Source organism: Nerophis ophidion, linkage group LG17 (genome assembly GCF_033978795.1).
Source record: "Nerophis ophidion isolate RoL-2023_Sa linkage group LG17, RoL_Noph_v1.0, whole genome shotgun sequence".
Classification (NCBI taxonomy): domain Eukaryota; kingdom Metazoa; phylum Chordata; class Actinopteri; order Syngnathiformes; family Syngnathidae; genus Nerophis; species Nerophis ophidion.
This window is the reverse complement of record NC_084627.1, coordinates 4,111,704-4,178,369: the sequence shown is the minus strand read 5'-3', so window position 1 is coordinate 4,178,369 and position 66,666 is coordinate 4,111,704. Positions and strand designations below refer to the sequence as shown.

The following is a 66,666-nucleotide window of genomic DNA, read 5'->3' as shown; positions in this document are numbered from 1 at the left end:
TGTTTTTAAGGACCTAATGCAAAAATCATCATCAAAGATCCTCTATTTGACATGAGTGCAGTGCTGTTTTAAATCAAAGATCCTCTAAATGACATGAATGCACTGCCATTTTTCAGGACTTAATGCAAAATTACTCATCAAAGATCCTCTATTTGAAATGAGTGCACTGCTGTTTTAAGGACCTAATGCAAAAATCTGCATCAAAGATCCTCTTTATGAATTGAGTGCACTGCTGTTTTTAAAGGACCTATTGCAAAAATACTCATCAAAGATCCCATATGACATGAGTGCACTGCTGTTTTAAAGGATCCAATGCAAAAATACTTATCAAAGATCCTCTATATAACATAAGTGCACTGCTGTTTTTAAAGAACCTAATGTAAAAAAATACTTATCAAAGATCCTCTATATGACATGAGGGGACTGCTGTTTTTTAAGGACCTAATGCAAAAGTCCCCATCAAAGATCCTCTATATGACATGAATGCACTGCTGTTTTTAAGGACTTAATGCAAAAATACGCATCAAAGATCCTCTATATGACATGAGTGCACTGGTGTTTTTAAAGAAACTAATGTAAAAAATACTTATCAAAGATCCTCTATATGACATGAGCGGACTGCTGTTTTTTAAGGACTTAATGCAAAAATCCTCATCAAAGATCCTCTATATGACATGAGTGCACTGTTTTTAAACAAAGATCATCTATTCGACATGAGTGCACTGCTGTTTTTAAGGACCTAATGCAAAAATCTGCATCAAAGATCCCATATATGACATGAATGCGCTGCTGTTTTTAAGGACTTAATGCAAAAATACTCATCAAAGATCCTCTATATGAAAGGAGTGCACTGCTGTTTTTAAGGACCTGATGCAAAAATACTCATCAAAGATCCTCTATTTGACATGAGTGCACTGCTATTTTAAATGACCTAATACAAACACTCTCATCAAAGATCCCCTATGACATGAGTGCACTGCTGTTTTAAAGGTTCCAATGCAAAAATACTTATCAAAGATCCTCTATATAACATAAGTGCACTGCTGTTTTTAAAGAAACTAATGTAAAAAATACTTATCAAAGATCCTCTATATGACATGAGGGGACTGCTGTTTTTAAGGACCTAATGCAAAAGTCCCCATCAAAGATCCTCTATATGACATGAATGCACTGCTGTTTTTAAGGACTTAATGCAAAAATACGCATCAAAGATCCTCTATATGACATGAATGCACTGTTGTTTTAGAGGACCTAATGCAAAAATACTCTTCAAAGATCCTCTATATGACATGAGTGCACTGGTGTTTTTAAAGAAACTAATGTAAAAAATACTTATCAAAGATCCTCTATATGACATGAGCGGACTGCTGTTTTTTAAGGACTTAATGCAAAAATCCTCATCAAAGATCCTCTATATGACATGAGTGCACTGTTTTTAAACAAAGATCATCTATTCGACATGAGTGCACTGCTGTTTTTAAGGACCTAATGCAAAAATCTGCATCAAAGATCCCATATATGACATGAATGCGCTGCTGTTTTTAAGGACTTAATGCAAAAATACTCATCAAAGATCCTCTAAATGAAAGGAGTGCACTGCTGTTTTTAAGGACCTGATGCAAAAATAGTCATCAAAGATCCTCTATATAACATGAGTGCACTGCCGTTATTTCAGGACCTAATGCAAAAATACCCAGCGAAGATCCTCTATTCGACATGAGTGCACTGCTGTTTTTAAGGACTTAATGCAAAAATACTCATCAAAGATCCTTTATATGAAATGAGTGCACTGTTTTTAAACAAAGATCCTCTATTCGACATGAGTGCACTGCTATTTTTAAGGACCTAATGCAAAAATCTGCATCAAAGATCCCATATATGACATGAATGCGCTGCTGTTTTTAAGGACCTAATGGAAAAATCTGCATCAAAGATCATCCATGTGACATGAATGTACTGCTGTTTTTAAGGGCCTAATGCAAAAATACTCATCAAAGATCCTCTATATGACATGAGTGCACTGCTGTTTTTTAAGGACTTAATGCAAAAATCCTCATCAAAGGTCCTCTATATGACATGAGTGCACTGTTTTTAAACAAAGATCATCTATTCGACATGAGTGCACTGCTGTTTTTAAGGACCTAATGCAAAAATCTGCATCAAAGATCCCATATATGACATGAATGCGCTGCTGTTTTTAAGGACTTAATGCAAAAATACTCATCAAAGATCCTCTAAATGAAAGGAGTGCACTGCTGTTTTTAAGGACCTGATGCAAAAATAGTCATCAAAGATCCTCTATATAACATGAGTGCACTGCCGTTATTTCAGGACCTAATGCAAAAATACCCAGCGAAGATCCTCTATTCGACATGAGTGCACTGCTGTTTTTAAGGACCTAATGCAAAAATCTGCATCAAAGATCCCATATATGACATGAATGCGCTGCTGTTTTTAAGGACCTAATGGAAAAATCTGCATCAAAGATCATCCATGTGACATGAATGCGCTGCTGTTTTTAAGGGCCTAATGCAAAAATACTCATCAAAGATCCTCTAAATGAAAGGAGTGCACTGCTGTTTTTAAGGACCTGATGCAAAAATAGTCATCAAAGATCCTCTATATAACATGAGTGCACTGCCGTTATTTCAGGACCTAATGCAAAAATACCCAGCGAAGATCCTCTATTCGACATGAGTGCACTGCTGTTTTTAAGGACCTAATGCAAAAATCTGCATCAAAGATCCCATATATGACATGAATGCGCTGCTGTTTTTAAGGACCTAATGGAAAAATCTGCATCAAAGATCATCCATGTGACATGAATGTACTGCTGTTTTTAAGGGCCTAATGCAAAAATACTCATCAAAGATCCTCTATATGACATGAGTGCACTGCTGTTTTTAAAGAACCTAATGTCAAAATACTTATCAAAGATCCTCTATTTGACATGAGCGGACTGCTGTTTTTTAAGGACTTAATGCAAAAATCCTCATCAAAGATCCTCTACATGACATGAGTGCACTGTTTTTAAACAAAGATCATCTATTTGACATGAGTGCACTGCTGTTTTTAAGGACCTAATGCAAAAATCCGCATCAAAGATCCTCTATTTGACATGAATGCACTGCTGTTTCTAAGGACTTAATGCAAAAATCTGCATCAAAGATCCTCTATATGACATGAATGCACTGCTGTTTTAAAGGACCTAATGCAAAAATACTCATCAAAGATCCTCCATATGACATGAGTGCACTGCTGTTTTTAAAGAACCTAATGTCAAAATACTTATCAAAGATCCTCTATTTGACATGAGGGGACTGCTGTTTTTTAAGGACCTAATGCAAAAATCCTCATCAAAGATCCTCCATATGACATGAGTGCACTGCTGTTTTTAAAGAACCTAATGTCAAAATACTTATCAAAGATCCTCTATATGACATGAGGGGACTGCTGTTTTTTAAGGACCTAATACAAAAATCCTCATCAAAGATCCTCTACAGTATATGATATGAGTGCACTGTTGTTTTTAAACAAAGATCATCTATTCGACATGAGTGCACTGCTGTTTTTAAGGACCTAATGCAACAATCTGCATCAAAGATCCTCTATACGACATGAATGCACTGCTGTATTCAAGGACGTAATGCAAAAATACTCATCAAAGATCCTCTAAATTAAATGAGTGCACTGCTGTTTTTTTCAGGACCTAATGCAAAAATACCCATCGAAGATCCTCTATTCGACATGAATGCACTGCTGTTTTTAAGGACCTGGTCCAAAAATCCTCATCAAAGATCCTCTATATGACATGAATACACTGCTGTTTTTAAGGACTTAATGTAATAATACTCATCAAAGATCCTCTACATGACATGAGTGCACTGCTGTTTTTAAGGACCTGATGCAAAAATACTCATCAAAGATCCTCTATACAACATGATTGCAATGCTGTTTTAAAGGACCTAATGCAAACGATATAAAAATCTTCTATACATGACAAGGGTGCTCTGCTGTTTTTAAGGGCCGACCGTACTGCAGAGAAACACTAGTCAAAGATTCTCTAAATGAGAGGCGCACTCAGTTGGTTTGAAGGAGCTAATACAAAAACTCTAGTCAAAGATCCTTTATATGACGGGAGAGCTCTTCTGTTTCTGAAGCATTACTACAAAAATGTTGATGAAAGATTTACTATATGACAGGAGAGCTCAGCTGTTCCTAAGAATTTACTGGAAAAAAGAATCCTCATCAAAGATTGTCTATATATGACAGAAGTGCCCTGCGGTTTATAAGCTGTTCCTAAGTACTTACTGAAAAAAAATCCTCATCAAAGATCTTCTATATTCTGTTTATAAGGTCCCATAGTACAACAAAAACACTAAATGTTGGGAGAGTCTTGCTGTTTTTAAGAAACTACTACAAACCATCCAGTCAAAGATTCTTTATATGACAGAAGTGGTCTGCTGTTTTTAGTGACCCAAAGCAAAAACCCTCGTCAAAGATCTTGTGTGTTGCTGTTCACCAGGACCAACACCACTATAAAAACACTGGCAGAAGAGCGCTGCTGTTTTTAGGGAACTACTACAAAAACTCTTGTCAAATATTCTTTGTATGAAAAGGTGTTCTGCTTTTTAGAAGGACTTCCTGAAAAGAAAGATAATCAAATATATTCTACAAAACAGGTGTATGCTCTTGTTTTTAGGGATCTCCTGCAAAAAAAATCATCATTGAAGATCTATATGTGACAGGAGCGAGCTACTGTTTTTGTAAGGACGTACAGTATAACAGAAAGACTAAAAAACCAAGAGAGCGTTGCTGTTTTTAAAGAACTACTACCAAAACGCTTGTCAAAGATCCTTTGTATGACAGAAGTGGTCTGCTGTTTACCAAAAATCCTCATCAAAGACCCTCTGTGTGACACGCGAGCTCCGCTGCTTGTAACGACCTACAGGACTACAAATAAAAAGATCCTCTATGTGACGGGAAAGCCCTGCTGATTTTAACTTAGTGCCAAAAAGTTATGTCAAAGATCCTACATATAACAGGAGTGCTTTGCTACGTTTAAGGACATACTGCTTAAAAGTCAAGTCAAAGATCATCTCTATCATAGGAATGCTTTGCTGTTCTTAATAAACCTACCACTAAAAAGCTAGTCAAAGATCCTCTATATTGCATGAGTGTTTTGCTGTTTTAAGGACAAAAAATACAAGTCAAAGATCCTCTTTATGGCAGGAGTTCTATTTTTAAATACTTACAGTATACAAAAACACTAGTCGAAGATTCTTTAAATAGCAGGAGTGATTTGCTATTTTTAAGGACATACTGCCTAAAACAAGTCAAAGATCCTCTCTATCATAGGAATGCTTTGCTTTTTTTTAATAAACCTACCACCAAAAAGCTAGTCAAAGATCCTCTATATTGCATGAGTGTTTTGCTGTTTTAAGGACAAAAAAATACAAGTCAAAGATCCTCTTTATGACAGGAGTTCTATTTTTAAATACTTACAGTATACAAAAACACTAGTCAAAGATTCTTTATATAGCAGGAGTGCTCTGCTATTTTTAAGGACATACTGCCTAAAAGTCAAGTCAAAGATCATCTCTATCATAGGAATTCTTTGCTTTTTTTAATAAACCTATCACAAAAAAGCTAGACAAAGATTCTCTATATTGCATGAGTGTTTTGCTGTTTTAAGGACAAAAAAGACTAGTCAAAGATCCTCTTTATGACAGGAGTTCTATTTTTAAATACTTACAGTATACAAAGACACTAGTCAAAGATTCTAACAGGAATGCTTTGCTATTTTTAAGGACATACTGCCTTCAAGTCAAGTCAAAGATCCTCTCTATCATAGTAGGAATGCTTTGCTGTTTTTAAAAAAACTACCACCAAAAGGCTAGTCAAAGATCCTCTATATTGCATGAGTGCTTTGCGGTTTTAAAGACAAAAAGACACTAGTCAAAGATCCTCTTAATGACATGAGTTCTATTTTTAAATACTTACAGTATACAAAGACACTAGTCAAAGATTCTTTATATAACAGGAATGCTTTGCTATTTTTAAGGACATACTGCCTAAAAGTCAAGTCAAAGATCCTCTCTATCATAGTAGGAATGCTTTGCTGTTTTTAAAAAAACTACCACCAAAAGGCTAGTCAAAGATCCTCTATATTGCATGAGTGCTTTGCTGTTTTAAAGACAAAAAGACACTAGTCAAAGATCCTCTTAATGACATGAGTTCTATTTTTAAATACTTACAGTATACAAAACACTAGTCAAAGATCCTCTTTATGACAGGAGTTCTATTTTTAAATACTTACAGTATACAAAGACACTAGTCAAAGATTCTTTATATAACAGGAATGCTTTGCTATTTTTAAGGACATACTGCCTAAAAGTCAAGTCAAAGATCCTCTCTATCATAGTAGGAATGGTTTGCTGTTTTTAAAAAAAAAAACTACCACCAAAAGGCTAGTCAAAGATCCTCTATATTGCATGAGTGTTTTGCTGTTTTTTAAGGACAAACATTAGTCAAAGATTCTCTTTATGACAGGAGTTCTATTTTTTAAATACTTACAGTATACAAAAACACTAGTCAAAGATTCTTTATATAACAGTAGTGCCTAAAAGTCAAGTCAAAGAACCCCTTTATGACAGCAGTTCTACTCACAGTATACAAAAACAATAGTCAAAGATTATTTATATAACATGAGTGCTCAGTTTTTTTTAAGGACCTACTACCAAAAATAAAGATTCTTTATACAACAAGACTGCTTTGCTGTTTTTTTTTAAAGACCTACCACCAAAAAAATAGTGAAAGATCCTCTATATTACAGGAGTGCTTTGCTCTTTTTTTAAGGACTTACAATATACAAAAAAAAAAACACTAGTCAAAGATCCTCTATATAACAGGAGTTCTATTTTTAAAGACTTACAGTATACAAAAACACTAGTGAAATAAAGATCCCATATACAACAAGACTGGTTTGCTGTTTTTTAAAGACCTCCCACCAAAAAAGTTATTGAAAGATTCTCTATATTGCAGGAGTGCTTTGCTGTTTTTAAGAACAAAAAAACACCAGTCAAAGATACTCCATATGACAGGAGTTCTATTTTTAAAGACTTACAGTATACAAAAACACTAGTCAAATATTCTTAATATAACATGGGTGCTTTGCAGTTTTTAAGGACCTACTGTCAAAACAAAAATGCAATTCAAAGATCCTCTTTTAGGCAGGAGCTGCTTATAGGTAGGTACTTACTGCTACAAATCAGGTCAAAGATCATCTATATAACAGGACTGCTTTGCTGTTTTTAAAGACCTCCCACCAAAAAAGTTATTGAAAGATTCTCTATATTGCATTAGTGCTCTGCTGTTTTTAAGGACCAAAAAACACAAGTCAAATATCCTCTACATAACAGGACTGCTTTGCTGTTTTTTAAAGACCTACCACCAAAAAAGTTATTGAAATATTATCTATATTGCAGGAGTGCTTTGCTGTTTTTAAGAACAAAAAAAAACACTAGTCAAAGATCCTCTATATGACAGGAGTTCTATTTTTAAAGACTTACAGTATGCAAAAACACTAGTCAAATATTCTTTATACAACATCGGTGCGTTGCAGTTTTTAAGAACCTACTGCCAAAATAAAAATGCAATTCAAAGATCCTCTATTAGGCAGGAGCTGCTTATAGGTAGGTACTTACTGCTAAAAATCAAGTCAAAGATCCTCTATATAACATGACTGCTTTGCTGTTTTTAAAGACCTCCCACCAAAAAAGCTATTGAAAGATCCTCTATATTGCAGGAGTGCTTTGCTGTTTTTAAGGACAAAAAAAGCACAAGTCAAAGATCCTCTATACAACAGGACTGCTTTGCTGTTTTTAAAGACCTACCACCAAAAAAGCTAGTGAAAGATCCTCTATATAACAGGAAGGCTTTGCTGTTTTTAAGGACTTACAATATACCAAAAAAAAACACGAGTCAAAGATCCTCTATATAACAGGAGTTCTATTTTAAAAGACTTACAGTATACAAAACCACCAGTCAAAGATTGTCTAATCTAATGGTGCTTTGCCGTTTTTAAAGACCTACTGCCAACAAAAAAAAATGCAATTCAAAGATCCTCTTTTAGGGAAGCTGCTTATAGGTAGGTACTTACTGCTAAAACTCGAGTCAAAGATCCTCTATATCACAAGACTGCTTTGCTGTTTTTAAAGACCTACCACCAGAAAAAGGCTTGTGAAAGATCCTCTATAAGAGTGCTCTGCTCTTTTTTTAAGGACTTACAATATGCAACAACAACAAAAAACATGAGTCAAAGATCCTCTATATGACAGGGGTTCTATTTTTAAAGACTTACAGTATACAGAAAACCTTACTCAAAGACGATTTATACAACAGGACGATGTATACAACAGGAGTTCTTTGCTGTTTTAAAGGACCAATTTCCAAAAGGGCGTGTCAAAGATCATCTATATGACAGGAGTGCTGGAGCTCTTCCACACTGCATGAGTACAGGTGGTGTGATGAAGTGAGAGTCCATCTGCACTATGAAGCTCCGCCTCCATCCAAGAGGTCTGCGTTTGATGTCCGTCTACACAAATCGATCACTTTCCGGCAGGAAGCTGCTGAGTGTGAGATTATCGCTTATGTTCTCATCGCTGTCCCCCAAGCTGTGGTCCACGCGGACCCCGTTAGTCACCGGCGGACTGCGCTGCCGCACGCCCGCATAGTACCTTTCCGGCATCAGCGCCGACATGAAGGTCATCTCCGTGTCCGCCTCTTTGGGTCTCCTCACTTGGTACTTCCTGGCGGACAGCTTGGTGCAGAGGGCGATGGTGGACACCATGAACACGGTGGCCAACCCCGCCAGGAAGGCAATGGCGATGAGGCAGGGCTTGACCACGCCACGGGTGGAGCAGGACTGCTCCTCCACGCTGAGTCGGTCCTTCGAGGGGACGCAGGGTGGAGTTCTTGTGGTTACCGGGAAGTTGGTGGGAGATGAGGAACTGATGGACCTTGATAGTTCTGCAGACGACTCAGTGATAGGACTTGATGGTTCAGGATCTGGTGTGGAGATCAGGCTTCTTCTCTTTGTCTCGAAAACTGAAGGACTGCTGAGGTTTTGGGTTGAGTCCGAGGTGAGGGAGTTGGACAGTGGCGGTTGGGTAGACTCTGGTGTGGAGATCCAGCCTTCTGTGGCTGTAGTCTCAGAAACTGAAGGACTGCTGATGTTTTGGGATGACTCTGAGGTGAGGGAGTTGGACAGTGACGGTTGGGTAGACTCTGGTGTGGAGATCCAGACTTTTGTGGGTGTAGTCTCAGAAACTGAAGGACTGCTGATGTTTTGGGATGACTCTGAGGTGAGGGAGTTGGACAGTGACGGTTGGGTTGACTCTGATGAGGAGATCCAGACTTTTGTGGGTGTAGTCTCAGAAACTGAATGACTGCTGATGTTTTGGGATGACTCTGAGGTGAGGGAGTTGGACAGTGACAGTTGGGTAGACTCTGGTGTGGAGATCCAGCCTTCTGTGGCTGTAGTCTCAGAAACTGAAGGACTACTGATGTTTTGGGTTGAGTCTGAGGTGAGGGAGTTGGACAGTGACGGTTGGGTAGACTCTGGCGTGGAGATCCAGACTTTTGTGGGTGTAGTCTCAGAAACTGAATGACTGCTGATGTTTTGGGATGACTCTGAGGTGCGGGAGTTGGACAGTGACGGTTGGGTTGACTCTGGTGTGGAGATCCAGCCTTTTGTGGTTATAGTCTCAGAAACTGAACGACTGCTGAGGTTTTGGGATAAGCCTGAGGTGGTCAACGGTTCGGGATTCTGTGGTGTGGACATCGGATCAGTCGATGTTCCTCCAGTTGTCCCAAAGCCTGATGAGCTTCTGAGGTTTTGAGATGGGTCCGACGAGACGGAGTTGGACAACATTGGTTCAGGAGACTCGGGTGCGGAGATCAGACTTCTTGTAGCTGTTTGAGGAACTGGAGGACTGCTGAGGTTTTGGGATGAGTCTGATGTGGTCAACGGTTCAGGAGGCTGCGGCGTGGACATCCGATCAGGACTGGGGTTTCGGATCAAGACTGGTGTAGAATTCATTCCCAACTCCATGATGGGTGACGTTGTCGGAGAAGGTCTGGACGACTGATGACCGTCTTTAGGTTGTGTCCCAGAGATAGTCCCCTCGCCAGCTGCTTCTGGAGAGTCTTTAAAAGTCGCCGTTTTGAGTGTCGTCCCATCAGGTTCGTGATCTGCAGAGACGCCTCCAGGTGGAGTGGAAGCTTCCTGGCGAAGAACGTGTTCATCCGTCCCCGTCCCCGTGGTCGTGAGAGATGCTACTGAGACTATCATTGTCCACAACAAGAACCGGTAGGTCTTCAACCTGAGGACCATCATTGCTCGCTGGAAGACCTGAAAGAAGAAGATAAACAAAAGGGAGCCACATGAGGAACATCTGCGTGCGTGTGGTGTGGTGATGAAACTCTTTCGCCACACCCTTTGCGACATTCTCAGCAAAGTCAGGTCTGTCCTCTAAGCGTCTCTTTGAAGGTATTCTTGTCTACAAGCCATTCTCCCGACGCGTCTCCTTACCTTGTCTGCCGCCGGAGCTGGAAGAAAAACGCCGCGTTGAGGTCGTGCCGGTCCGGAGTACGAAGACGAGGACGCCGCAGCACACGCTGACACATGCCAACAACGAGACAGGAAACTTTGCAAGAAGGAAGTCAAATATGTCGTGTTAGGAAGTCACGTGTGCCAAGGTTGAAGATGCAAGTCAGGTTTGAACCCGGCGCCCAAAACCACTCCTTGGGATTCTAATACTTTTCAATATGAAATAATAGGGATGTATCTTCATTTGTATGATGTCATGCATGTACCATTGCATGATGTCATCATAATAAGCAGCCATAATGCCAGTAGAGACAAAATGCTAAAATTGTATGCTTAGTAAAATTCTAAATAATTACATATGTGTTTTTAATTGCATATATTTATATGACAACACAAACTTTAGGTATCAACAAATTATCATTTTATCGTCCATTGGAAAGCATGTACTATTTGAATTCAAACATATGTTTTTAATTTGTTGTAATTGCAAAAACTAATACAAAAAAATATGTTAAATGTGTTTTTTTCACGGTGGCAGAGGGGTTAGTGCGTCTGCCTCACAATACGAAGGTCCTGCAGTCCTGGGTTCAAATCCAGGCTCGGGATCTTTCTGTGTGGAGTTTGCATGTTCTCCCCGTGAATGCGTGGGTTCCCTCCGGGTACTCCGGCTTCCTCCCACTTCCAAAGACATGCACCTGGGGATAGGTTGATTGGCAACCCTAAATTGGCCCTAGTGTGTGAATGTGAGTGTGAATGTTGTCTGTCTATCTGTGTTGGCCCTGCGATGAGGTGGCGACTTGTCCAGGGTGTACCCCGCCTTCCGCCCGATTGTAGCTGAGATAGGCGCCAGCGCCCCCCGCGACCCCAAAAGGGAATAAGCGGTAGAAAATGGATGGATGTTTTTTTGTTTTGTTTGGCATGTAGGAACAGGGATGAATAGATAAAAACTTTATTTCAGAACAGGGGTAGGGAACCTATGCCTCGGGAGCCAGATGTGGCTCTTTTGCTGACTGCATCTGGCTCTCGGATAAATGTGAGCTGACTTTGCTTAACATGATAAGTAATGAATAATTCCACTTGTAATAAGTGTTAAAAATAATGTTCAAAACATACTCATGCATTTTTAGTCCATCCATCCATTTACTACCGCACCTGTTCAAGAAGTTGCGTTAAGAAGTTATTTATTTATTATTGGTTAGTGTGGGCCTTGTCCTCCTGGGGGTTCTTCAGACCACCAAGCACCGACATGAGAGCCCGTTTCAGGGTTACAATATTGTTTTATTTTTCAATAAGTCTGTTAGTTTCTTTCCAGCAATTGTATTTTTCTCTTTCGTTCTCGCTCGCGCTCTGGCTCCAGCCCCAACCCCGTCTCTCCTCCTGGCTGCTGCTTGTAACAGAGCGACAGCTGATTAGATAACAAGGCTCAGGTGGGCCATCTACACACCTGTCGCTGATTTCGAGGCCGGTCCTGGCACACCACAGTTTGCTGCAGGCCGGCGGGCCACCCCCCCTGCCACAGTTAGCTTCAGAATAACAATGTTGTTACAAAGATAAGAGACCTATTATACTCTAGAAATGTTGTTCTTACTTAAAAATGCACGCGTTTAGTTGTGTTCAGTGTTAAAAAAAATATCATATGGCTCTAAGGGAAATACATTTTAAAATATTTAGCTTTTTGGCTCTCTCAGCCAAAAAGGTTCCCGACCCCTGTTTCAGAATGATGGAAAAAATTGCTAAATGTAAAAATGAGTAATAATACTTATACTTACTGTATCAGCCACCTCATTCAGCACTCCATGGTATAAATATATTGTATTTAATGGATAGTAATAAAATAATACAAATTAAGATCATAACTTTTAACATGATATCATATATATGTATGCATGCAAGCATTCATGTATGCATGTATACATACATGTATGTATGTATGTATGTATATTTGTATAAGTATGTATGTAAATATATCTATGTATATATATATATATATGTACTGTATGTATATATGTATGTATGTGTATGTATATATGTATATATGTATAAATGTATGTATATGTATATAAATATGTATGTATATATGTAGGTGTTGGAAAAATCACAAGACTACTTCATCTCTACAGAACTGTTTCATGAGGGGTTCTGTAGAGATGAAGTAGTCTTGTGATTTTTCCCACACCTACATATTGCGCTCTACCACGGTATCGAGCACTATTCTCTGGATAATCCAATCAAGACATATGTATGTCTATATGTATGTATATATATTAATGTATATATGTATTTATGTATGTATATATGTGTATGTATATAAATATTTGTATATGTGTGTGTATATATGTATATATATATATATATATATATATATATACATATATATATATGTATGTATATATATATATATATATATATATATATATATATATATATATATATATATATATATATATATATATATATATATATATATATATACACACACACAACACCTGAATGCCCCTCCCCCCTACCTATGCCCATGTGACCTACAATTCCTGAACTTAAAGGAACACACATACTGCTCCAATCCCGGGAGGAGCTGGACGAAGTGGCAGGGGAGAGGGTAGTCCGGGCTTCTCTGCTTAGGCTGCTGCCCCTGCGACTCCACCTCGGGTAAGCAGAAGAGAAATGGATAGATTTATCAAGGTCTCACTTTCCACCTCGGTCCTTACCTGACCCCACTTGCTGGACGTAAAGGTGCAAAGACAAAGACAAGTGTGAAGGACTGGAACATGGTCTGAGGAGAGAATTTGGAAAACCCTGGCAGGACTTTAGACTGGGTCCATGTGACTGGCACTTGAAGATGGAGACACCTCCGCTGCTGGTGCTCCAGCCACTCGCTGATGAGGTGGTGGGCGATGGCGTGCGGTCCACACTCAGCTGTGCCAAAGCAGTGTTCACGAATGCTGCTGGCATCATCAAGTCTCACCTCGGTGTGGGCGGGGCTAAGAGGCGTGGCAGCCCATCATGAAAGACCTGTGTGGGTGGGGCCAGTGCTGCCAGGCTGTTCCCCACATGTAGGCCCGCCTCCTATAGGCTCTCACCTGCACGCGAACAGGACACATACACCTTGAACCATGCCAGGGCGCCGTACACGGTGCTGTGTTGGACACTCGGACAAGAGAGAGCTACCGTGGGGTATGAGACCACGCCGCTGCTCCCTCTGACTTCCTGCCTGGTTGCGGCAGGTCACCTGACCGGTCGTGCCGCAGAACTTTCGGGTCTGATGTCAATGCATTAAAGCCTTGCCCTGAGAGAGCCCATTTACTAAGTACACAGGAAGTAACCCCGAGGTTGTATTGGCATACTTGCCAACCGTGAGACCTCCGATTTCAGGAGGTGGGGGGTGGGGGGCGGGGGGCGTGGTTAAGAGGGGAGGAGTATAATTCGCCAACTCGAGGATTTCATATATATTTCATATACATATATATATATATATATATATATATATATATATATATATATATATATATGTGTATGAAATACTTGACTTTCAGTGAATTCTAGCTATATACAGTATAAGTTTTTTATTATAAATATAAATAAAATAAATAGTTGAATTTCCGACGGCACTTATCAAATACACAGTAATAAAAACACAGTTGTTCTACTAACTGTACTGTGCTTGCTGGTTACTAAAAAAAAACAACAACACTTATCTTTCACTATTTAAGTAACCTTTGTTCTGCCATTTGCGTATTGGCGAGCGATCTCCGAATCCGGGAACATGTATCACGGATTTGTTGTAGACATCCGCAAATGAGAACGGGATGTTGCTTCCAGCTATCAGCATAGCCATCTTAGTCTCAACATAAGTTACACCATCGGGTCTCCATTTTGCGAGGTGGCCCATAATTCTGGGTTGTGAACGATGCTGCGCTGCGGACGCTTTGTGCTTCGTTGACCGTTCATAGCTGAGTATATCCGTTCACCGCATTCAATGGAGAAGTCTGTTCTACAAAATTTACAGGCAACATACCCCTTCCCCTTCGAACTCTCCTGAATAAACTGAAATTCTTGTTTCCAATCGTTCTGGAACTTGCAAGCGTATTTCTTCATTTTGCTTGTCGATAGTGTAATATATTGGGTTGGAGTCAATAACCAGGCGACATGATGAAGTTACGTCTGGGTTGGAGTCAATAACCAGGCGACATGATGAAGTTACGTCTCTTTACTGTGGGCTTCAGAACAGACTCCCTAATGCATGTTCCTTGACTGAACTTAAATGTAGAATATATGTGGAATATATTTACATTCTATTCTATTCTATGTACAGTAGAAGGCAGTATTGTCCTGTTTAAGAGGTTCACAACATTGCTGAGTCAGGTTCTCATGGAGCTGGAGAGGGCGTGGCCTCCAGCTCCGCGAGACCTGATCCAGCTGCCCTGGCCACAAGTCAAAACATAAGTGACACGTTTTGTTCTTACCCACGTCCAGGCAGAACCGGCTCCTGCAGCAACAACCCATCGCTACCCAGTTTCTGTAGAACCGCTTGTGTAACGGGTCTGGACTTGTGATGAACTTGCAGTAGGCGCACACATTGAACTTTTTACAGGAGGTGTTATTCTGAATGTAGCTGCTGACAGAAGCACATTGTGTGTATAAGCTATATAATTTCATAGTTGTTTGAATAAATGAATACAATGTATAAATATAAGTTCATATTTTTACATACTATGTGATTAAAAGTGTATTTCCTTTGGGTAATTCATGCAAGTATATGTTAACTTTATTTTTTGTTACAAAACCCATGTAAATCGGAGGGGAACATATTTTTTTGTTCCGGTTTGGTCACGTTGTTGGTGGGACATTTAATATGTGACGGAATCAGCGTTTATTATTATTTTTTAAATTTTTATTTTATAAACCTTTATTTATAAATTGCAACATTCACAAACAATTGAGCAATAATAATCAAAATAAGTACAAAACAGCACCGGTGGGTTATAAACTCAACAATGTAACCTAAATCGAATGTATTATAAAACTAAATTAGTATTATAAAACTTCAAAGACAATAATGATGAATATTCAATAACATTGCAAATTCTTGCATCCAGCACACCTTACAACAGTGGTAATAAAAGATGCAACCTATGCTTGGAAGAAAAACTGTTTATTATATATCATCCAGACCTGTCATCCCTCAACAAGCGCAGTGAAATCATTTCAACATGCCACCACAGAAGGAAACACCTCCGAGGTAACACATGCCCCTACGCCTGCTTGTACCCACCCACTCTGTGCCCTATATAAACCATTGTATGTGAATGCTTCCATTAAAATCTCCTGATGATTGAGGGAACCCCTCATGAAACAGTTCTGTAGAGATGAAGTAGTCTTGTGATTTTTCCCACACACACATATATATATATATATATATATGTGTGAATGTGAGTGTGAATGTTGTCTGTCTATCTGTGTTGGCCCTGCGATGAGGTGGCGACTTGTCCAGGGTGTACACCGCCTTCCGCCCGATTGTAGCTGAGATAGGCGCCAGCACCCCACGTGACCCCGAAAGGGAATAAGCGGTAGAAAATGGATGAATGGATATATATATGTATAAAGAACAGTCAACATATATGTATATATATATATATAAATATGTATATATATATATGTGTATGTATATATATATATATGTATATATATATATATACATACACACATATATATATATATATATATATACATATATATATATATATATACATACACATACATATATATTTATATATTAATATATACATACATTCGTATATATTTGTGTATGTAAATATATATACATATATGTATGTATATGTGCGTATACATATATACGTATGTATGTATATATATATATACATATGTATTTATTTATATATATGTATGTATATATGTACATATGTATGTGTATTAATATATATATATATATATGTATATATATATATAAATATATATATATATATATATATATATATATATATATATATATATATATATATATAAACAAAGTGCAAAGCCATAGGCTCACACAAGTTCAGTAAATATTTTAAATTTGGAACACAGCACCATCGTTTTGTTAGGGAAGCAACATGAGACAGCCAGCATTTGATGGAAGACGTTTATGGAGTCTCGGCTTGAAAATAAACTTTATTCCCCAGATGAGGTGGTTCGGGCATCTGGTCAGGATGCCACTCGAACGCCTCCCTAGGGAGGTGTTTAAGTCACGAGGAAGAATGTCTCCCTGCTGGCGGTCCACGAAGTGTTGTTCTGCCCCCTCGCGGATGTAGTCACCAATTGGCCGCTACTGGCTAAAAGAACCACAACTCCCAGAATGCCTTTCGCTTGTTGCTACCCGCGTGCTAGCATCCGGCAGCACACACTGCTACATCATGTCTGTCTTTATGGATTTAAACTTGACTTTCTCGCCAGATAAAAACAACATGCAGCGACTGATTGACACTGCAGCTCATCGTGAGTCCACCGAATATAACTTGTAATTAAATACCTTTATTTCATGTCACCGAGTGTAACTTTAGATGAAAGTTAGCTTGGCTAGCGAAGTAGTTTTAGCTAACCAGACAATTCATTTAAAAATCTATATTTTTAATAGTAAAAAACGCGTCAATATCTCACAATTATGTGTTTGTATATACGTCGATAACTCACAATTATGATACAAATATATGTTTGTATACATGACCCGGAACGGGACAAGCGGTAGGAAATGGATGGATGGATGAGCATTTCAATAATTAACAAATATGATATTAATGCATCTGTTTGTTTGCGTGTCAATATTTAACAATTATGATATTAATACATGTGAATGTATACTATTCAATCATTAAAGGCCTTCTGAAATGAGATTTTCTTATTTAAACGGGAATAGCAGGTCCATTCTATGTGTCATACTTGATCTTTTTTGCGATATTGCCATATTTTTGCTGAAAGGATTTAGTAGAGAACATCGACGATAAAGTTGGCAACTTTTGGTCGCTAATAAAAAAAGCCTTGCCTGTACCGGAAGTAGCAGACGATGTGCGCGTGACATCACGGGTTGTGGAGCTCCTTACATCCTCACATTGTTTACAATCATGGCCACCAGCAGCGAGAGCGATTCGTACCGAGAAAGCGACTATTTCCCCATTAATTTGGTTGAGGATGAAAAATTTGGGGATGAGGATAGTGAGAGTCAAGGACTACAAAAAAAAAAATGACAGGGCAGTGGGAGCGATTCACATGTTATTAGACACATTTACTAGGATAATTCTGGAAAATCCCTTATCTGCTTATTGTGTTACTAGTGTTGTAGTGAGATTATACTGTCGTACCTGAAAGTCGGAGGGGTGTGGCGACCGCCAGTGTCTCCAAGGGAAGTCACGGAGGAGGCAAGAGAGTTGCAGCTGCCTCTTTTTACACGTGGAACGACGCAAGCTCCGCTCATGTCTACGGTAAGAGCCGACTTATTACCACAATTTTCTCACCGAAACCTGCGGGTTGACATGTGGTTGGGAACCATGTTCGTTTGACCGCTCTGTTCTATAGTAAAGCTTCACCTTCGGGAATGTAAACAAGGAAACACCGGCTGTGTTTGTGTTGCTAAAGGCAGCTGCAATACACCGCTTCCCACCTACACCTTTCTTCTTTGACGTCTCCATTATTACTTGAACAAATTGCAAAAGATTCAGCAACAAAGATGTCCAGAATATTGTGTAATTATGTGATTAAAGCAGACTACTTATAGCTGGGATCAGGCTGGAAAAAAAGGTCCGCTACAATCCGAGATGTCAAGCGCACGCGTCATACCGACGTTTTCAACAGGATACTTCGCGCGAAATGTAATATTGCAATTTAGTAAACTAACCCGGCCGTATTGGCATGTGTTGCAATGTTAATATTTCATCATTGATGTATAAACTATCAGACTGCGTGGTCGGTAGTAGTGGCTTTCAGTAGGCCTTTAACAATTATGATATTAATACACATGTATAAACACATTGAAATCTAAACAGTACATTGAAACATAATAGTAATAATAACAATCTTTTGCATTATTTTCCTGTAGTTGGTTTTTCCACAGTGGCAGTGAATTATACTTTTGAACCCACAGCCAAAAGGAAACAGGTGAGGCACGCCCACGGACCACGCCCACGCCCACGGGCACTTCCTCACACAACCTGACCAATGTTTTTTACTTCTGCAGGAGATTCCTTCCCCCAAACCGATCAATGAGCTTATTGATCAGCTACCGATTGTCCAGGTAACTATTTTACAGATAACTAATGTCCAGGTAACGATTATGTATGCATGTGACATAAAGTCACGTAGACTGTTCCTCAAATATCGATTATTTACTTATGTTACATAAAGTCAAATATAGATTATTTACATATGTTACATAAAGTCACGTAGACTATTCTTCAAATATCGATTATTTACGTATGTTACATAAAGTCAGGTAGACTGTTCTTCAAATATCGATTTTTTATTTATGTTACATGAAGTCAAATATCGATTATTTACGTATGTTACATAAAGTCACGTAGATTGTTCTTCAAATATTGATTATTTACATATGTTACATAAAGTCAAATATAGATTATATATGTATGTTACATAAAGTCAAATACCAATTATTTACATAAATGACAAATTAATGTAGACTATTCATCAACTGTCGATTATTTACGTATGTTACGTAAAGTCACGTAGACTTTTCTTAAAATATCGATTACGTTACATAAAGTCATGTAGACTGTTCTTCAAATATCGATTTTTGAAGTATGTTACGTGAAGTCAAATATCGATTATTGCAGCATGTTACGTAAAGTCATGTAAACTGTTCTTCAAATATCGATTTATGTATGTTTCCTAAAGTCATGTAGACTGTTCTTCAAATATCGATTTTTGCAGTATGTTACATGAAGTCAAATATCGATTATTGCAATATGTTACATAAAGTCACGTAGACTGTTCTTCGAATATCGATTTACGTATGTTTCCTAAAGTCATGTAGACTGTTCTTCAAATATCAATTTTTGAAGTATGTTACATGAAGTCAAATATCGATTATTGCAGTATGTTACATAAAGTCATGTAGACTGTTCTTCAAATATCGCTTTACGTATGTTTCCTAAAGTCATGTAGACTGTTCTTCAAATATCAATTTTTGCAGTATGTTACATGAAGTCAAATATCGATTATTGCAGTATGTTATATAAAGTCACGTAGACTGTTCTTTGTATATCGTTTGTTTAAGCATGTTACATAAAGTCACGTAGACTTCTCTAAATATCAATTAGTTGCATAGGTTACATAGTCATGTCGACTGTTCTTCAAATGTCGATTATTTACTTATGTTACATAAAGTCATGTCAACTGTTCTTTAAATATCGATTATTTATGTTCGTTACATAAAGTCATGTCGACTGTTCTTCAAATATCGATTATTTACGTATGTTACATAAAGTCATGTCAACTGTTCTTTAAATATAGATTATTTATGTATGTTACATAAAGTCATGTAGACTGTTCTTTAAATATCGATTATTTATGTACGTTACATAAAGTCATGTCAACTGTTCTTCAAATATCGATTCTTTACGTATGTTACATAAAGTCATGTCAACTGTTCTTTAAATATAGAATATTTCTGTATGTTACATAAAGTCATGTCAACTGTTCTTTAAATATAGAATATTTATGTATGTTACATAAAGTCATGTAGACTGTTCTTCAAATATCGATTATTTACGTATGTTACATAAAGTCATGTCAACTGTTCTTTAAATATAGATTATTTATGTATATTACATAAAGTCATGTCAACTGTTTTTTAAATATCGATTATTTATGTACGTTACATAAAGTCATGTCAACTGTTCTTTAAATATAGATTATTTATGTATATTACATAAAGTCATGTCAATTGTTCTTTAAATATCGATTATTTATGTACGTTACATAAAGTCATGTCGACTGTTCTTCAAATATCGATTCTTTACGTATGTTACATAAAGTCATGTCAACTGTTCTTTAAATATAGAATATTTCTGTATGTTACATAAAGTCATGTAGACTGTTCTCCAAAAATGTTTATTTTTTTACATATGTTACCTACAGTCATGTCGACTGTTCTAAAAATATCGATTATCTACGTATGTTACATAAAGTCATGTCAACTGTTCTTCAAATATCGATTCTTTACGTATGTTACATAAAGTCATGTCGACTGTTCTTTAAATATCGACTACTTACGTGCATAGATGTGTAAAACATCATCTAAGCAGCATTCTAGAAGCAGCATTGTATGTTGGGAAGTGTTTACACCTAGACAATGTCATCATAAGAAATGTTTCAAGAGCACACCTGAATGAGACTTAAACTGTAATGGACAGATTTGAATTCCAGCACATAAACTTTTATTCTGTTTCTAAAGATGACCTGAAATGATTGGAAGAAATAGAAATTCTGTGAAAAATAACAAGTCAATGACAGCATTTGTTGATTTTTATGATGGTCTACTGCACTGATTAGAAGATGCTAACTGTAAATACATATTAGCATCTTTACACTTATTATTATCAATATTATTGTTATTATTTTATTTATTTTTTATCCTCTAAACAGCAAAACATTGTGTGTGTGTGTTACATATTGTCTATACATTTTTGACATTGTGTGTGTGTTGCAGGGCCGCTCTAGACCAATCAGAGTGCTCAACAGACTGACGCTGGTCATGTGGGACCTGTGTCACCTTGTAAGTATCACAACTATCATCTCTATTTTCATGACAATTGATACAAGAAGACACACAACAGGAAGTCATGTTGTTTCACTTTGTGTTGTTTAGAGGCCAAAAAGACACACATAACAACAGGAAGTCATGTTGTCTTGTTTAGAGGCCAAATAGACATATAACAGGAAGTTGTGTTGTTTAGAGGCCAAATACAGACATAACAACAGAAAGTCATGTTGTGTTGTTTAGAAGCCAAATAGACACACATCACAACAGGAAGCCATGTTGTCATTTTGTATTGTTTAGAGGCCAAATAGACACACATCACAACAGAAAGTCATGTTGTGTTGTTTGGAGGCCAAATAGACACACATCACAACTGGAAATCATGTTGTCATTTTGTGTTGTTTAGAGGCCAATTAGACACACATCACAACAGGAAGTCATGTTGTGTTGTTTGGAGGCCAAATAGACACACATCACAACTGGAAATCATGTTGTCATGTTGTGTTGTTTAGAGGCCAAAAAGACACACATAACAACAGGAAGTCATGTTGTCATGTTGTGTTGTTTAGAGGCCAAATAGACATATAACAGGAAGTTGTGTTGTTTAGAGGCCAAATACAGACATAACAACAGGAAGTCATGTTGTGTTGTTTAGAAGCCAAATAGACACATATCACAACAGAAAGTCATGTTGTCATTTTGTGTTGTTTGGAGGCCAATTAGACACACATCACAACAGGAAGTCATGTTGTCATTTTGTGTTGTTTAGAGGCCAAATAGACATATAAAAGGAAGTTGTGTTGTTTAGAGGCTAATTACAGACATAACAACAGGAAGTCATGTTGTGTTGTTTAGAGGCCAAATAGAGACACATCACAACAGGAAGTCATGTTGTCATTTTGTGTTGATTAGAGGCCAATTAGACACTTATCACAACAGAAAGACATGTTGTCATTTTATGTTGTTTAGAGGCCAATTAGACACACATCACAACAGGAAGTCATGTTGTCATTTTGTGTTGTGTAGAGGCCAAGTAGCCACACATCATAACAGGAAGTCATGTTGTGTTGTTTAGAGGCCAAATAGACACACATCACAACAGTAAGTCATGTTGTCATTTTGTGTTGTTTAGAGGCCAAATAGACAGACATCACAACAGGAAGTCATGTTGTGTTGTTTAGAGGCCAAATAGACACACATCACAACTGGAAATCATGTTGTCATTTTGTGTTGTTTAGAGGCCAAATAGACACACATCACAACTGGAAATCATGTTGTCATTTTGTGTTGTTTAGAGGCCAAATAGACATATAACAGGAAGTTGTGTTGTTTAGAGGCCAAATACAGACATAACAACAGGAAGCCATGTTGTGTTGTTTAGAGGCCAAATAGACACACATCACAACAGGAAGCCATGTTGTCATTTTGTATTGTTTAGAGGCCAATTAGACACACATCACAACAGGAAGTCATGTTGTGTTGTTTAGAGGCCAAATAGACACATGTCACAACTGGAAATCATGTTGTCATGTTGTGTTGTTTAGAGGCCAAAAAGACACACATAACAACAGGAAGTCATGTTGTCATGTTGTGTTGTTTAGAGGCCAAATAGACACACATCACAACTGGAAACCATGTTGTCATTTTGTGTTGTTTAGAGGCCAAAAAGACACACATAACAACAGGAAGTCATGTTGTGTTGTTTAGAGGCCAAATAGACATATAACAGAAAGTTGTGTTGTTTAGAGGCCAAATACAGACATAACAACAGGAAGTCATGTTGTGTTGTTTAGAGGCCAATTAGACACACATCACAACTGGAAATCATGTTGTCATTTTGTGTTGTTTAGAGGCCAAAAAGACACACATCACAACAGGAAGTCATGTTGTGTTGTTTAGAGGCCAAATAGACATATAACAGGAAGTTGTGTTGTTTAGAGGCCAAATACAGACATAACAACAGGAAGCCATGTTGTGTTGTTTAGAGGCCAAATAGACACACATCACAACAGGAAGTCATGTTGCCATTTTGTGTTGTTTAGAGGCCAAATAGACACACATCACAACAGAAAGTCATGTTGTCATTTTGTGTTGTTTAGAGGCCAATTAGACACACATCACAACAGGAAGTCATGTTGTCATTTTGTGTTGTTTAGAGGCCAAGTAGCCATACATCATAACAGGAAGTCATGTTGTGTTGTTTAGAGGCCAAATAGACACACATCACAACAGGAAGTCATGTTGTCATTTTGTGTTGTTTAGAGGCCAAATAGACACACATCACAACAGGAAGTCATGTTGACATTTTGTGTTGTTTAGAGGCCAAATAGACACACATCACAACAGAAAGTCATGTTGTCATTTTGTGTTGTTTAGAGGCCAATTAGACACACATCACAACAGGAAGTCATGTTGTCATTTTGTGTTGTTTAGAGGCCAAGTAGCCATACATCATAACAGGAAGTCATGTTGTGTTGTTTAGAGGCCAAATAGACACACATCACAACTGGAAATCATGTTATCATTTTGTGTTGTTTAGAGGCCAATTAGACACACCTCACAACAGAAAGTCATGTTGTCATTTTGTGTTGTGTAGAGGCCAAATAAACACACATCACAACAGGAAGTCATGTTGTGTTGTTTAGAGGCCAACGAGACACACATCACAACAGGAAGTCATGTTATGTCATTGTGTGTCATGTTGTGTTGTGTAGAGGCCAATTAGACACACGTTACAACAGGAAGTCATGTTATGTCATGTTGTGTTGTGTAGAGGCCAATTAGACACACATTACAACAGGAAGTCATTTTGTGTTGTTTAGAGGCCAAATAGACACACATCACAACAGGAAGTCATGTTATGTCATTGTGTGTCATGTTGTGTTGTGTAGAGGCCAATTAGACACACGTTACAACAGGAAGTCATGTTATGTCATTGTGTGTCATGTTGTGTTGTGTAGAGGCCAATTAGACACACATCACAACAGGAAGTCATGTTGTGTTGTTTAGAGGCCAACAAGACACACATCACAACAGGAAGTCATGTTATGTCATTGTGTATCATGTTGTGTTTTGTAGAGGCCAATTAGACACACGTTACAACAGGAAGTCATGTTATGTCATTGTTTGTCATTTTGTGTTGTGTAGAGGCCAATTAGACACACATTACAACAGGAAGTCATTTTGTGTTGTTTAGAGGCCAAATAAACACACATCACAACAGGAAGTCATGTTGTGTTGTTTAGAGGCCAACGAGACACACATCACAACAGAAAGTCATGTTATGTCATTGTGTGTCATGTTGTGTTGTGTAGAGGCCAATTAGACACACGTTACAACAGGAACTCATTTTGTGTTGTTTAGAGGCCAATTGAGACATACACAACAGGAAATCATGGTGTGTGTTGTTTAGAGGCCAAATAGACACACGTCACAACAGGAAGTCATGTTGTGTTGTTTAGAGGCCAAATAGACAAATATAACAACAAGAAGTCATGTTGTGTCATTTTGTGTTGTTTAGAGGCCAAATGCTGCAGAGTATCGTACTTTTGACTTGATTGCAGTCCAGCCAATGACGGAGAAAGTTTTTCATGTAAGAGACACACACACAGACACACACACTGACAGACACAGACACACACACAGTGACCTAGTTGTGTACGTCTGCAGGCGGCGTGCATGCAGCTGGACGTGGACATGATTAGTTTGTGTGTGACGGAGCAACTTCCTTTCTTCTTGAAGAGAGCTCCAGTCACGGGGGTAAGTCACACACGTGCTAATGCTAGCTGTCAGTGCTAACAATGCTGAGTGTGCACGTGTGTGTGTGTGTTTGCGTGTGTGTGTGTGCGCAGGCTGTGGAGAGAGGCGTGGTGTTTGAAGTGTCATACTCCGCAGCCATCAAGGACGCCACCATGAGACGCTACACCATTTCTAACGCCATTAGCTTGACGGAGACGTGCAAAGGAAAGGTACTTCCTGTCTGTGTCATCCAGCCATGATGATGATGATGATGATGATGATGGAGCTCCGCCCCCGTGTCTTTCAGAACGTGATAGTGTCCAGTGCAGCTGACAAGGTGTGTGTCGTCCTCACTTTCATGACTTGGGTTTACACAACACGTCACACACGCCTTTACACATGTGTTTACACAACACGTCAGACACGCCTTTACACATGTGTTTACACAACACGTTACACACGCCTTTACTCATGTGTTTACACAACACGTCACACACGCCTTTACACAACATGTTTACACAACACGTCACACATGCCTTTCCACAGCATGTGTTTACACAACATGTTTACATACGCCTTTACACATGTGTTTACACATGTCACACACGCCTATACACAACATGTTTACACAACATGTTTACACACACCTTTACACATGTGTTTACACAACATGTTTACACACGCCTTTACACATGTGTTTACACAACACGTCACACGCCTTTACATATGTGTTTACACAACACGTCACACACGCCTTTCCACAGCATGTGTTTACACATGTTTACACACGCCTTCACACATGTGTTTACACAACACGTCACACACGCCTTTCCACAGCATGTTTACACAACATGTTTACATACGCCTTTACACGTGTGTTTACACAACACGTCACACACGCCTATACACAACATGTTTACACACGCCTTTACACATGTGTTTACACAACACGTCACACACGCCTTTACACAACATGTTTACACACGCCTTTACACATGTGTTTACACAACACGTCACACACGCCTTTCCACAGCATGTGTTTACACATGTTTACACACGCCTTCACACATGTGTTTACACAACACGTCACACACGCCTTTCCACAGCATGTTTACACATGTTTACATACGCCTTTACACATGTGTTTACACAACACGTCACACACGCCTATACACAACGTGTTTACACACGCCTTTACACATGTTTATACAACACGTCACACACGCCTTTACACAACATGTGATTACACAACATGTCACACACAAGCCTTCACACTTGTCACTCACGCGCCTCACACGTGTGTTTGCACAGTATGTCACACACGCCTTTACACATGTTTACCCAACATGTCACACACGCCTTAACACATGTTTACACAACATGAGACACAGGTCTTTACACAACATGATACACGCCTTTACACATGTGTTTACACAGTATGTCACACACGCCTTTACACATGTGTTTACACAACATGAGACACAGGTCTTTACACATGTGTTTACCCAACATGTCACACACGCATTAATACATGTTTATACAACATGAGACACAGGTCTTTACACATGTGTTTACCAAACATGTCGCACACGCCTTGACACGTGTTTACAAAGTATGTCACACACGCCTTTACACATGTGTTTACACAACATGAGACAAAGGTCTTTACACAATGTGTTTACACAACATGAAACACGCCTTTACACGTGTGTTTACACAACATAATACAAACGCCTTTACACAACATGTCACACACAAGCCTTCACACTTGTCACTCACGCGCCTTACACGTGTGTTTACACAGTATGTCACGCACGCCTTTACACATGTTTACCCAACATGTCACACACGCCTTAACACATGTGTTTACACAACATGAGACACAGGTCTTTACACAACATGATACACGCCTTTACACATGTGTTTACACAACATGAGACACAGGTCTTTACACATGTGTTTACACAACATGTCACACACACATTAATACAGGTTTACACAACATGAGACACAGGTCTTTACACATGTGTTTACCCAACATGTCACACACGCATTAATACATGTTTACACAACATGAGACACAGGTCTTTACACATGTGTTTACCCAACATGTCGCACACGCCTTGACACGTGTTTACAAAGTATGTCACACACGCCTTTACACGTGTTTACACAACATGTGACACAGGTCCTTACACAATGTGTTTACACAACATGAAACACGCCTTTACACGTGTGTTTACACAACATAATACAAACGCCTTTACACAACATGTCACACACAAGCCTTCACACTTGTCACTCACGCGCCTTACACGTGTGTTTACACAGTATGTCACGCACGCCTTTACACGTTTACCCAACATGTCACACACGCCTTAACACGTGTTTACACAACATGAGACACAGGTCTTTACACAACATGATACACGCCTTTACACATGTGTTTACAGTATGTCACACACGCCTTTACACATGTGTTTACACAACATGAGACACAGGTCTTTACACATGTGTTTACACAACATGTCACACACGCATTAATACATGTTTACACAACGTGAGACACAGGTCTTTACACATGTGTTTACCAGACATGTCGCACATGCCTTGACACGTGTTTACAAAGTATGTCACACACGCCTTTACACATTTGTTTACACAACATGAGACAAAGGTCTTTACACAATGTGTTTACACAACATGAAACACGCCTTTACATGTGTGTTTACACAACATAATACAAACGCCTTTACACAACATGTCACACACAAGCCTTCACACTTGTCACTCACGCGCCTTACACGTGTGTTTACACAGTATGTCACGCACGCCTTTACACATGTTTACCCAACATGTCACACACGCCTTAACACATGTGTTTACACAACATGAGACACAGGTCTTTACACAACATGATACACGCCTTTACACATGTGTTTACAGTATGTCACACACGCCTTTACACATGTGTTTACACAACATGAGACACAGGTCTTTACACATGTGTTTACACAACATGTCACACACGCATTAATACATGTTTACACAACATGAGACACAGGTCTTTACACATGTGTTTACCCAACATGTCGCACACGCCTTGACACGTGTTTACAAAGTATGTCACACACGCCTTTACACATGTGTTTACACAACATGAGACAAAGGTCTTTACACAATGTGTTTACACAACATGAAACACGCCTTTACACGTGTGTTTACACAACATAATACAAACGCCTTTACACAACATGTCACACACAAGCCTTCACACTTGTCACTCACGCGCCTTACACGTGTGTTTACACAGTATGTCACGCACGCCTTTACACATGTTTACCCAACATGTCACACACGCCTTAACACATGTGTTTACACAACATGAGACACAGGTCTTTACACAACATGATACACGCCTTTACACATGTGTTTACACAGTATGTCACACACGCCTTTACACATGTGTTTACACAACATGAGACACAGGTCTTTACACATGTGTTTACACAACATGTCACACACGCATTAATACATGTTTACACAACATGAGACACAGGTCTTAACACATGTGTTTACCCAACATGTCACTCAGGCATTAATACATGTTTACACAACATGAGACACAGGTCTCTACACATGTGTTTACCCAACATGTCGCACACGCCTTGACACGTGTTTACAAAGTATTTCACACACGCCTTTACACGTGTTTACACAACATGAGACACAGGTCCTTACACAATGTGTTTACACAACATGAAACACGCCTTTACACGTGTGTTTACACAACATAACACAAACGCCTTTACACAACATGTCAGACACGCCTTTACACAAGATGTCACACACGCCTTTACACAAGATGTGTACACATGTTACACACGCCTTTAAACATGTTTACATATGTCACACACGCTTTTACACGTTTAAATATGTCACTCACGTCTTTACACATGGGTTTACATATGTCACGCGCGCTTTTACACGTCACACAGGCCACATGTGTGAAGCACAAACACACGTTACATGTGTTTACACAACATGTCACACAGGCCTTTATACATGTGTTTATATGTCACACACGCCTTTACACAACATGTTTACACATGTCACACGCTTTTATACATCTGTATACACAACATTTCACACAGACCTTTACACAAGTGTTTACATATGTCCCACACGCTTTTAAACATGTGTTTACATATGTGACACACACCTTTCCACGTGTTTACACAACATGTCACACAGGCCTTTACACGTGTTTACACATGTCACACACGCCTTTGCACGTTTACACATGTCACACATGCCTTCACACGTGTTTACACAACATGTCACACACGTCTCTACACAAGATGTGTACACATGTCACACACGCCTTTACACGTTTACATATGTCACACACGCTTTTACACGTTTAAATGTCACTCAAGCCTTTACACGTTTACAAAAGTTACACACGCTTTTACACGTCACACAGGCTTTTACATATGTGTTTTCACAACATGTCACACAGGCCTTTACACGTGTTTACATGTCACACACGCCTTTACACAACATGTTTACACATGTCACACGCTTTTATACATCTGTTTACACATTTCACACAGGCCTTTACACAAGATGTGTTTACATATGTCACACACGCTTTTAAACATGTGTTTACAAATGTCACACATGCCTTTACACGTCACACACGCCTTTACACGTTTACACGTCACACACACGCCTTCACACGTGTTTACACATGTCACACACGTTTACACATATCACACACGCCTTTACACGTGTTTACACATGTCACACACGCCTTACACGTCACACGCCTTTACACGTGTTTACACGTCACACACACTTTTACACAACACGTTTACACAACATGTCACACACACTTTTACACAACACATGTTCACACATGCGTGTTCACATATGTGCTTACACATGTCACACACGTTTACACAACATGTCACACACGCGTGTACACATAATATGTGCTTACACACGTCACACACACATGTTTACACAACATGTGTTTTGTTTACGTCCTCAGTCTCTGGACCTGCGAGGACCCTATGACATCATCAACTTGTATCCTTCCCTTTGGCTCCGCCTACTGTCCTGATCTCAAGCGTGTGTTGTTTTCCTGAGGCGACGCTCAGAAGCATGTTGTTCGGTCTGTCGGACGCAGACGCCAAGAGCGCGGTGAGCTCCACCTGTCGCTCCGTCTTATTTCACGCAGGTAAAGTCCCACCTCAGATACACCAAGTGGGAGGAGCAAGTGGTGTGGGCGTGTCAGACAAGGTGCTTTTTTTCTTCCCCCTCAGAAACCAGGAAGACGGCAAGTGGCATCATTTGGACCAAAAAGATGTGCAGCGAAGCCTCCTGCCACCAGGGGGCTCTACCCTCCACTTGTAGGTGACTCGGCAGAATTCACACGCTTTTCTACGGTTCTTTGTCAACGCTCTCGTCTTCTTACCTGAGCAGGTGACGTTCCTGCAGCCAAACGAAGCAAAACTCAGCAGACTGACTGACGGCGGCGAGCAGGATGCTAAGCCAGCTGAAGAAAGTGCATGAAAACATGAACGTCAAGGCATTATTGGACGCCATCATAGGAAGGGCGACGCGAGCCCCTTCAAATTAAAAGTTTAGAAGCTTCCTGGGCTTACGATAGTTTCTATTTATTTTTTTTTCTTCCTATGAGTCACTGACTTGATACAATTTGTGACATTTCATCGCTTGCGTAATAAAGGATGATTTTGCAAGAAATAGTTTTATTCTGAAAAAAGGAAGTGATGGCAACAAAAAGGCTTTTGGTTTGAAAATTACAAAAATAAAAGAATTCAAAAACATTTGGATCTAATGTGGCTGTGTGGGCTTGTACCACGAGGCAGGAGTTCTTATCCAGGGTAGGATTATCAATGCTGGCTATGTTGCCATGGTGACCTGTGGATGGAGCTGAGTGATGTTATCCAGGATCTCCACAGCCAGACTTTGACTTACTACCTTCCAGCTTCCGTCAGTGGCCAGCGTTCACGGAGCCCCGCCTCCTCCAGGCATCATGTGGTTGATGTGGCCCTGAAAGACAGGGACGACGTCACAGCTGGCGACGGTTGTCATGGTAACGTGCTAAAGTCCCATCTCTTACTGGTTCTCCTGCCAGACATCTCGGACAAGGGAGCGGGAGACTTATCCCTCGGAACACGCACACCTGCGCCAAACATGATTGACTATCTATATCTGAGGGTTAGGGCGGAAACACACTTGGGTCATCACCATGGCAACCATCACTGACCTGTCCGTCCCTCTCCTGGCGGTTCATTCGAATCAAGGTAGGGAGCAACTCCATTGGACAATCCGAAGCCGGAAGTCCCGCCTCCAAACAGACCCGCTTCTACACAATCGATGAGTACTTTGATTACTAATCGATACTTATTTGTTTGAGCTCACACGCACACGCCTCACCGCTTTACAGCTCCATACTTCCACTTCCGGTTCCAAACACCGCTTTACACGGCGATCACACTGCATGCTAGTGACGCTAACTGAACAGGAAAAGGAGCCGAGCTAACATCCGGTTAGCCTAAGGACAAACTTGGAGGCTAGAATGAATTAAAGGGTAGTTTCCCACCAAAAAGAAGAAATAAAGCACTTGGCTGATTGTCCACTTCCGCCAGGTCTGTGGCTTCTGTCCTCCGGATGACCGCTGTTTCAAATGTTCAATAAATACACGACACTTCCGGCAGAGAAGGGCTTCTTCAAATTAAAAGCACATGTCATTCTCGATTAAAACAAACACACATAACTTCATATATAAAGGGTTCGGGAACCCGCGCTCTTTAGCGCCGTCCTAGTGGCTCTCTGGAGCTTTTTCAAAAATGTATGAAAAAATGGAAAAAGTATATTTTTTGTTTTAATATAGTTTCTGTCGGAGGACAAACATGACACAAACCTCCCTAATTGTTGTAAAGTGCACTGTTTGTATTAAACATGCTTCACTGATTGGAGTATTTGGCGAGTGCCTTTTTGTCCTACTAATTTTGGCGGTCCTTGAACTCACCGTGGTTTGTTTCAGGGGTTGGCAACCCGCGGCTCTTTAGCGCCGCCCTAGTGGCTCTCTGGAGCTTTTTCAAAAATATATGAAAAATGGAAAAGGATGAGGGGAAAAAAACATATTTTTTGTTTTAATTTGGTTTCTGTAGGAGGACAAACATGACGCAAACCCCCCTAATTGTTATAAAGCACACTGTTTGTATTAAACATGCTTCACTGATTTGATGATTTAGCGAGCAGCGTTTTGTCCTACTAATTTCGGCGGTCCTTGAACTCACATTGTAAACAAACCACGGTGAGTTCAAGAACCGCCGAAAGCACATTGTTTGTATTAAACATGCTTCACTGATTGTAGTATTTGGCGAGCACCGTTTTGTCCTACTAATTTTGTCGGTCCTTGAACTCACTGTGGTTTCTTTACATCAGAGGTCGGCAACCCGCGGCTCTGGAACCGCATGCGACTCTTTAGCGCCGCCCTAGTGGCTCTCTCTAGCTTTTTCAAAACTGTATGGAAAAAGTAGAGGGGGTTAAAAATATATATTTGTTTTAATATGGTTTCTGTAGGAGGACAAACATGACACAAACCTCCCTAATTGCTATAAAGCACACTGTTTATATTAAACATGCTTCACTGATTGGAGTATTTGGCGAGCACCTTTTTGTCCTACTAATTTTGGCGGTCCTTGAACTCACCGTGGTTTGTTTTAGGTGTTGGCAACCCGCGGCTCTGGAACCGCATGCGGCTCTTTAGCGCCGCCCTAGTGGCTCTCTGGAGCTTTTTCAAAACTGGATGGAAAACAGTAGAGGGGGTAAAAAATATATATTAGTTTTAATATGGTTTCTGTAGGAGGACAAACATGACACAAACCTTCCTAATTGTTATAAAGCACACTGTTTATATTAAACATGCTTCACTGATTGGAGTATTTGGCGAGCAGCGTTTTGTCCTACTAATTTCGGCGGTCCTTGAACTCACCGTGGTTTGTTTACATCAGAGGTCGGCAAACCGCGGCTCTGGAACCGCATGCGGCTCTTTAGCGCCGCCCTAGTGGCTCGCTGGAGCTTTTTCAAAAATATATGAAAAATGGAAAAAGATGAGGGGAAAAAAACATATTTTTTGTATTAATTTGGTTTCTGTAGAAGGACAAACATGACACAAACCTCCCTAATTGCTATAAAGCACACTGTTTATATTAAACATGCTTCACTGATTCGAGTATTTGGCGAGCGCCGTTTTGTCCTACTAATTTTGGCGGTCTTTGAACTCACCATAGTTTGTTCACATGTACAACTTTCTCCGACTTTCTAAGACGTGTTTTATGGCACTTCTTTTTCCGTCTCATTTTGTCCACCAAACTTTTAACGTTGTGCATGAATGCACAAAGGTGAGTTTTGTTGATGTTATTGACTTGTGTGGAGTGCTAATCAGACATATTTGGTCACTGCATAACTGCAAGCTAATTGATGCTAACATGCTATTTAGGCTATTGGTATATTGCATCATTATGCCTCATTTGTAGCTATATTTGAGCTGATTTGGTTACTTTTAAGTCCTCTTAATTCATTTTATATCTCATGACACACTATCTGTATGTAATGTGGCTTTTATTTGTTTGCGGCTCCAGACAGATTTGTTTATGTATTTTTGGTCCAATATGGCTCTTTCAACATTTTAGGTTGCCAACCCCTGATATATAAGAATGAAATAGAATAGAAAATTAAATGATTACGCCTTAAAAATTTTGAAAAAATGGCCTGCAAGTGCCAAAAGAAAGTCCAGTTTACTTTTTTAACAAATGCAGAGACTATTTTTGAAGTCTTTCCAAACACGGACAGTGTGCACTTTTCTTTCAAATCGATCCATTTTGTATCGTGGAGTCACGACGTTATTAAAATTGGAGCGAGTCAGTGTCAGTCGACTGTAAAATTAGGTTTGAGCGGCTTATACTTTGAAACTTCATTAGCTAAACCGGAAATGATGTCTGAAGTCCGAGTGGAAATGAGGTTATTGCTACGATTACGTCATGTTGGCAGATACACTGCAGTGACGCTGTTTGCCAGCAGGTGGCAGCAGAGGGCCATTGTAATACTAATGCGAGGCTGAGGATCCCGCTATTTCACACAATATTCAAATAATGAATATGTTTTAAAACGATATAAAGATAAATCAAGGCTGTGAAAAGCGATATAATCCCAGAAGTTGCTATGTTGATGTCAATTTAAAAAGTAAAGGCTTGCTTTATGAGATGAGAAGATAGACCTTTATTCATTCCAAAGGCTGCAGTAAAGATTTTACATTGAGTAAAGGTCAAATGTAATAACAACAATGACATGATGAAACATAATAATAGAAACAATGACAACATCAGAAAATATTACAGTAATACAGTTAAAGTAGCAATGATTGTCACACACACACACACACACACACACACACACACACACACACACACACACACACACACACACACACACACACACACACACACACACACTAGGTGTTGTGAAATGATCCACTGCATTTGAGGGGAGCATCGAGCAGCAGCGGTGGTCGCGCTCAGGAATCATTTTTGGTGACTTAACCCCCAACCCCCAGGGAGGCAATGGGTCCCATTTTTATAGTCTTTGGTATTACTTGGCCGGGGTTTGAACTCACGCCCTTCCTGCCTCAGGGCGGACACTCGAACCATTAGGCCACTGAGCAGGTAACATGGTAAAAGATGGTGATAATAACAATTTAATTACACTCATATTGCACACGAAAATATTACAAAATGTGCAAATGATAAAACACTTTTGTGTCACAAATTGCCCACTGGGCATACATATTTGCACATAAAAAAGAGAATGTAACTGACATGTTACATTCCAATGTTGCGTTACAAGCTACATTCCACTGTTACATTATGGGTTACATTCCACTGTTACGTTACACATTACATTCCAATGTTAAGTTACACGCTACAATCCAGTGTTACTTTATATGCTACATTCCAGTGTTACATGACATGTTACATTCCAAAGTTACGTTACACGTCATATTCCAATGTTACGCTACATGTTACATTCTAATGTTAGTCACATGTTACATTCCAATGTGAGGTTACACACTACAATCCATTGTTACATTACACGTTACATTCCAGTGGTACGGCACACGTCACATTCTAATGTTACGTTACGCGTTACATTCCAATGTTGCGTTACATGTTACATTACAATGTTACGTTACACCTTACATTCCAATGTTGCGTTACAACTGTTACACCTTACCTTGCAATGTTACAGTTCACCTTACATTCCAATGTTACATTACACCTTCCATTCCAATGTTACATTACACGTTACATGCCAATGTTACATTCCATTCCAATGTTACACTACACCTTACATTCCAATGCTACGTTACACCTTACATTCCAATGTTGCGTTACACCTTACATTCCAAAGTTACATTAGACATTACATTCCAATGTTACATTACACATTACTTTCCAATGTTACACTACACCTTACATTCCAATGTTACATTACACCTTACATTCCAATGTTACATTAGACTTTACATTCCAATGTTACGTTACACATTCCAATGTTACATTACACATTACATTCCAATGTCACACAACACCTTACATTCCAATGTTACATTACACATTACATTCCAATGCTACGTTACACCTTACATTCCAATGTTACATTACACCTTACATTCCAATGTTACATTAGACTTTACATTCCAATGTTACGTTACACGTTCCAATGTTACGTTACACCTTACATTCAAATATTGCGTTACAACTGTTACACCTTACCTTCCAATGTTACAGTTCACCTTACATTCCAATGTTACATTACACCTTCCATTCCAATGTTACATTACACGTTACATGCCAATGTTACACTACACCTTACATTCCAATGCTACGTTACACCTTACATTCCAATGTTGCGTTACACCTTACATTCCAAAGTTACATTAGACATTACATTCCAATGTTACATTACACATTACTTTCCAATGTTACACTACACCTTACATTCCAATGTTACATTACACCTTACATTCCAATGTTACATTAGACTTTACATTCCAATGTTACGTTACACATTCCAATGTTACATTACACATTACATTCCAATGTCACACAACACCTTACATTCCAATGTTACATTACACATTACATTCCAATGCTACGTTACACCTTACATTCCAATGTTACATTACACCTTACATTCCAATGTTACATTAGACTTTACATTCCAATGTTACGTTACACGTTCCAATGTTACGTTACACCTTACATTCAAATATTGCGTTACAACTGTTACACCTTACCTTCCAATGTTACAGTTCACCTTACATTCCAATGTTACATTACACCTTTCATACCAATGTTACATTACACGTTACATGCCAATGTTACATTCCATTCCAATGTTACACTACACCTTACATTCCAATGTTACACTACACCTTACATTCCAATGTTGCGTTACACCTTACATTCCAAAGTTACATTAGACATTACATTCCAATGTTACATTACACATTACTTTCCAATGTTACACTACACCTTACATTCCAATGTTACATTACACCTTACATTCCAATGTTACATTAGACTTTACATTCCAATGTTACGTTACACATTCCAATGTTACATTACATATTACATTCCAATGTTACACAACACCTTACATTCCAATGTTACATTACACATTACATTCCAATGCTACGTTACACCCTACATTCCAATGTTACATTACACCTTACATTCCAATGTTACATTAGACTTTACATTCCAATGTTACGTTACACGTTCCAATGTTACGTTACACCTTACATTCCAATATTGCGTTACAACTGTTACACCTTAACTTCCAATGTTACAATTCACCTTACATTCCAATGTTACATTACACCTTCCATTCCAATGTTACATTACACGTTACATGCCAATGTTACATTCCATTCCAATGTTACACTACACCTTACATTCCAATGCTACGTTACACCTTACATTCCAATGTTGCGTTACACCTCACATTCCAAAGTTACATTAGACATTACATTCCAATGTTACATTACACATTACTTTCCAATGTTACACAACACCTTACATTCCAATGTTACACAACACCTTACATTCCAATGTTACATTAGACTTTACATTTCAATGTTACGTTACACATTCCAATGTTACATTACACATTACATTCCAATGTCACACAACACCTTACATTCCAATGTTACATTACACCTTACATTCCAATGCTACGTTACACCTTACATTCCAATGTTTAAGTTACCACTCCCATTCCAATATTACGTTACACGTTACATTCCAATGTTACGTTACATTCCATTTTTACGTTACACCCTACATTGCAATGTTATGTTACACTGTATATTCCAATGTTACATTGCACCTTACATTGCAATGTTACGTTACATGTTACATTCAATGTTATGTTACGTATTACATTCCAATGTTGCGTTACACATTACATAAAACTTCCAGGTAAATGTGTGTTATAAAGACACACTTTGTGTGTAAGGAGACAATATTCATGTTTGACATAGAACTTCCTGTCACTCCATTTGTCCTAAAGGTCAACAGCGACAGTCACTAAAAGGTAACGACTCCACGTTTTACCTGTGTGTGTGTGTGTGTGTGTGTGTGTGTGTGTGTGTGTGTGTGTGCGTGTGCGCGTGAGTGTGTCCGCGCACGTGTGTGTGATGTCATTAGCAGACTCCTAAAAAAATTAACGACACTATAAAAGGAAAAAATGAAGACTTTTAATGTCGTGCTTGAACAGCTGCTTTGTGTGCGTGTGTGTGCGTGTGTGCGTGTGTGTGTGTGTGTGTGCGCGTGCTGAATGTCTGGAGGGTGGTCAGTTTGTGTCTTTAATGACCCTCTCCCTCCGCCCCTAATAAGCTAACGAGCTAATAACGAGACGTGGTCAAGCCGACGGACTTGACCCAGCTAATAAACATCTGTAACCATGGCAACCAGCAAGGAGGCGGGGTCAAGTATGTCTGCAGGCATGTATGTGTCAATCACATCTCCTATGGACTCACAAAATGAACAAAAATTTATGATTTGTCTCGTCAACATGAAGATGACGATGATTAGCAAGACGGCCATGATGCGTTCAGGGACCGAGCGCAGTATCGCTGCTTGCAACCATGCGACATAAACACGCTTCCGGGTCAGACTTGGTGGTCTACAGTCGTAAGTAGTGGGCTTCCCCTTCTGATACTGTGCCATATCATTCAAATACAAGCATGTAAAGATGTGTGCAGGCAGTCTTGCAGGTGTTTACTTGTCTATGATATCATGTGCGATACAGGCAGTCTTGCAGGTGTTTACTTGTCTATGATATCATGTGCGATACAGGCAGTCTTGCAGGTGTTTACTTGTCTATGATATCATGTGCGACACAAGCAGTCATGAAGCGTGTTTACTGGTGTGTGATATCATGTGCGATACAAGCAGTCCTGCAACGTGTTTACTTGTGTGTGATATCATGTGCGATACAAGCAATCCTGCAGCGTGTTTACTTTACTGTGACATTATGTGTGATATGTACATGTATATATATATATATATATATATATATATATATATATATACATACACATATATATATATTTATATATATATACATATATATAAATATATATATATATAAATATATATGTATATATATGTGTGTTGTATATATATATATATATATGTATATATATATATATATATATATATATATATATATATATATATATATACATGCAAGGGTATTCATATGGATATTAAAACCCCCATTATAATTATATAATCTGCGTGCGTCACAAGATCAGCGACAAACTCTGAAAATTTGTTGATAAAGTCCGAATAGGGCCCAGGATTTTCTTTGTGTTCGTGTTTTATTTCCTGTCAGCGCTCTTATTTTGGTTCCATTTCCTGCACGTCTCTCTCAGCCCTCACCTGTCCCTGATTGGCAGCCTGGCACACCTACTATTCATACCTGTCTCACCCTCCAGGCAGTGCTTGAGGATTGTTAGCTGTTTGCAGTTTGCGGTTTGCGGTTGGCGGTCGCATGGTTCCTCGTATCTTGAATCCTGTTTCCTGGTTCCTGAATCCTGTTTTCCTGCATTTCCTTTGGACATTAAAATCCTGTTTTCCTCCAACAAGCTTGCCATCTCTGCATCTTGGGTTTCTTCACCAACAGCCAATAAACATAACGTTTTTAATATCACTACTATGGATACCAGTAACAAAAATGCCTCAAAACAGCCCACTACCTATAATAAGCCTTTTTAAACATCACATCGTTGTCTCCCAAAATGTTATTAGTTAATGAGGTCATTAGAGGCCACAATTTTAACATCATCGGTCTCAGTGAAACTTGACTATAACCAGATGAATTTTTCCCGCTTCACGAGGCATCTCCTCCTAACTATACGAGTGCACATATTGCCCGTCCCCTTAAAAAGGGTGTAGTTGTTGAACTAATATCCAATGAAAACCTTTACCTTACCCCTAACCAAAGGAACAAATATAAATAATTTTATGTGCTTACTTACAATTGTCAGGAAGTGTTGGTGAAGAAACCCAAGATGCAGAGATGGCAAGCTTGTTGGAGGAAAACATGATTTTAATGTCCAAAGGAAATGCAGGAAAACAGGATTCAGGAACCAGGAAACAGAATACAAGATACGAGGAACCATGAGACCGTCTAAACCGGTTCAACATGGCTTGTAGGCCACTTAGGGCTGCTACAAGCTGGGCTAGTGAGCTTGCTACAGTCCACTCACCCCCCCCCCCACACACACACACGCGTGTTTTCAGGTAGCAATGCTTAGTGTAAATTTAACACATGTCAAACATGACACTAACCAACTGCCAACCGGTCAAAACACACACACACACACACACACACACACACACACACACACACACACACACACACACACACACACACACACACACACACACACACACACACACACACACACACACACACACACACACACACACACTCAGCGTCATTACCAGGTGGCAATGAAGCAGAGAAGCTTGCTAATAGCACGTCTGTGTGTGTGTGTGTGTGTGTGTGTGTGTGTGTGTGTGTGTGTGTGTGTGTGTGTGTGTGTGTGTGTGTGTGTGTGTGTGTGTGTGTGTGTGCAGGGCAAGTGGTAATGTGTTGCTTGAGTAGCTGAGTGATGGATGGGGGCTCAAAGGGGTCCCGCTAAGACGAAGACAATGACACAAGTCACAGAACAAAAATGGAGAAAAGGACAGAAACAGAAAAGTGTTTGTTGACCCTTTACGAGTTCACAACCTCACACACACACACACACACACACACACACACACACACACACACACACACACACACACACACATACACTCCTGTATTTGTTACCTTCTTGGGAGCCCCGAAAAATACCTACCCCGAGTGTTATGATAAAAGTCATTATTTTACTCAACGAAAGTCAAAATTTTACAAGAAAAACCGAACAGTTGTGCAACATAATGATAAAAGATGAAATTTTACTCAATAACAGTCACAAAAATCTTAACATTTTGGCAATTTTATGAAAAGAGTCGTAATTTAACTGGACAAAAGTTACAATTGTATAAGAAAACTTAATGTTTACACATTAAATAACCCCAAAAATCCTGACTTTGGAGCAATGTTCACAGACTGTAATATTTTGGTTCTCTATTAGATGCAACGGTTTACTGTAGAAGGACTAGGATTTCGGTCCGAACTTGTTCACCGGTTCTCATGTGGAAGGTACTTTTTGTTGTTGATGTCTCAAGAAGAGTAAACACACACACACACACACACACACACACACACACACACACACACACACACACACACACACATACACTCCTGTATTTGTTACCTTCTTGGGAGCCCCGAAAAATGTCTACCCCGAGTGCCATGATAAAAGTCATTATTTTACTCAACGCAAGTCAAAATTTTACAAGAAAAAACGAACGTTTGTGAAACATAATGATAAAAGTTGAAATTTTACTCAATAACAGTCACAAAAATCTTAACATTTTGGCAATTTAATGAAAAGAGTTGTAATTTAACTGGACAAAAGTTACAATTGTATAAGAAAACTTAATATTTACACATTAAATTACCCAAAAAATCCTGACTTTGGAGCAATGTTCACAGACTCTAATATTTTGGTTCTCTATTAGTTAGATGCAACGGTTTACTGTAGAAGGACCAGGATTTCAGTCCGAACTTGTTCACCGGTTCTCATGTGGAAGGTACATTTCCTTGTTGATGTCTCAAGAAGAGTAAATACACACACACACACACACACACACACACACACACACACACACACACACACACACACACACACACACACACACACACACACACACACACTCCTGTATTTGTTACCTTCTTAGGAGCCCCAAAAAATGCCTACCCCGAGTGCCATGATAAAAGTCATTATTTTACTCAACGAAAGTCAAAATTTTACAAGAAAAAACGAACGTTTGTGCAACATAATGATAAAAGTTGAAATTTTACTCAATAACTGTCACAACAATCTTAACATTTTGGCAATTTTATGAAAAGAGTCGTAATTTAACTGGACAAAAGTTACAATTGTATAAGAAAACTTAATGTTTACACATTAAACTACCCAAAAAATCCTGACTTTGGAGCAATGTTCACAGACTCTAATATTTTGGTTCTCTATTAGATGCAACGGTTTTCTGTAGAAGGACCAGGATTTCGGTCCGAACTTGTTCACCGGTTCTCATGTGGAAGGTACTTTTCCTTGTTGATGTCTCAAGAAGAGTAAACACACACACACACACACACACACACACACACACACACACACACACACACACACACCTGCATTAGTTACGTTCTTGAGACCTCTGAAAAATGCCTACCTCTAGTGTTATGATAAAAGTCATTATTTTACTCAACGCAAGACAAAATTTTACAAGAAAAACCCAATAATAGAAGTCGAGATTTTACTCAATAACAGTCACAATTTTACAAGAAAAACTTAACATTTTGGCAATTTTATGAAAAGAGTCGTAATTTTACTCGACAAAAGTCACTATTTTATAAGAAAAATTTAAAATGTTGTCAATATTATAATAATAATAATCGGAATTTTACTTGGCAAAATGATGACAAAAGTCAGCTGTCCACCTGGCAGGTTTTTTCCCAGGGATGACTAAGGAAGTCCTTCTTTAGCTGCCGTTGTGTTTTATCAATGTTTACTTTTGTATGTACAATAAATCATCAACAAAAAAAATCCTGACTTTGGAGCAATGTTCACAGACTCTAGTATTTTGGTTCTCTTTTAGATGCAACGGTTTTCTGTAGCGGGAAGGTACTTTTCCTTGTTGATGTCTCAAGAATGGCAGGAATACAAGAACACACACACACACACACACACACACACACACACACACACACACACACACACACACACACACACACACACACACACACACACACACACACACACACACACACACACCTGTATTTGTTACGTTCTTGAGACCTCTGAAAAATGCCTACCTCTAGTGTTATGATAAAAGTCATTATTTTACTCAACGTAAGTCAAAATTTTACAAGAAAAACCAAACGTTTGTGCAACATAATAACAGAAGTTGAAATTTTACTCAATAACAGCCACAATTTTACAAGAAAATCTTAACATTTTGGCAATTTTATTAAAAGAGTCGTAATTTTACTCGACCAAAGTCACTATTTTATAAGAAAAATTTTAATTGTTGTCAATATTATAATAATAATAATCGGAATTTGACTTGGCATAATGATGACAAAAGTCAGTTGTTCACCTGGCGGGTTTTTCCCCGGGAATGACTAAGGAAGACCTCTTTTTTAGCTGCCGTCTTGTTTTATCAAATATTGCTGCCTTTGCACCTGTCAATGTTTACACATTAAATAACCAAACAATTCCTGACTTTGGAGCAATGTTCACAGACTGTAGTATTTTGGTTCTCTATTAGATGCAACGGTTTTTCGTCGTGGGACCAGGATTTCGGTCCGAACTTGTTCACAATTCCTCATATGGAAGGTACTTTTTCTTGTTGACGTCTCACGAAGGATAGAAATGCAAGAACACACACACACACACACGCACACACACACACACACACACACACACACACACACACACACACACACACGTTCCTGTAATTGTTACCTTCTTGAGACCTCCGAAAAAACCCCACCCCGACTGTTATGATAAAAGTTGTTCATTTACTCAACGCAAGTCAAAATTTTACAAGAAAAACCAAACGTTTGTGCAACATAAGGATGAAAATTGAAATTTTACTCAATAACAGTCGCAATTTTACAAGAAAAGCTGAACATTTTGGCAATTTTATGAAGAGAGTCGTAATTTTACTCGACAAAATTTACAATTGTATAAGAAAACTTTGAAATGTTGGCAATGCTAAAATAATAATCGGAATTTGACTTGGCAAAATTATGACAAATTATGGCGGGTCTTCTCCGGGGATGACTAGGGAAGTCCTTCTTTAGCTTCCATCTTGTTTTATCATATACTGCTGCCTTTGCACCTGTTTACTTTTGTATGCACATTAAATAAAATTTAAAAAAGTCCTGACTTTGGAGCAATGTTCACAGACTCTAGTATTATGGTTCTCTTTTAGATGCAATGGTTTTTCGTAGTGGGAAGGTACTTTTCCTTGTTGATGTCTCAAGAATGTCAGAAATACAAGAACACACACACACACACACACACACACACACACACACACGCACACACACATTCCTGTATTTGTTAACTTCCATTACGGCCAGGACGTGGTCTCGTACATTTGGTGTCCAACTTGTCTGGGTCTCCTCTGTGGTCCATCATTCCAAGATGGCGTCTACTAGTCCATTAGTAACAGCTGAAGCCTTCTATTAGGGCCAGGAAGTGGCCTCATAAATTGCCACACTTCAGTGTTTTGGGTAATGAAAGAAGTGGTGGGAAAGTCACATTACCTTTGTAATGTACTTCATGCTTGATCATATCAGCCATCTTGGATTTTATTAACGTCTCGCCGTCGTCCATCTCCGTCTGGAAGAAATGATTTTATTGATATTATCATATTTCCTCAACCACCACGTCTCCTCTCAGGCGTCAAGGTCGTGTGACCAAACTAAGAAGCTTTTCCCATCATGCACCTGTCTCTCCAGCTACTCCACTGATATTGAAGCACATGATGCTTGTACTAGTTTCCTTTTGATTTATTTTACTGTATTGTTTGTTTCTATGTATGTATACACATACATACGTATGCATGTATGTATGTATGTATGTATGTATATATACACATGTATGTATGTATATATACACATGTATGTATGTATACACATATATACGTATGTATGTATGTATACACATGTATATGTATGTATGTATGTATATACATATGTATGTATGTATACACATATATACGTATGCATGTATGTATGTATGAATGTATGTATACACATGTATGTATGTATGTATGTATACACATGTATGTATGTATACACATGTATACATATGTATGTATATACGTATGTATATACATACATATATATATATATGTGTGTATATATATGTATGTATACATATGTATGTATATACGTATGTATGTATGTATACACATATATACGTATGCATGTATGTATGTATGAATGTATGTATACACATGTATGTATGTATACACATATATACATATGTATGTATGTATACACATATATACGTATGCATGTATGTATGTATGAATGTATGTATACACATGTATGTATGTATGTATGTATACACATGTATGTATGTATACACATGTATACATATGTATATATATACATACGTATATACATATATATATATATATATATATGTGTGTATATATATGTATGTATACATATGTATGTATATACGTATGTATGTATGTATACACATATGTATGTATGTATACACATATATACGTATGCATGTATGTATGTATGAATGTATGTATACACATGTATGTATGTATACACATGTATGTATGTATACACATGTATACATATGTATGTATATACATACATATATATATATATATGTGTGTATATATGTGTATGTATACATATGTATGTATATACGTATGTATGTATGTATACACATATATACGTATGCATGTATGTATGTATGAATGTATGTATACACATGTATGTATGTATACACATATATACATATGTATGTATGTATGTATGTATGTATACACATATATACATATGTATGTATGTATGTATACACATATATACATATGCATGTATGTATGTATGTATGTATGTATGTATACACATATATACGTATGTATGTATACACATGTATGTATGTATACACATATATACGTATGTATGTATGTATGTATACACATGTATGTATGTATACACATGTATGTATGTATGCATACACATATATACATATGTATACACATATATACGTATGTATGTATGTATACACATGTATGTATGTATGTATACACATATACACATATGTATGTATGTATGTATGTATGTGCATATATGTATGTATGTATGTATGTATGTATGTATATATGTATATATATACAGCATATATACATATCTGTTTATGTATGTAGTATGTATATATGTATGTATCAACCTAATGTCATCCCATTGGGTTAAGTTTTTTCTTGCCCTGATGTGCGATCTGAGCCGACGATGTATTTGTGGCTTGTGCAGCCCTTTGAGACACTTGTGATTTAGGGCTATATAAGTCAACTTTGATTAATTGATGTATGTATGTATGTATATATGTATGTATGTATGTATGTATGTATGTATGCACGTTGTATCTCTGTTTACATGTATACATGTATTTCTATGTAAGTAATGTATGTATACATGTATGTATGTACAGTATGTATGTATGTATTTTTATGTATGTATACATACATGTATGTTTGTACATATTTATTCATTTGTATACGTAATATACATGTGTATATATATATATATGTATGTATATTTGTTTGTATGTATGTGTGTATGTATGGTATTTTTGCATGTATACATGCATATATGCATATATGCATATATGTATGTATGTATGTATGTATGTGTGTATGTATGTATGTATGTATGTACATATTTATTGATTTGTATACATAATATACATGTGTATATATTTGTATGTATATTTGTTTGTATGTATGTATGTTATTTTTGCATGTATATGTATGCATATATGCATATATGTATGTATGTATGTATGTATGTTTGTACGTACGTATTTATTGATTTGTATACATAATATACATGTGTATATATTTGTATGTATATTTGTTTGTATGTATGTATGTTATTTTTGCATGTATATGTATGCATATATGCATATATGTATGTATGTATGTATGTATGTTTGTACGTACGTATTTATTGATTTGTATACGTAATATACACGTGTATACATACGTATGTATATTTGTATGGATGTATGTATGTATGTTATTTTTGCATATATATATGCATACATGCATATATGCATATATGTATGTATGTATGTATGTATGTATGTATGTATGTATGTATGTATGTATGTATGTATGTATATATGCATGTTGTATCTCTGTATACATGTATGTATTTTTATGTATGTAATGTAATGTAATGTATGTATGTATGTACAGTACATACTTATTAGTTTGTATATGTATTATATATATGTATAGCTGTATGTATATATGTATGTATGTTATTTTTGCATGTGTATATGCATATATGAATGTTTGTATGTATGTATGTACTTACGTACGATTTATATTTCACTTGAATTCAAATTAAATATATATTCCTCATTAACTAAAATGAAAGATATGTTTCACATGAATTAAAATTCAATATATATTCCACAGCTGAGATAGGCACCAGCCCCCCCCCGTGACCCCAAACGGGAATAAGCGGTAGGAAATGGATGGATGGATGGATGAATTAAAATGAAATATATATTTCACATAGATCAACATTAAAAACAAATTGCAGAGTCATAACAATTATAAATATGTATTCCACATTTATTGAAATGAAATACATACGCCACATGAATTAAAATGAAATATTAATTCCACATGAAATACAATGAAATATATATTCCACATAAATTCATCCATCCATCCATTTCCTACCGCTTATTCCCCTTTGGGGTTGCGGGGGGTGCTGGTGCCTATCTCAGCTACAATGGGGCGGAAGGCGGCCTACACCCTGGACAAGTCGCCATCTCACCGCAGCACATAAATTCACATGAAATATATATCCCAGATTAATTAAATAAGTATATATTCAGCATTAATTAAAATTAAATATATATTCCACATTAAATGCAGCGCTCCTTTATGGCCTCTGCACTTGAAAGCAAATGTCAGAGTGTGACCAATGACACGTCTTGAAAACCTTTTGTGCTCACCTTGCAATGTCAGCACTATTCTAACGTGTGTGTGTGTGCGTGTGTGTGTGCGTGTGTGTGTGTGTGTGTGTGTGTGTGTGTGTGTGTTCTTGTATCTATTCTTCTTGAGACATCAACAAAGAAAAGTAGCTTCCATATGAAAAATGCTCCCAATACAGAAAACCATCCATCCATCCATCCATTTCCTACCGCTTGTCCCTCATTGCCATCTAATAGAGCAGTGGTTCTCAAATGGGGGTACGTGTACCCCTGGGGGTACTTGAAGGTATGCCAGGGGGTAATTGAGATTTTTTTTAAAAATATTCTAAAAATAGCAACAATTCAAAAATCCTTTATAAATATATTTATTGAACAATACTTCAACAAAATATAAAAAGAAATGCAACAATGCAATATTCAGTGTGGAGAGCTAGATTTTTTGTGGACATGTTCCATAAATATTGATGTTAAAGATTTCATTTTTTGTAAAGAAATGTTTAGAATTAAGTTCATGAATCCTGATGGATCTCTATTACAATCCCCAAAGAGGCCACTTTAAGTTGATGATTACTTCTATGTGTAGAAATATTTATTTATAATTTAATCATTTGTTTATTTTTCAAAACGTTTTTTGTAATTTTTTATATATTTTTTCTCCAAATAGTTCAAGAAAGACCACTACAAATGAGCAATATTTTACACTGTTATACAATTTAATAAATCACAAACTGATGACATAGTGCTGTATTTTACTTCTTTATCTCTTTTTTTCAACCAAAAATGCTTTGCTCTGATTAGGGGGTACTTGAATTAAAAAAATGTTCACAGGGGGTACATCACTGAAAAAAGGTTGAGAACCACTGTACTATTAGATTGCAGTAAAAAAAAAAAAAAATCTAATTTAATGTTAGAAAAATACTTTTTTTAAAGTTCACACATTTTAACACGCTAATTAAACTTTCTTCATTTCCTTTCCAACATCCTCACCCACTGTGTGCGTGTGTGTGTGTGTAATGATTGCTTCTAAAGAGAAAGGTAGAAAATGGATGGCTGGATGGTGTGAAGACCTTCTGTCAGTTGAGGTTGAGAAGTGAAGAGTATTCTGCTTAAAGATCAATTAGCAGCATTCGATTAACGCCTCTCTTTTTAATGAGCACATTTATTCAGCAACACTTGCAGCACGTTAACACTTTTGGTCGCCATGGAAACCCGGCACAAAGGTTTGAACCACAGAGGCTCTTCATGTCCTCATGTTGTGTGTTCAAACATGTTAGCGTTGATGTGTTGTTCCACAAATCAAGCGACAGGTGCCTCCTCTCACCTCCTTTTCACCTGCTCTGCACTCCTCTCACCTGTCACATCTGCTGAATGCTCCGCTACAATCTTTGCACCTGCAAGCTCACCTGCAATATGCCCAAGCAAAGCCCTCATCGTGTCATCCCCATGCACGGAGAGTCCGGAAATAACATAAAACAACATGTGTTGGAAGAAAAAAGTATGAAAAAGAAGAACAAAGTAAGAAAGTTAAGAAAGAAGTATGAAAAAGAGAAAAACATATGAAGAACAAAGTATGAAAAAGAAGAAAAAAAGTATGAAAAAGAAGTAAACAAGTATGAAACAGAAAAACCATAATATACAAAAGAAGAACAAAGTATGAAAAATAAGAAAAAAAAGTATGAAGAAGAAAAACAATAATAAACAAAAGAAGAACAAAGCATGAACATTAAGAAAAAATATGAAAATTAAGAAAGAAGTATGAAAAATAAGAAAAAAGTATCACAAAGAAGAAAACAAGTATGAAAAAGAAAAAAAACATGAATAACAAAGTATCAAAAATAAGAACTGAGTATGGAAATTAAGAAAGAAGTAGGAAAAAGAAGAATAAAAGTAGGAAAAAGAAAAAAAACAAGAATGAAAAAGAAAAAAAATATGAAGAAGAAGAACAAAGTATGGAAAAAGAAGAAAACAAGTATGACTAATAAAAAAAGCATGAAAAACAAAGTATGAAAAAGAAGAAAAAAGTATGAAAAAGAAGTAAACAAGTATGAAACAGAAAAACAATAATATACAAAAGAAGAACAAAGTATGAAAAAGAGGAAAAAAGTATGAACAAGAAAAACAATAATATACAAAAGAAGAACAAAGCATGAACATTAAGAAAAAATATGAAAATTAAGAAAGAAGTATGAAAAATAAGAAAAAAGTATCACAAAGAAGAAAACAAGTATGAAAAAGAAAAAAAAATATGAATAAAAAAAGTGTAAAAAATAAGAACTGAGTATGGAAATTAAGAAAGAAGTAGGAAAAAGAAGAATAAAAGTAGGAAAAAGAAAAAAACAAGAATGAAAAAAAAATATATGAAGAAGAAGAACAAAGTATGGAAAAAGAAGAAAACAAGTATGAATAATAAAAAAAAGCATGAAAAACAAAGTATGAAAAAGAAGAAAAAAGTATGAAAAAGAAGTAAACAAGTATTAAACAGAAAAACAATAATATACAAAAGAAGAACAAAGTATGAAAAAGAGGAAAAAAGTATGAACAAGAAAAACAATAATATACAAAAGAAGAACAAAGCATGAACATTAAGAAAAAATATGAAAATTAAGAAAGAAGTATGAAAAATAAGAAAAAAGTATCACAAAGAAGAAAACAAGTATGAAAAAGAAAAAAAACATGAATAAAAAAAGTGTAAAAAATAAGAACTGAGTATGGAAATTAAGAAAGAAGTAGGAAAAAGAAGAATAGAAGTAGGAAAAAGAAAAAAACAAGAATGTGTGTATTATTTAATTTGTGTGTTAATAAAACATATGTATTATTTAACTTGTGTTATTTAACATGTGTATTATTTAATTTGTGTGTTATTTAACATATGTATTATTTAATGTGTGTAAATAAAACATGTATTATTTAATTTGTGTGTTATTTAACATGTGTATTATTTAATTTGTGTATTTAATTTGTGTGTTTAACATATGTATGATTTAATTTGTGTATTATTTAATTTGTGTGTTATTTAACGTGTGTATTATTTAATGTGTGTATTATTTAATTTGTGTGTCATTTAATTTGTGTGTTATTCAACATGTGTATTATTTAATTTGTGTGTTAATAAAACATATGTATTATTTAACTTGTGTGTTATTTAACATGTGTATTATTAAATTTGTGTATTTAATTTGTGTATTATTTAATTTATGTGTCATTTAATTTGTGAATTATTTAACATGTGTATTATTTAATTTGTGTGTTAATAAAACATACGTATTATTTAATTTGTGTGTTATTTAACATGTGTATTATTTAATTTGTGTGTTAATAAAACATACGTATTATTTAATTTGTGTGTTATTTAACATGTGTATTATTTAATTTGTGTATTTAATTTGTGTGTTCAACATATGTATTATTTAATTTGTGTATTATTTGTGTATTATTTAATTTGTGTGTTATTTAACATGTGTATTATTTAATGTGTGTATTATTTAATTCGTGTGTCATTTAATTTGTGTTATTTAACATGTGTATTATTTAATTTGTGTGTTATTTAACATGTGTATTATTTAATTTGTGTATTTCATTTGTGTGTTTAACATATGTATTATTTAATTTGTGTATTATTTAACATATGTATTATTTAATTTGTGTGTTATTTAACATGTGTATTATTTAATTTGTGTATTTCATTTGTGTGTTTAACATATGTATTATTTAATTTGTGTATTATTTAACATGTGTATTATTTAATTTGTGTGTTATTTAACATGTGTATTATTTCATTTGTGTATTTAATTTGTGTGTTTAACATATGTATTATTTAATTTGTGTGTCATTTAATTTGTGTGTTATTTAACATGTGTATTATTTAATTTGTGTGTTAATAAAACATATGTATTATTTAATGTGTGTATTATTTAATTTGTGTGTTATTTAACGTGTGTACTATTTAATTTGTGTGGTATTTAACAGGTGTATTATTTAATTTGTGTATTTCATTTGTGTGTTTAACATATGTATTATTTAATTTGTGTAATATTTAACATATGTATTATTTAATTTGTGTATTATTTAACATATGTATTATTTAATTTGTGTGTTATCCAACATGTGTATTATTTCATTTGTGTATTTAATTTGTGTGTTTAACATATGTATTATTTAATTTGTGTGTCATTTAACATGTGTATTATTTAATTTGTGTGTTAATAAAACATATGTATTATTTAATTTGTGTGTTAATAAAACATATGTATTATTTAATGTGTGTATTATTTAATTTGTGTGTTATTTAACATGTGTACTATTTAATTTGTGTATTTGATTTGTGTGTTTAACATATGTATTATTTAATTTGTGTGTTATTTTACATGTGTATCATTTAATTTGTGTGTTAATAAAACATATGTATTATTTCATTTGTGTTTTATTTAACATGTGTATTATTTCATTTGTGTATTTAATTTGTGTGTTTAACATATGTATTATTTAATTTGTGTGTCATTTAATTTGTGTGTTATTTAACATGTGTATTATTTAATTTGTGTGTTAATAAAACATATGTATTATTTAATTTGTGTGTTAATAAAACATATGTATTATTTAATGTGTGTATTATTTAATTTGTGTGTTATTTAACATGTGTACTATTTAATTTGTGTGGTATTTAACATGTGTACTATTTAATTTGTGTATTTGATTTGTGTGTTTAACATATGTATTATTTAATTTGTGTGTCATTTAATTTGTGTGTTATTTAATTTGTGTGTTATTCAACATGTGTATTATCTAATTTGTGTGTTAATAAAACATATGTATTATTTAATTTGTGTGTTAATAAAACATATGTATTATTTAATTTGTGTGTTAATAAAACATATGTATTATTTAAGTTGTGTTATATTTAATGTGTGTGTTATTCAACATATGTATTATTTAAGTTGTGTATTATTGAACACGTATGATTTAAAAGACACGGCAGAAGCAGAGTAAAGGTGAAACAGGAAGTGTTGATGATCCACTTCCTGTCAAGACAGATGATCGTCATCATCCTCAGCAGGATTTTGGTCATGAAGGAAATCTCTGCAGAAATCTTTTAATCTGTTGCCCCCCCCCCCCCCCCCCCTTCACCCCCCACTCCCCCCATACAAGCAGACTGATGGCATCATGGGGGGAGGGGCGGGGCTGAGTGACAGCCAATCGGAGCGAGCGCTGATAAAAAGCCCTTGTAATGTAAGAAAGATGATAAGAAATAATAGACCTGCGTCCTGAGTGGGAGTGGGAGTGGAGAGTGGAGAGTGGAGAGTGGAGAGTGGAGAGTGCGGCCGACATCCATCACAGACAACTTTTACAGGAGAAATAATAACGCTTTTTATCGCCCACTTCAACACGACTCTGATTGGCTGCCAGCAGGAGGAGAAAACACTCTTCCTTTTCTCATCAAAGCACACGTCACGCGACTTGACGAGTCATGTGACCCGGCCGGGGTCAAAGGTCACTTCCCCCTGCACGCGCCACAGTTATAAGAGATACCATGCCGGTAGTTTGATGGAGTTTGTAGTTGCTTTTAGTCCCTTTGAGGGCTGCTTTGAAATCTCTTTTGTTAGTTCCCACCTTTTTTAAACGCTTAGTTTTAGTTTGGTTTGACTTTTACCATACTTAATAAAAACTAACAATAAAACTACAATTCCACTTGTTAATGAAGTATGTGAATTACAACTTGGAGGTATTTGAACTTAAAACTAACAATAAAACAACAATTCCACTGGTTAATGAAGAGTTTGTAAAGTACAATATGGAGGTATTTGGACTTAAAACTAACAATACAATTACAATTCCACTGGTTAATAAAGAGTGTGAAGTACAATATGGAGGTATTTTGACTTAAAACCAACAATAACACAACAATTTCACTGGTTAATAAAAAGTGTGTGAAGTACAATTTGGAGATATTTGGACTCAAAACCAACAATAATATAACAATTCTACTGGTTAATAAAGAGTGTGAAGTACAATTTGGAGGTATTTGGACTCAAAACTAACAATAAAACTACAATTCTACTGGTTAATAAACAGTGTGAAGTACAATTTGGAGGTATTTGGACTTAAAACTAACAATAAAACTACAATTTTACTTGTTAATAAAGAGTGTGTAACATACAATATGGAGGCATTTGGACTTAAAACTAACAATAAAACTACAATTTTACTTGTTAATAAAGAGTGTGACATACAATATGGAGGCATTTGGACTTAAAACTAACAATAAAACTACAATTCTACTGGTTAATTAAGAGTGTGTGACATACAATTTGGAGGTATTTGGACTTAAAACTAACAATAAAACTACAATTTTACTTGTTAATAAAGAGTGTGTAACATACAATATGGAGGCATTTGGACTTAAAACTAACAATAAAACTACAATTCTACTGGTTAATTAAGAGTGTGTGAAGTACAATTTGGAGGTATTTGGACTCAAAACCAACAATAATAATACAATTCTACTGGTTAATAAAGAGTGTGAAGTACAATTTGGAGGTATTTGGACTCAAAACTAACAATAAAACTACAATTCTACTGGTTAATAAAGAGTGTGTGAAGTACAATATGGAGATATTTGGACTTAAAACTAACAATTAAATTACAATTCTACTGGTTAATAAAGAGTGTGAAGTACAATTTGGAGGTATTTGGACTCAAAACTAACAATTAAATTACAATTCTACTGGTTAATAAAGAGGGTGTAAAGTACAATATGGAGGTATTTGGACTCAAAACTAACAATAAAACTACAATTCTACTGGTTAATAAAGAGTGTGTGACATACAATATGGAGGTATTTGGACTCAAAACTAACAATAAAACTACAATTCTACTGGTTAATAAAGAGTGTGTGACATACAATATGGAGGTATTTGGACTTAAAACTAATAATAAAACTACAATTCTACTGGTTAATAAAGAGTGTGACATACAATATGTAGATATTTGGACTTAAAACTAACAATTAAATTACAATTCTACTGGTTAATAAAGAGTGTGTGGCATACAATATGGAGGTATTTGGACTTAAAACTAATAATAAAACTACAATTCTACTGGTTAATAAAGAGTGTGTGAAGTACAATTAGGAGGTATTTGGACTTAAAACTAACAATAAAACTAATAATTCCACTGGGTAATGAAGAGTGTGGAAGTACAACATGGAGGTATTTGGACTTAAAACCAACAATAAAACAACAATTCCACTGGTTAATGAAGAGTGTGTGAAGTACAATATGGAGATTATTTGGAATTAAAACTAACAATAAAAATACAATTCTACTGGTTAATAAATAGTGTGTGAAGTACAATTTGGAGGTATTTGAACTTAAAACTAACAATAAAACTACAATTCTACTGGTTCATAAGGAGTGTGTAAAGTACAATATGGAGGTAGTTGGACTTAAAACCAACAATACAATTACAAGTCTACTGGTTAATAAAGAGGGTGTAAAGTACAACATGGAGGTATTTGGACTCAAAACTAACAATAAAACAACAATTCCACTGGTTAATAAAGAGTGTGAAGTACAATTTGGAGGTATTTGGACTTAAAACTAACAATAAAACTACAATTCTACTGGTTAATAAAGAGTGTGTGAAGTTCAATTTGGAGATATTTGGACTCAAAACCAACAATAATAATACAATTCTACTGGTTAATAAAGAGTGTGAAGTACAATTTGGAGGTATCTGGACTCAAAGCTAACGATAAAACTACAATTTTACTGGTTAATAAAGAGTGTGTAACATACAATATGGAGGCATTTGGACTTAAAACTAACAATAAAACTACAATTCTACTGGTTAATTAAGTGTGTGAAGTACAATTTGGAGGTATTTGGACTCAAAACCAACAATAATAATACAATTCTACTGGTTAATAAAGAGTGTGAAGTACAATTTGGAGGTATTTGGACTCAAAACTAACAATAAAACTACAATTCTACTGGTTAATAAAGAGTGTGTGAAGTACAATATGGAGATATTTGGACTTAAAACTAACAATAAAACTACAATTCTACTGGTTAATAAAGAGTGTGTGACATACAATATGGAGGTATTTGGACTTAAAACTAATAATAAAACTACAATTCTACTGGTTAATAAAGAGTGTGTGAAATACAATTTGGAGTTATTTGGACTTAAAACTAACAATAAAACTACAATTCTACTGGTTAATAAAGAGTGTGTGAAGTGCAATTTGGAGGTATTTGGACTCAAAACTAACAATAAAACTACAATTCTACTGGTTAATAAAGAGTGTGTGACATACAATATGGAGGTATTTGGACTTAAAACTAACAATAAAACTACAATTCTACTGGTTAATAAAGAGTGTGAAGTACAATTAGGAGGTATTTGGACTTAAAACTAACAATAAAACTACAATTCTACTGGTTAATAAAGAGTGTGACATACAATATGGAGATATTTGGACTTAAAACTAACAATTAAATTACAATTCTAATGGTTAATAAAGAGTGTGTGACATACAATATGGAGGTATTTGGACTTAAAACTAATAATAAAACTACAATTCTACTGGTTAATAAAGAGTGTGACATACAATATGGAGATATTTGGACTTAAAACTAGCAATTAAATTACAATTCTACTGGTTAATAAAGAGTGTGTGACATACAATATGGAGGTATTTGGACTTAAAACTAATAATAAAACTACAATTCTACTGGTTAATAAAGAGTGTGACATACAATATGGAGATATTTGGACTTAAAACTAACAATTAAATTACAATTCTACTGGTTAATAAAGAGTGTGTGACATACAATTAGGAGGTATTTGGACTTAAAACTAACAATAAAACAACAATTCCACTGGTTAATGAAGAGTGTGTGAAGTACAATATGGAGATTATTTGGACTTAAAACTAACAATAAAATTGCAATCCTACTGGTTCATAAAGAGTGTGTGAAGCACAATTGTTTCAATGAGTTCCTGACAAGCAGACAAAAGCTGTCTTTGATCTTACCAATCAAAAGGCTTGTAAAAATCCACTGTGTAGGATGGGAAGCGACATGAAGGTGTCGGTTTCTTCGATTTATTGTAATCCATAGGCAGATTTTGTCTTGACCCGAGATCTACAAAACAGAGAGGAAGCAGGGCCTGACCCCCTTCCAGACACCTTTACTTTGAACTGTTTTGTGACCAAAGGCAGCGGCTGTTTACGACCGCCGACCCTTTAAAAAGAGCTGTTGCCATGTAATCAGGGAAAGTCCAAATAAAAGATCAATCTTTCGTCAGAGCGTGTTGGGACACTGTACGAGGGTACAGGTCTACATGTTTCTCCTCATAGAGCCAAATTTAATTCTGTCTCTGATTCCTTGCTTCTTTGTCTGTTTAATAGACGTCGCGTCGGCTTAGTGTTTTTTTTTTGTTTCCTTAGTATATGAATCGCTGCATTCATCATTACACTGGATGTGTGTGTGTGTGTGTGTGTGTGTGTGTGTGTGTGTGTGTGTGTGTGTGTGTGTGTGCGTGTGTGTGTGTGTGTGCGCGAGAGATGAAATGACAAGTGATATTTTATTCAATTCACTTTTATTGAAAGCAGACAAATGTGTGTTAGCGTGAATGCACTGAAGCATCCATTATTTAACTGTGTTCACACACACACACACACACACACACACACACACACACACACACACACACACACACACACACACACACACACACACACACACGCACACACACCTTGTTTGACCTCGTTAAGCCACGTTAGCTCACTGAGCCATCAGCTTTGTTTGCAAATAATTACTTTGTTTGTCTTGTTTCAGTAAAATCAACAAACATGGCCGTCCTTTGAGGGGCAGGGGTGTCGCCACGGCAACAAGAGCAACGTGATTGACGACATTACTGATGAAACTTGTATAGCACACACGCACACACACACACACACACACATATAAAAAAATGATAATAGATTTTATTTGCCTTGCGATAAGGTTGAAACTTGTCCAGGGTGAAACCCGCCTTCCGCCCGATTGTAGCTGAGATAGGCACCAGCGCCCCCCGTGACCACAAAGGGAATAAGCGGTAAAAAATGGATGGATGGATGGATTTTATTTGTAAAAAGGACTTTCCACTGAGTAAACAACCTCAAAGTGCTGCAGTGTTTTAATATTTTTTTTAATAAAAAGATAATAAAAATAAATAAAAACTAGAACAGCCTAATAGCTAGAATTAGTATGCATATATCTAAAAAAAATGTTAAAAAAAAAGGGGGGGGGGTTTTAAGCCTTTTTTAAAAGCATCCACAGTCTGTGGTGCCCTCAGGTGGTCAGGGAGAACGTTCCACAGACTGGGAGTGGCGGAGCAGAAAGCCCGGTCTCCCATTGATTGTAGCTTTGTCCTCAGAGGTTGGAGGAGGTTAGCCTGTTTGGAGCGGAGGTGTTGTGTGGAGGATTTGGGGGTGAGTAGTTCTTTGAGGTAGAGGGGGCCATTAGTAGGGAGACTTTGTATTCAATCCTGAGTGGAACAGGAGAAGCCAGCGAAGGGATTTGAGAATTGGTGTGATATGGTCGTATTTCCGCCCTCTCATCATAATAAGTGTGACCAGTAGATGGCAGTCACACGAGAGATATGTGTGGACTGCAAGATGACGCCAGTAAAAAAAACAAAACTTTAAATGTTCCATTGAAAATATGGAACATTACACACAGCGCTCAAAAATCAGTCAAAATGTTTTAGTAGGACTTTGGTAAGCTTGATGGATTGTTTGAGCATTACAACTACCATAGTCAGACGTACTGTGCTTCAACATACGGTATTATTATGGTGTACCTATGCTAATTAGGCAACAACGTCAATATATTTCCTTATATGGTAATATGGGTGTTACCTATGCTAATTATGTAATTAGTTTAATACTTTCTATGTATGGCGATGGGGTAGTGATTATGGTAATTAGGTAATAAGTTCAATACTTTTCCGTATGTGGCAGTGAGGTGGTAACTATGCTAATTAGGTAATGAGTTCAAAACATTTCCTTATATGCTAATGGCGTTATTAACACATGCTAACTAAGTAGTGAGTTCAATCTATTTATTTATAAGGCTGATATATATGCTAATTAGGTATTGAGTTCAATACCTTCCATTTATGGTAATGGGGTGGTACCTATGCTAATAAGTTAGTGAGTCAAATGCATTTCCTTATATGGCGGTGAGATGGTACTGGAGTAGAAATGTCGGGGATTTAACCCGGGGTCTCATCCTGTTCGTGACGCCAATTTAATGTGGTCGAAAAATCCGAGTTTGTTACAACAGTTTTAATTAGTCACAATCAGATAGTACAAAGTTGGATTGAATCGATATGAAAACAGACAGTGTCTTCGAAGACGAAAGATGGTGCACCCTCATGAAAGGAATTAATAAGAGCGCACCATCTTTCATGCATTTAGTTTGGAGGCAACCCTAGAACATACATTTTCCACTACAGTGCCTATGCTAATTATGTAAGGAGTGCAATACTTTCCATATATGGCAATGGGGTGGTACCTATGCTAATTAGGTCATGAGTTCAGTACTTTCCATATATGGCAATGGGGTGGTACCTATGCTAATTAGGTCATGAGTTCAGTACTTTCCATATATGGCAATGGGGTGGTACCTATGCTAATTAGGTCATGATTTCAGTACTTTCCATATATGGTAATGGGGTGGTACCTATGCTAATTAGGTCATGAGTTCAGTACTTTCCATATATGGCAATGGGGTGGTGCCTATGCTAATTAGGTCATGAGTTCAGTACTTTCCATATATGGCAATGGGGTGGTACCTATGCTAATTAGGTCATGAGTTCAGTACTTTCCATATATGGCAATGGGGTGGTACCTATGCTAATTAGGTCATGAGTTCAGTACTTTCCATATATGGCAATGGGGTGGTACCTATGCTAATTAGGTCATGAGTTCAGTACTTTCCATATATGGCAATGGGGTGGTACCTATGCTAATTAGGTCATGATTTCAGTACTTTCCATATATGGCAATGGGGTGGTACCTATGCTAATTAGGTCATGAGTTCAGTACTTTCCATAGGGACGGCGTGGCGCAGTGGGAGAGTGGCCGTGCGCAACCCGAGGGTCCCTGGTTCGAATCCCACCTAGTACCAACCTAGTCACGTCCGTTGTGTCCTGAGCAAGACACTTCACCCTTGCTCCTGATGGGTTCTAGTTGGCGCCTTGCATGGCAGCTCCCTCCATCAGTGTGTGAATGTGTGTGTGAATGGGTAAATGTGGAAGTAGTGTCAAAGCGCTTTGAGTACCTTGAAGGTAGAAAAGCGCTATACAAGTACAACCCATTTATTTATTTATATGGCAATGGGGTGGTACCTATGCTAATTAGGTCATGAGTTCAGTACTTTCCATATATGGCAATGGGGTGGTACCTATGCTAATTAGGTCATGAGTTCAGTACTTTCCATATATGGCAATGGGGTGGTACCTATGCTAATTAGGTCATGAGTTCAGTACTTTCCATATATGGCAATGGAGTGGTACCTATGCTAATTAGGTCATGAGTTCAGTACTTTCCATATATGGCAATGGGGTGGTACCTATGCTAATTAGGTCATGAGTTCAGTACTTTCCATATATGGTAATGGGGTGGTACCTATGCTAATTAGGTCATGAGTTCAGTACTTTCCATATATGGCAATGGGGTGGTACCTTTGCGAATTAGGTCATGAGTTCAGTACTTTCCATATATGGCAATGAGGTGGTACCTATGCTAATTAGGTTATGATTTCAGTACTTTCCATATATGGCAATGGGGTGGTACCTATGCTAATTAGGTCATGAGTTCAGTACTTTCCATACATGGCAATGGGGTGGTACCTATGCTAATTAGGTCATGAGTTCAGTACTTTCCATATATGGCAATGAGGTGGTACCTATGCTAATTAGGTCATGATTTCAGTACTTTCCATATATGGCAATGGGGTGGTACCTATGCTAATTAGGTCATGAGTTCAGTACTTTCCATACATGGCAATGGGGTGGTACCTATGCTAATTAGGTCATGAGTTCAGTACTTTCCATATATGGCAATGAGGTGGTACCTATGCTAATTAGGTCATGATTTCAGTACTTTCCATACATGGCAATGGGGTGGTACCTATGCTAATTAGGTCATGAGTTCAGTACTTTCCATACATAGCAATGGGGTGGTACTTAGGCTAATACCTTAGTGAGGTTTGCAGGTGTGAATTATCAACGCACATTTTAAGAACATTCATGTTTTTTTCTTTTTTAAGAAGAAATTGCAGAAGATCTGAGTGAATCACAACATTATGAAACGAATGACCTTGTTTCAAGCACACAGATAATATTCAACATATTTCATGTGACGGAAAAACCAACTTGGCGTCATTGTTGATGTTTTTATTTCACATTTGGCGGGAAGGAAAACATGAACAATCCTTGAATAAACATGACAATTCCACAATTAAAAGCACGACAAAGTGGACTGGACCTCATCTTTGATTGACAAATGTGCACACACACACACACACGAATTTGGACAACAGTGTTGTGAGAAAATAAGTTACAGAAACATTTACATGAAGTGCAAGAGGCGGAGCTTCATGGTGAGAGGCGGGACTTTCATTGGACAAGGTTATTATGGACGTCTATCAAGAAAGTATGGGCGGTGGTCATCTCAATGTTTAGACCGCTCTCATTGGTCAGCCGAAGCCTGAAGCCACGCCCACAGACATCTGGAAACACGCCTCCTTCGTGCTCGCCATTTTCTACATCGGCGGGACGACGAGCCCCGAAATGGCTGCAGAGAAGGAAGAGTTTGTTGTTTTCACGATACAGCTTTTGACTGTTGTTCACGCACACTGGTAAGAAAATGTTGACACGACGAACAGGTCTTTACTCAAGAAGCAACACACCTGTCCATAGTCGGACAACAGTAAGAAAATGTTGACACCATGAACAGGTTTTTACACCCAAGACGCAACACACCTAAGCACAGAAGCCCAGACTTCCCTCTCCCCAACTACTTCAACCAGCTTTGGGCCGGGGGAACCCAAGGGGTTCCCAGGCCAGCTGGGAGACTTAATCTTTCCAACGTGTCCTGGGTTTCTCCGTGGTATTCTACCGGTCAGACGTGCCCACGGAGGTCTTTGACCAAATGCCCAAAACACCTCATCTGGCTCCTCTCGATGTGGAAGAGAAGTGGCTTTACTTTGAACTCCTCCGAATGACAGCGCTTCTCACCCTATCTCTAGGGGAGAGCCTCACCACCTGACGGAGGAAACTCATTTTGGCCCCTGGTACCTTGATCTTGTCCTTTTGGTCATAACCCAAAGATCATGACCATAGGTGAGGATGGGGACATAGATCGACAGTAAATTGAGCGCTTTGCTTTTCGGTTTAGCTCCTTCTTCACCACGACGGACCAATGCAGGGACCGCATCACTGCAGTCGCTACATCGTTTTTCCTCACCCGTGAACAAGACCTCGAGATGCTTAGACTTCTCCACTTGGGACAGAGTCTCCTCTCAAACCCGGTTATGGGACTCCACCCTTTTTTGGGCGAGAGCCATGGACTAGGACTTGGAAGTGATGATTTTCACACTGAGAACTGATTCAGTGAGAGCTAAAGATCCTGATCAGATGAAGCCATCAGGACCACATCATCCGCAAAAAGCAGAGACCTAATCCTGCTGACACCAAACCGGAACCTATCAACGCCCTTACTGCGGCTAGAAATTCTGTCCATAAAAGTTGTAAACAGAACCTGTGACAAAAGGGCGAACCCTGGGCGAGTAACAAACCGTACTGGAAAGGGGTCTGACTTACTGTGGACCAAAAATCTGACACTGATCATACAGTGGCCCCGATACCCCAAAATCTCTGAGCATTCTCCACAGGACATCCCAAGGGACACGGTCGAACACCTTCTCAAAGTCCACAAAACAGATGTAGACTGGTTGGGGAACCCTCAAGGACCCTGCCAAGGGCATAGAGCTGGTCCACACACCTCCTTCAGAATCCCAAGTTGGACTATCCGGCGCACCCTCCTCTCCAGTACACCTGAATAGACCTTAACAGGAAGGCTGAGAAGTGGAAGGCTTCCAATCACGCCTCTCCGGGTCTCACTGTCGTTGCCAACGTGAGCGTTGAAATCCACCCAGTAGAACAAGGATGACACCAGACAGAGCAACTCTCCATTGCTCCCTTTCGGAACTCCAAAAAGGGAGGGTTCTCTGAACTGCCGTTTGGTGCGTAAGCACAAACAACAGTCAGGACCTGTCCCCCCACTTAAAGGTGGAGGGAAACTACCCTCTTTTCTACAGGGTTAAACCCCGACATGTAGGCTCTGAGCCGCAGGGAAACAAGTATAGCCACCCCTGACCGTCACCTCTCACGGCTGGCAATTCCAGGGTGGAAGAGAGTACAGCCTCTTTCAAGACTGGTTCCAGAGTCCTTGCTGTGGGTTGATCTAGCAGGAACTTCTCTACCTCGCGTACAAGCTCGTAGTAGAGTTTTAACTTGCACTTACAGATTTAGCGACAAACTGTAGTTACTGACAGTGGATTTCTGAAGTGTTCCTAAACCCATGTGGTGATATCCTTAACACACTGGTGTCACTTTTTGGGACCTAAGATCATCTAATCCAATATTATTATTTTTATTATCATTATTATAAGTAGAATAGTTATAAAGTAAAACTAAGGTTGGAACCTTAGGTCTGAATGGACAAAGTTTAAAGTTTGACTAAATTTTGACCAAAGAAAAAAAGGTTTAAAGTAAGACTAGGGTTGGAACATAAAGTCTAAGTAGAATAATTGTAAAGTAAGACTAAGGTTGGCACTTAAAGTCTAAGTAGAATAATCTTAAAGTAAGACTAAGGTCTAAGTAGAATAGTTTTAAAGTAAGACTCAGGTTGAAACCTTAGGTTTTAGCGGACAAATTTAAAACTAAGACTTAAGTTGGGACCTAAGACCTAAGTAGAAACAGTTTAAAGTAAGACTAGGGTTTCAACCTGAGGTCTAAGTAGGAGCGGTTTAAAGTAAGACTATAGTTACAACCTGAGGTCGAATTAGATTAGTTTTAAAGCAAGACTCGGGTTAAGACCTAGGATCTAAATAGACTAGTTATAAAGTAAGCCTAGTGTCGGAACCTTAGGTCTTATTGGACAAAGTTTAATATAAGACTAAGGTTGGGACCTATAACCTAAGGAGAAAGGTATAAAGTAAGACTAGGGTTAGAACCTGAGGTCTAAGTAGATTAAATTTAAAGCAAGACTCGGGTTGGGACCTAAGATCTAAATAGAATAGTTATAAAGTAAGACTAGGGTTGGAACCTTAGGTCTTAGTGGTCAAAGTTTAAGGTCTGTAAGATCATCACTTACATGCAGGGATTTCTCCAGATTCTCTGAATCTTTTGATGATATCACGGACGGTACATGGTGAAAACCCTAAATTCCTTCCAATTGCTGGTCAAGAAATGTTGTTCTTAAACTGTTGGACAATTTGCTCAGTCCCAAAGTGGTGACTCTCGCTCCATGCTTGTTAGTGAAAGACTGAGCATTTCATGGAAGCTGCTTTTATACCCGATCATGGCACCCACCTGTTCCCAATTAGCCTGTTCACCTGTGGGATGTTCCAAATAAGTGTTTAATGATCATTCCTAAACTTTCCCAGTCTTTTTTGCCACTTGTGCCAGCTTTTTTGAAACATGTTACAGGCATCAAATTCCAAATGAGCTAATATATGCAAACAATAACAAGGTTTTCCAGTTTGAACGTTGCATATTTGGTTTTTGCAGCTTATTCAACTGAATATAGGTTGAAAAGGATTTGCAAATCATTGTATTTTATTTTTATTTAGCATTTACACATCTTGCCAACTTACAGTATATACGGTCATGTATGTTTACTGTACATATGGTCGTGTGTTCGTGTTAGAATACTTGTTTCTAAATTATCACAAAAAACTTTGCATTACATTGTGTTTCGGACAAGAAGACAAAAGGCTGAAACCTTCCAAGAAGAAGGCTTGTAAAACTTCACTGGGATTTCAAAGCGGACAGATGACAGGATCTACCCAACTTCCAGAAGAACTATTTTTTAAGTATTTTTACGAACTCTGTAGTCAGTTGGAAGCGTGTCTTAATGAAATTAAACAATGGATGTCCGCTAACTTTTTTGCAACTTAACGCCCAAAAAATCGGAAATGCTGATTATCGGTCCTGCTAGACACCGACTTCTATCTAATAATACAACTTTAACATTTGATAACCAAATAATGAAACAAGGTGACTCGGTAAAAAATCTGGGTATTATCTTCGACCCAACTCTCTCCTTTGAGTCACACATTAAAAGCGTTACTAAAACGGCCTTCTTTCATCTCCGTAATATCGCTAAAATTCGCTCCATTTTGTCCACTAAAGACGCCGAGATCATTATCCATGCGTTTGTTACGTCTCGTCTCGATTACTGTAACGTATTATTTTCGGGTCTCCCCATGTCTAGCATTAAAAGATTACAGTTGGTACAAAATGCGGCTGCTAGACTTTTGACAAGAACAAGAAAGTTTGATCACATTACGCCTGTACTGGCTCACCTGCACTGGCTTCCTGTGCACTTAAGATGTGACTTTAAGGTTTTACTAATTACGTATAAAATACTACACGGTCTAGCTCCAGCCTATCTTGCCGATTGTATTGTACCATATGTCCCGGCAAGAAATCTGCGTTCAAAAGACTCCGGCTTATTAGTGATTCCTAGAGCCCCAAAAAAGTCTGCGGGCTATAGAGCGTTTTCCGTTCGGGCTCCAGTACTCTGGAATGCCCTCCCGGTAACAGTTCGAGATGCTACCTCAGTAGAAGCATTTAAGTCTCACCTTAAAACTCATCTGTATACTCTAGCCTTTAAATAGACCTCCTTTTTAGACCAGTTGATCTGCCGCTTCTTTTCTTTCTCCTATGCCACCCCCTCCCTTGTGGAGGGGGTCCGGTCCGATGACCATGGATGAAGTACTGGCTGTCCAGAGTCGAGACCCAGGATGGACCGCTCGCCTGTGTATCGGTTGGGGACATCTCGACGCTGCTGATCCGCCTCCGCTTGAGATGGTCTCCTGTGGACGGGACTCTCGCTGCTGTCTTGGATCCGCTTGAACTGAACTCTCGCGGCTGTGTTGGAGCCACTATGGATTGAACTTTCACAGTATCATGTTAGACCCGCTCGACATCCATTGCTTTCGGTCCCCTAGAGGGGGGGGGTTGCCCACATCTGAGGTCCTCTCCAAGGTTTCTCATAGTCAGCATTGTCACTGGCGTCCCACTGGATGTGAATTCTCCCTGCCCACTGGGTGTGAGTTTTCCTTGCCCTTTTGTGGGTTCTTCCGAGGATGTTGTAGTCGTAATGATTTGTGCAGTCCTTTGAGACATTTGTGATTTGGGGCTATATAAATAAACATTGATTGATTGATTGATTGATTTTTCAACTATTTAATGGGACTGTCTTTGAACTATTTTATGGAACTGGGCAGAGCGTGGTGCAGAACTGTACAGAGAATGAACAGCGGTCATGTCTCTCCTCAGATCTGAGTCCAAATTTAATTATTTGCCTTTTGACTTGTTTAATAGATGTCATCAGTGTTTGAACCTGAAAGTACATGTGTGTGTGTGTGTGTGTGTGTGTGTGTGTGTGTGTGTGTGGGGCATCACCTTGCAGGCCACTGTTGGCGGAGCAGGTCCGAGGGGGGGGAGGGGGTGTTGCGGGTCTGACCACAGGAGCAAAGGCGCTCTTTTGTTTCACGGCGGTAGAGAAAGGAAAGGTGCTGTGGGAGGAGCTACAGTTGGACCCCGCCATTGTGGGACTGGACGCAACAACTGAGACAGGAAAGAATGTTTACTTTGACAACATCATCATTAGACATCACAACATTGAAATGAAGCCAACAATAAAGTTAAAAAACTTATTTTTAA

The 66,666-nt window shown here is 37.5% G+C and overlaps 3 protein-coding genes across 5 annotated transcripts in view; 1 reads left to right on the top strand and 2 right to left on the bottom strand.

Moving 5' to 3' along the window:
- Window positions 1-8,324: 8,324 nt before the first annotated feature.
- LOC133535813 (mucin-2-like) lies at window positions 8,325-10,731 on the bottom strand. The gene is made up of 2 exons (XM_061875774.1): window positions 10,595-10,731; window positions 8,325-10,414 (listed from the first exon to the last, which is right to left on the bottom strand). Exon 2 carries the CDS (start codon window positions 10,397-10,399, stop codon window positions 8,597-8,599), a length of 1,803 nt encoding a protein of 600 aa, XP_061731758.1. The 5' UTR covers window positions 10,400-10,414; window positions 10,595-10,731; the 3' UTR covers window positions 8,325-8,596.
- A 6,215-nt stretch (window positions 10,732-16,946) lies between these two features.
- Window positions 16,947-30,970, top strand: rpp30 (ribonuclease P/MRP 30 subunit). The gene is made up of 12 exons (XM_061875772.1): window positions 16,947-17,104; window positions 18,699-18,757; window positions 18,837-18,893; window positions 21,327-21,392; window positions 24,898-24,969; window positions 25,047-25,136; window positions 25,229-25,345; window positions 25,423-25,452; window positions 30,172-30,209; window positions 30,281-30,360; window positions 30,446-30,532; window positions 30,606-30,970. The coding sequence occupies exons 1-12, from the start codon at window positions 17,023-17,025 to the stop codon at window positions 30,650-30,652; spliced, it is 825 nt and encodes a 274-aa protein (XP_061731756.1). The 5' UTR covers window positions 16,947-17,022; the 3' UTR covers window positions 30,653-30,970.
- Window positions 30,971-61,123: 30,153 nt separating this feature from the next.
- LOC133536564 (transcription factor COE3-like) overlaps window positions 61,124-66,666 on the bottom strand; it is a 44,756-nt gene continuing 39,213 nt past the window's right edge. For all 3 annotated transcript variants that reach the window (XM_061877192.1, XM_061877193.1, XM_061877195.1), the window contains 2 exons: window positions 66,406-66,570; window positions 61,124-61,504 (listed from right to left, as the gene is read on the bottom strand). In XM_061877192.1, the coding sequence (XP_061733176.1) occupies window positions 61,473-61,504; window positions 66,406-66,570 (197 nt within the window). In that variant the 3' untranslated portion in view covers window positions 61,124-61,472. The remainder of the gene's footprint in view (window positions 61,505-66,405; window positions 66,571-66,666) is intronic.

Bases quoted from the DNA above. Each gene is read 5' to 3' on its own strand.
- LOC133535813 (XM_061875774.1), bottom strand. From the start codon at position 10,399: ATGATGGTCCTCAGGTTGAAGACCTACCGGTTCTTGTTGTGGACAATG.
- rpp30 (XM_061875772.1), top strand. From the start codon at position 17,023: ATGTCTGTCTTTATGGATTTAAACTTGACTTTCTCGCCAGATAAAAAC. The intron at 18,894-21,326 runs GTAACTATTTTA...TGTGTGTTGCAG, and splicing joins ATCAGCTACCGATTGTCCAG to GGCCGCTCTAGACCAATCAG. The intron at 30,361-30,445 runs GTAAAGTCCCAC...CTTCCCCCTCAG, and splicing joins CTCCGTCTTATTTCACGCAG to AAACCAGGAAGACGGCAAGT.